General features: G+C 50.7%; 4 protein-coding genes across 4 annotated transcripts; 1 reads left to right on the forward strand and 3 right to left on the reverse strand.

Annotated features, from left to right (window-relative positions):
- Nucleotides 1–490: 490 nt before the first annotated feature.
- Nucleotides 491–12457, reverse strand: CETP (cholesteryl ester transfer protein). The gene is made up of 18 exons (XM_013129807.2): nt 12413–12457; nt 10892–11005; nt 9438–9579; nt 8304–8418; nt 7249–7383; nt 6667–6737; nt 5773–5860; nt 5576–5645; nt 5228–5288; nt 4195–4286; nt 3748–3927; nt 3286–3336; nt 2790–2957; nt 1372–1439; nt 1205–1247; nt 1050–1119; nt 657–742; nt 491–565 (listed from the first exon to the last, which is right to left on the reverse strand). The coding sequence occupies exons 1-18, from the start codon at nt 12455–12457 to the stop codon at nt 491–493; spliced, it is 1674 nt and encodes a 557-aa protein (XP_012985261.2).
- A 3279-nt stretch (nt 12458–15736) lies between these two features.
- HERPUD1 (homocysteine inducible ER protein with ubiquitin like domain 1) lies at nt 15737–22081 on the reverse strand. Its single transcript, XM_005152304.2, has 8 exons — nt 21944–22081; nt 20953–21030; nt 20790–20864; nt 19578–19699; nt 19116–19238; nt 18152–18490; nt 17333–17438; nt 15737–16717 (listed from the first exon to the last, which is right to left on the reverse strand). Exons 1-8 carry the CDS (start codon nt 22073–22075, stop codon nt 16550–16552), a joined length of 1143 nt encoding a protein of 380 aa, XP_005152361.1. The 5' UTR covers nt 22076–22081; the 3' UTR covers nt 15737–16549.
- Nucleotides 22082–26573: 4492 nt separating this feature from the next.
- On the forward strand, nt 26574–31602 carry LOC101875056 (partitioning defective 6 homolog beta). Its single transcript, XM_034072945.1, has 3 exons — nt 26574–26684; nt 27770–27992; nt 30548–31602. Exons 1-3 carry the CDS (start codon nt 26622–26624, stop codon nt 31333–31335), a joined length of 1074 nt encoding a protein of 357 aa, XP_033928836.1. The 5' UTR covers nt 26574–26621; the 3' UTR covers nt 31336–31602.
- Nucleotides 31603–34312: 2710 nt separating this feature from the next.
- ENKD1 (enkurin domain containing 1) lies at nt 34313–50754 on the reverse strand. Its single transcript, XM_031052024.2, has 8 exons — nt 50606–50754; nt 45990–46114; nt 45472–45684; nt 44051–44223; nt 37379–37540; nt 36101–36270; nt 35066–35202; nt 34313–34614 (listed from the first exon to the last, which is right to left on the reverse strand). Exons 2-8 carry the CDS (start codon nt 46072–46074, stop codon nt 34454–34456), a joined length of 1101 nt encoding a protein of 366 aa, XP_030907884.1. The 5' UTR covers nt 46075–46114; nt 50606–50754; the 3' UTR covers nt 34313–34453.
- Nucleotides 50755–53713: the final 2959 nt, after the last annotated feature.

Genomic DNA, 53713 nt, shown 5'->3' on the forward strand with positions numbered 1-53713 from the left:
CATTTACATTTTTTCAGCCACACCCAGGTCTTTTACTGTAACTGGTTCTGAGTTTACTGGGAGTCTGGTAATGTCACTGGAGTTGTCAAAATCAGGAGCCTCTTGGCTCCTGGTAGAAACTAAACCCAAAAGATGCTACATTTCCAAAATGTAATAATAAAGATGCCAGAAGGTAAGCAAAGCCCATTTCTGCTGCCTCCCCTGAGTGCTAATCCAGAGCCCACGCACTTCAAGAGTACAAGCCTTACTCCTAAGCACACAAGTTCTTAGAGATTCCAGAAAAGTAGTGTGCATAGAAGCGGAGAATTCAAGATTGTTGCAGTGGAAAGGCTCCATGGAAGTACAATTTCACAAAAACTGGGGCATTTATTAGAAAAAGGAAAGAAAATTAAACTGAAACTCATTTAAATCAGCTCATCTTTAAACTGGTTCACACACAATCTTTCTGTTTGTACACAAGTTCCTGGGCTCCTTTAAGAAGAGATCAGCTTTATAATCTATTCTGAAGAAAATCCAGAAGCAAATGATTCGGGAAGCTAAAGTCAAGTTGTACAATTATGTATCCCTAAAAAGGGAAGATAAAAAAGTATTATATTAGTTTATGTCACACTCCCAAGAAGGGCTTTGAGATCCAGGTATTTCTAAACTCTACTTACCTTTCTTGTGATGATCTCAGGATTTCTGATCTCAAATAGATGAAGCCCTTTGCTGTTCATCAGTGAAGTCAAAGCTGGTTCAATCCCTATGGAATCAGTAAACCAATGCAGTTACAAGCCATCCTGGCTTGCAGCTCATCATGTGCTGCTACCTTTTCTGCCTCTTGCCAAATGCTAATTGTGCCTCAATGCCCCACAACCTTCAGCCTGACAGAAGACATTTACAAAAGGCTCCCCTTTCCCCAAGTGAATCCAGCAGAAATTCACTTCAGTAATGTGGTCCCCCAAAGCTGCCAGTGTTATTAATGTATTTTTTTTATGCTTAGGTTTAGGAGATCTGATGTTAGACACTTTAATGGAGTAAGCTGGCACTTCCCCAGAGGTAAAACTCACTTGAAATCACTTCTGGGATCCCAACAACCGAGATCATTGTCTGCAGGAAGTTTCTTATGGATGGGTCATTCTAAAAGCCAGAAAATTCATACAAACAGGTTTTAAATACATCACTTTGCCACAGGTGGCATGGAGAATACTTTCTTAGGATTTACCTCACTTGGATCAGCTGTGCAGTTAAAGACTTTAAACTCTATCCTGAAAGAAAGGACAAAAAGGAGGGGGAGAAATCATTATGGGCAGCAGAGATCCTCTTGTCATGCTGCTCTCAGATATAGGCTAAAAAAGGCAGAGAAACCCCCCCAGAGACCACAGTACTGACCTGGAGTCCAAAGGGTGCAAAATGAGTTTCTTTTCTGCATAGGCAGCTTGGATGGTGACCGTGATTTCCTGTGCAAAGATGAACAGTAGGGTTGAGACCTAGCTTATCTTTCCTTAGAGCAGCAAGTTGCATTGGTCATTTTGGTTTACTTTTCTATGACCCAGAGTTCAACATCCTTCTGGTTTTACCTCCAGATATTACTAGAGAAGGTCATAATTTTCCTTCTCTATTTGCATACAGTGAACTCCTCCCTGATGCCCACAGCCTCAGCCTGTGGTGTTCTACACTGGCTTATTCACAGGACCGATGCTTTTGCCATTTTGTGAACCAAATCCTACTTATGCAGGAAGGAAATGGTTATATAGGGTGATGTTTCCCAATGACAAACCAGTTCAACATGAAGATCATCAGAATGTGAAGAGAACAGCCAGGGATACAAGTATCCTTCCTATAGTGTTTGCACTTATAGCCAAACTAAAAAAGAAAGCAATCCCTGAAGTCTGGCCATTTAGGATCATTTTCTTGCTTCTGCCTGTATGCGAACATTCATTTAAAAGGAGCATTTTGTGATCCAGAAGGCTGGCAGACCAGGAGCAGATCACATCCTGAGAGCCACAGTTTTGGGCACCACCTCATGTCCAGTAGTTTCGTACTAGAAATTAGTTTCAAGAGATCACCTGAAGCAGAAAGACCAGCCGTGCATGTTTCCCTGGAATACTCTGCTAATGTGGGATGCTTGCAGGAGGGAACTGTACTCAATTACAGTTTAACCCTTTAAACTGAAGAGGCCAGTCTGCCCTCAGGCAGGGGTTTGTTTTTATGCAGTGTTTAGTGTCTGTATCAGACCAGAATTACAAGGCTGGACAGGCATACCACTTTCTTGTGATGTTACCAATGACAGCAAGGCTGTTGGCATTTCTTTTTTCTGCCTCCTTAGATTCAGTATAAAGGAGTTTGGGGTAAAACAAAGTGTAAGCAGGAACTTTCATACAGGCATATATAGTGGAAAAGGTTATATTTTGAGCTTTGCATTCTCCAGAGCTGTACCTTCATGTCAGAGACACCCATCTTCTAAGCAGGGGCCAGAGCTAGTATTTGGGAATGAGGAAGTTTGAAGTTTCAGAGTAAATACATTCCCATGGTGCCTTCATTCTCTCCTAAAATACCTCAGCTAAAGGGTTTCACTGTGGTACAGGTTAATGCGGGCTCATCAGAGCTTTCTGCTACTTTTACCACCTTGCACACCAGTAATGGGCTAGCTTAATAGGGGAGGCACTGAGCCAGCATGATTGCTGTCATCATTCCCAGCTTTAGTTGTTGAGGGAAGAGATGTGAGTGTTAAAAGGAACTGATATTTCCCATGGTTTAGCCACCCACCCCTCCCAAGGTCTTCACAGTCAGGAGAAGCAAGAACTGACCTTCTCCATGTACAGAACCATCAGGGACTCTTCTCCCATGGGAAGGGTGCTGACCTCTACTGCTACCAAGGACTTCACGACTGTCCCTTCAGGCTGAACAGAGATTTGGGGATGGGCAAGACTCCACACCCTGGCCACAGAGTCATTATAGGAGGTGCCTTGAAAAATCTGGTCAAGTGAGGAGCAACAGAAGAGTCAGGCTTTTTCCCAGTTTCATGCCAATTTGCCACAGAATTGCATCCCTTTTGTAGTTCCCAGATTTTCCTCCAGCTCACACAAGCCCAGTAATTCAGGTGGGTTGGAGGGAATCTGTGCCAGCTTGGAGGGTGAAGAAATCCCTGCAAGGCACAGTTTCTCTGTCAGACCCTGGTTTTTTGCATCAGGCCCACCCAAGATTCAAGTTGTCAAGGAAAGGGCACTGTTGTTACAGTGCAACAGAATCTATTTGAAAAGTTCTTCATTTGACATAAACCACTTTGAATAAGACCAAAGTTACCATCTGCACCGCATTCCGTTGTGCTTCTGTATCTTCCATTTCAAACAGCGCCTTCAGAAACAAACCAGAAACAGGTTGTAGAAAGGCACAAGAGAGATTATGGTCAGCCATGATGGAGGCTGGATGGCCACAGTGGCTTGTGGCCAGGTCAGAGGCATAGCTAAGTTCCCCCTGAGCTCACCCCTTGGCTACCTCAGTACTCCCACAGAGAGCCACATCACTTTGCAGTTCAGAAGGGATGTTTTCTATCAGCTGGTGTTACTGCTCTAAGGTATAACACTGCCTGGTAGCACATTCTTGTTAAGAAGGCACAAATTTCTGACCAGGATTACATGTAGTGACTGACTGTAGATGTCTGTCTTCCACAGAACCTAACCCTCACCAAAAAAAACTCAGTATTTAGGGACTTCTTTACTGTCCCACCATAATTCCATGTAAGGAGGGAACAACCCCTGAAATCACCTGCAACTCATCTCCTCTGATGGTCAATTCCAGGCGGTTGTCTAAGAAAGCTGCCAAAGCCAGAGAGTTGAGAATGTGTTCAGACAGCCAGAAATAAAGCATCCGGGACTCAGTCAGCAGCGACGGAGAGAAAACAGAGTCAGTGAAGACATCGGAGTAGTTCTTGTACAGGACGAGGCCCTTTAAAGGGAAGCAAGCATGTTGGTCACCTCGAGCAGCTGGCAGACAGGGGAAGGTGTCAAAACCTGCATTTCCATTGCAAGGTGAAGGCTGGACTAGGAGCAGAGCACAAGCGGTGTGCCTGCGTAAAAGACTGGCATCAGGCCACACTGCAAAGGCAGATGCAGCCCATGCTCTGCATGACAGCAAGGGACCAGCCACTCACAGACCTCCTGCAAACATCATCCCCAGAAAACCTTGGTCTCTGAGCAGCATAGGTTACTTTACCTTGTGGTGGGATTCTAGGTAATTTGCTTTTATTAAAGGAACTGATGCAAGGGAGATATCAACGCTGATACCTTCATCCCGGACAAAATTTTCTGCAGAAGAAAACACCAAAACCTGACACCAGAATGTGACTGTGGGCACAGCATGTGGCAGTCACTTTTAGGACTTGCTGCAGAAGGTGATTGGGAGTTACGAAAGGACACAGAGATGTCTCTTCATCAAGGACTGTAGTGACAGGACAAGAGGCAATGGGTTTAAACTTAAACAGGGGAGATTTATGTATACTGAAGAAATTTTTTACTATGGGAGTGGCGAGACATTGGAACAAGATGCCCTACGAAGTTATGAATGGCCCATACCTGGCAGTGTTCAAGGTCAGGTTGGACAGGGCTTGGAGCAACCTACTCTAGTGGAAGGTGTCCCTGTTTGTGGCAGGGGGTTGGAACTGGATGAGCTTTGAGGTCTTTTCCAACCCAAACCATTCTAGGATTCTATGATGGGACTGAGGGACCCTATTCCTTTGAGTCCAGTGCTGGGTCCTGCTACTGCCCAATGACTCTTTTGGAAATGGTGGGAACTACTTTGTTTTATATTCCTTTTTTTTTCACATTCCATGTCCTTTTCCCTGATATTTGGGACTGGAAACCATGGGAAATTCATCAGCAGGCACATACAGGTGCTGTAATATCTCAGCCTCAATACTCCAATGCATGTTCCTGTGCTAGCTAACATCAGTCCTTCTGCAGCTGTTCTGCACCTCTGGTCATTACATGATGAAGGAGAAATACCTCATTCATGAATTGAGGTATTTTATGTCTTTAAACCAGGGCAATCACCCTTAAAAATCAACCTGATACAGAAAAATTCAAACCAGAACTTTGCTAAGGTTTGTTTTGCCTTTGTCTGAGAGCTTGGGATCCCATATACAGTTTCAAAGGATTTTTTTTTTATGTATGTAGCTACTGCCCTGCTGGGGGTCAAGAATTTAAAGTTGCACATAAAAAAGGAAAGCAGAAAACCCAAGGATATTTACCTGCTAAATCATGTACAAAATTTGCCAGCACCTGGGCAAGAAAATTGATTTCGTTGCACACCTACAAGAGGAAAAGAAGGGGGTTAGGACTTTGGGTTGTGAAGCAGAGCTGGATCTCATGGTGAGACCTGAGGACTGTTCTTCAGTCTGGAACCATCCAAGATTCCAGCCTCAGTACAACCTCTGATCCCATCCAAGCTGGGGTGAGGGCAGGTTTTGGGGATTCTATTTATTTGTCTTATTTTTTGCAAGCAATAAAATGCTATTGCTGTTATGTTGTGTGCATACGTGAGCAGAGTGTGTAGCAAACTGACCTTTCCTCCATCCACAGGCAGTATCTGATCTTACCTCACTCTTGAGAACAAACTTCAAAGTGAAGGAGATTAAATCTGTGAAGAGCTGCTTCAGCCAGCCCGGTCTGCACAGAACATGAGCATGGTCAGGGATCACCCAGCAGTCACCAGGGTGGGTGTCGCTTGGGCTGAAGCACAGGGGGACCAGCAGCCGGGCAAGTGAAGCCTGATTTTGAAGGGGAATGGACTCACTCCTTGTCTCCTTGCAGGTGAAACATGAGTTTGTGGAAAGTCAGGTAGCAGTCCGAGGCATCAGCAGCCACTTGGTCCTTCTGGCACACTGCATGGGATGAAAAAAAAAAGAAAAATTAGCTAATCTGTTACCAAAATGAGGAGGATGAGTGCACTTTGCAGACCCTGCAGACCTGGAGCAGGGCATCACTGCAGAGGGGCAGTCAATGTCCCCCACGTCTCCCAGGCCATGTTTCCAAAAGATTCAGGACCCTGCAAAGCTGTGCCTGATGAGGCTACCTTGGACCAGGATGGGGGGTTTCTGCTTGCAGCTCCAGCTGAGCTTGTTTACCAAGCACCTTTCTTCGCACTTCGTTTGGACACCAGCTCCTTTGTTGTTTCCTAACATCACCCAAGAGAACCTGGGCAGTATGTACAACCCACAGACCAGAGCAGGGAGGGAATTACATTGTAATGCAAAACATTAGAAAATTGCAGTATACTGTCATCAAGACCTTCACACTGCTCTCCCCCTGGACCATATCAGGAAAATGTATTTTGAGGCAGGAAAATGTATTTTGAGGCCCATGTGATAACCCACATTCCTCTCATCCTTTATAGAGGTTTGCCTCTGTCCCTTTCTAGTCAGGGTCTACTGACTTTCTCAAGAAATAGGCTTTGCAGAACTTTTTTACACTGGCTTCTTCTGCTTGATCCATTAAAACTACGAGTTCTTTGAGGGCCATGTGGTCTCCTGTCGTGTGTACAAAGGGTGACAGAGACCCACTTGAGGCACCAGCTGCCATCCAGGCCCCACAGAGGTGAGCGGAGCCAGACACCCAGTCCTTCCTATGACTCTGGAAGAAGCACATACACCAAGACCCTTGCAGCCTGCGATCCCCAGCTGTTACTTACTCAGCTTAATGTTTATCTGCAGGTCAATGGAAGACTCAATTTCAAAATCAACTGAATGAAAAAGCTGCAAACTGTAATGGCAGAAGAAAGAACATTTAGCAACCTGAATGCTAAATGGGATGCATCTTCTCCCTGATCCCCCGACAGCTGCAGGGCGGGTTTTGTAACACTTTTCACATCAGTCACATTAGTGTAAAACACCAACATGTGCAGCATCACATTCAGATACTCTAATTTTAAATCGTTGCAAACCACTGCCTTAGCAGCAGTCAGACCAGAAGCATTAAACCCCTTTTTTACACCACTCAAAGTATGTAGAGCAGCTAAGGGGATGGAAGAACATTTGTCTCCTCACACAGGGGATGATGGTGAGGACAGAAAGGCAGAAAGCAGGATGAGAAGAGCAGTGATAGGGCTGAGCAACACTGCTAGTGTATAAAACCTTTTCTCATGTAGGCAGTAAGCAGCGTTGCTATCCAAGAGAGCCAGCGGAGCACAGCCCCTCAACAGTGACGCATGCCTGTGGGCAGCAGCTTGAGAAGGGGCATAGTGCTTGTCATCAACCAGCCCCCTGGTACTTACAACCAGGCCCCAGAATAGCCGTAGTTCAGGGTCCCTTTGAAGATGGCTGTCACATTTTTAATGGCAATGTGAATGGCATCGTTCTCCTTGAGCTCCACCTCACTCTGCTCAATGGACAAATCATTTACCTGTATGCTGGAAACAACAAAAACCTGGTTTGTCTCCAGTCCCAACGCTGCTTTCTCTGACCAGGCGAGACAGGTTTGCTAATGAGGACTTGGGGTCCTTAAGGGACTGCCAACCCTCGGGAGCTTTTGCAAATCACAGTCACCAGACACAAAGACAACAGTGATTTTGCTCAGCCTCGGTGCACTGCTGCTCCCGGGCAATAGTCAGGGGCGAGGCAAAGGGAATGCTTTAAATGAGAAGCACAGAGCACTGCACTGCAGAAACAGCCATGTATTCACAGAATACACATTCCTGGTTTGTGTCGGAAGGGACCTCAAAGCTCACCCAGTTCCAATCCCCTGCCACAGGCAGGGATACCTTTCACTAGACCCGGTTGCTCCAAGCCCCGTCCAACCTGGCCTTGAGCACTGCCAGGGATGGGGCAGCCACAGCTTCGCTGGGCAACCTGTGCCAGGGCCTCAGCATCCTCACAGGGAAGAACTTCTGCCTAAGAGCTCATCTCAGTGTCTGCTCTGTCAGGTTAAAGCCATTCCCCCTTGTCCTGTCTCTACAGTCCAAAGCCCCCCTCCAAGTTTCTTGTAGACCCTTTAGGCACTGGAAGCTGCCCTAAGGTCACCCTGGAGCAGGTGCTGTCCAGGCTGAACAAGCCTAGCTCTCTCAGCACGTTTCATTGCAGTGCTCTGTTAACCACAGACACAGCAGGAAATCCATCCTGTGTTTGCACCATTGCACTTGTTAGCCCAAATCAGCAGCCTAAACCTCAACATCCAAATTGTTTGCAAGGCGCTGATCAGAAAGTGGATCTGTTCCAGTTCAGACCTTTGCTTTTACCAGGAATCACTGAATCAAGGTTCCCCCCAAGGCCAGTTCCTGGTCCCCACTGTCAGCCCGCACCTCTGCTAGCATGGTGATGCAGAGACACTCACTTGGTCAGCCCATAAGCCACCTTGCCGAGGAGCCGCATGGACCTTTCCCCAGTGATATTTGGGAACTTGGCATTTCTGAATGCTGCTTGAATGACCTGTGCTGTTTCCTGGTTCACTGTTGGAAGAAAAGGGCAAAGACAGAAAACTGCAACCTGTCCTGGCTGCAAAGCCAAGTCAGCATCCTGGCTTAAAGCTCTACAGGAGAGTTTCAATCAAGGCATTCCCATTAGATTAAGGAAGCACGAGGAGTAGTTTCAAAGCATACTAAACACAAAACCAGCTCCAAACTTGACTTTAAGAGCTGGTGGCAGCTGGCGACAGCCACATGTGGGCTGGACAGTGAACAGTCAGGCTGTTCCCAGGGAATCAAGCCCAGCTTTCACATACCTCACTTGCACCTTAGAGCAAACTTTGGAAAGGTTGAAGGTCTCTCATCCTTACACTGCAAAAACTGTTGACTTTTTCACCCTGGTGCTTTGCTCTGTTGCTGCTTGCTTGTATTGCAGCCAGCTGTTGAGTTTCCAAAGGAAAACTTCTGAGATTCAAGTTTCTGTACCCATTTTTCTAATGTTATTCATCCAATGCCAGCCTCAGCATCAGACGCAAGCCTGTATTGGACTTCTTCCTTGCAGAAATAACCCTCTCTGAGTTTGGATGAGCATCCTTCCCTGTATGTCCCACTGCTGGAGGGGATAGGACAGAGCTGCTCTCACCCTTTGTGCAAGCCCTAATTATTCTTCTTCCACCTGCAGAGCCCCCAGAGCCTTGCACAGAAACCCCAGCAGCAGAGAACAGTTGTTTTTCCCCTTCTGTGCTCCAGCCCCAAGCAAAGTGAGAAATCAAACACACATTTGCTCTAGCTCTTCCATCACACCAGCTCCCAGTGACTAACATTGCTAAAGGTCTGGGCTGTGGAGAGGGCTTGGGGATTATTTTCTAGCTTCTTTGAGAAGTTGTGCCTATTGAGTTCAGGTGCTCATGATTTAACCAGTGCTCCCAGGGAGGTATTAATACATCTTATGGGAATATAGTTTCCACAAGAGCCAGGTAAGCAAGAAACATGCTCCCTTGACTGCTCTATCACTAACTTGCAGTTGGGAGTGGGGAAGCACAGCCCATGCAGCAGGTACTTACGCAGCAACGCCGCAGGCTTGGTCATCCTGCAGACGATCCCTGTGACACTGTAAGGGAAAGGCCCGAACTCACAGGCTACTGACACATGGATAAGCACTAGAAAGATCCTGAAGATCCCCAGCCTCATCCTGCCAGCCCAGAGCTTCAGCCAGAGCAGAGTGTCGACGAGATCAACTGCTTCTTGACTGTGGCAAAGGCTGCTTTCATACCTCCAAGCAGTGCTCATTCAAAGCAGGACATGACCTGCTTCCTCCAGTTATCAAAACTCATCACACATTTCCTAATGTTTCTATAGTTTCCTTAAAGTTTCCTATTCTTCAAGTCACACGCTGCCTTCCTCCCACAGCGGCACTTAGGCTGCAGGACTTGGTGCTTCTGCCAAGACTGTTGAACTCAGGATATGCATGCATTAAAGCAAGCAGAGAAAGCTGCAGGGGGCTGGAGATTAGAAGGGGATGAAATCAAGGGAGCACCCTCATGCTCTGCCTCCAGCCAGTTCATCATTTGCTCTTGACACAGAAATATTCTGTATTTTGCATTCCAGCAGTAACTTCATAGAATCCCAGACTGGTTTGGGTTGGAAGGTACCTTAAAGCTCACGCAGCTCCAATCCCCTGCCACAGGCGGGACACCTTCCATTAGACCAGGTTGCTCCAAGCCCTGTGCAAAATGGCCTTGAACACTGCCAGGGATGGGGCAGCCACAGCTTCTCTGGGCAACCTGTGCCAGGGCCTCAGCACCCTCACAGGGAAGATTTCTTTTTCCCAGCAAAGTCCTGTTTGAATGGTACCTCTGTTATCCACTGCTTTCCCTTCCACTGATTTCCTTTCCACTGTGGGGAAACTGAGGCATGCTCCTGGGAAGGGGTCTCCTCCTGCTATTGCTGCTGGGTGAGTGCACATATCCAACATCTGCGGAGAGCCCCAGGACCACAGGACTCAGGAGCTCCCTGCCTCTTGGCTGGATTTTTGGGCCATCTTTGGTCTGACACATTCAGGATGGGGAAGAACCCACTATGCTGGAGCCTTCCATGCACCTAGCCTCTCAGCTGCTACTTGGGAGACATTAGAAACCAGGTTTACATGCAGCCCTCGCTCACCCACCGTCCCCTGGCACCCTGTTTTCTTGCAGGGGCCCATCCCAGAACAAGCTGCAGAACAAAACAGGGTGATGTCACTTCATAAAGAAGCCTTGCAGCAGCGTGCCCTGTGAACTATTCAGCCAGCAAGGACTGATTGAGAAGGAAGAGTGAGATCTTGCAGCGCTGCAGGGACACATCAAGCCCCAGGCCAGATGAGGTGCCAGCCACCCTCCTCTCCCTAGCAGACACTTCGTGCTCCCTGCTCTGGGTGAGGACACTTCCTTTGGGCCCCGCCATCCGGTCCCCGCCCTGCTGCTCTGTTTGCATCCGGAGTTGAGATGTGAACGGCCTCAGGTACCCGCGGGGCACTCACGGCCACTGACCTGCCCAGCAGCTCCACAGCCTCATCCAGGCAAGTGGCCCAGGACAGGCTGCCCACTGCGAGCCCATGCTGGATAGTCAATGAACAAGGACATTTGACACGAGCCTGCAGGGACAGGACAAGGGGGAATGGCTTTAGCCTGACAGAGGGGAGATTGAGATGAGATCTTAGGCAGAAGTTCTTCCCTGTGAGGGTGCTGAGGCCCTGGCACAGGTTGCCCAGAGAAACTGTGGCTGCCCCATCCCTGGCAGTGTTCAAGGCCAGGCTGGACGGGGCTTGGATCAACCTGGTCTAGTGGAAGGTGTCCCTGCCTGTGGTAAGGGGTTGGAAGCAGGATGGGATTTCTATAATAACTTAGGATTTGGAAGCATGTATAAAGGTAACAGGTGCCTGAGCAGCAGAGGTTTTGCATGGCAGCCCAGTGCTATCACCTCAGATACTGTGGCATCCTCACAGCCCTTGCTAAGAGGCCACTTTTCAGGGAAGCTGCAAAGGGGAGACCTGGCAACAAAATATTACAATTAAAGAAGCTTTAACCCTGTAACAATTCTGGCTCCTGCTATTCTTCAGCTAAAGTCTCCCACATGTCCAGCCCTCCCCACAGATCACAGTTTAAGTGATGTGCAGTGGCCAAGAGGTGGGGTCACAGTAGGAGTGGGTGCCACAAGCACTGAGCCAGTGAAGCACTTAAGCTGGCACAGACAGGGTTCTTCTGGGTGTCACACAAGCACATCTGCCAGCATCCTTAGTACTAGTGATCGTGATATAAACTCAGGTGTGCCGTGAAGTTTTGAGTTTTATTGGAACAGATACAGAGGAGACACTGCAGCAGGGAAGTAGCCCCACTGAGGCTGGTCTTGGTCACTGTAAATGAAAGCAGAGCAGTGCCCAGGAAGACATAGCCACCCTCTTGCCCAGAGCAGCAATTCGTACCAGCATGAAAGAAAGGGAGAACCAGAGCAGCCTGGTACAGGGGTGTTTGTCACTAGTATCCTAGGTTAGATACAGGCAGAAAGATCAAGAACCCAGACCCGGTGTGTGCTGGTCCTGATAGATCTAGTGCATTGGCAGCCCCATCACCACTTGGGAAGCTGCTGCTGGGATAATTTGAGGTGAGAGCAAGGGAGGACAGGGGACTGCAGGGTATTGACCTCCAGGGGGAACAGGAAGGCTGGAGACTTCCTGCTTACAATAATAAAAACATGTGAAACGTGGAGATGCTACAAGAACCCCTGCCCTGGAATAACCAGGCAGAGGCAAGGACAGTAGGGACACAGCAGCCTCCTACTCCCAGTGCAAGATCAGGCCAGCAGGAGACAGGTCAGATTTAAAATCCCTATAGAGAGGTTAAATTCAGGTAGTGGGAGGCAAGGTAGGCTTAAAATGCCAGAGAAAGGTAAAATGCCCAAGCTGGTGCATAGTGCTTGCAAAGTGGACACTGGAAGATGTTTTGATAAGTACTTGCTGTGTAAGGCTTTATCTGAAGGCCATACACGCATACCATGTGCTCACCCTCTTGCTGGGGATCATCCTGTAACTGGGGTTGTTTTTCCCCATGCTATCCAGAGCAGAGGTACATCACAGCACCATTAATCTTCATGCTGCTTTGACCCTAAACACTCAGTGTTACCCTGCAGCTGCTTCCTGCAATAGCATCCAGGTACTGCACTGCCTTCTGCTCTGTCAGCAGGACAGGCTCAGCACCACACCAGGCTCAGGCAGCAGTTCAGCTCTGGGTGGCAGGAGAGCAAGGCCAAAGCTCTCATCTCACCCCTGAATCCAGTGCTCGTGAGGCCCTGGTCAGTCCCATGGGGACCATAGCCAAGTGCCCTGCGTTATCCTTTCCATACCCCAGCAGAAGGGATCTTGAGTTGAAGAGACTCAACTTTGAGGAGAGCTTATTTCTCACAGTTAAAAGGTACAACTGTGACGGCTTGGATGATCAACAAATAAATTCATATTCCTATTTGTGCATGGTGAGATTTTAACAGGCTCTCACCTGGGAAGTAAACCACCCATGAGGCTTTTGTAAACAATGAAGTCTCACATGGTTTTCTACAGAATTCTCCTGAAAACAACCTAATGTCTTCTCTTCCCTGCCAGTACCACCCATAACAACCTCCAAAACCTGTAAAAATAAACTAGCAGGCACAGGCCAGCTCAGGCTTTTACCTCTGAGTCTGCCCAGGGCAGCAGGGTTAAAGCCTGGAGGAGCAGTGGCTGTTTCTGCACTGCCAAACCCAGACTGGAACAGCAACAAATACAATTTTCAGCGCTAATATAGGAAAACTGTGAGGTCCTTCTGCAGCACAGGCCACCAAGCAGACACAAGATACAGGCCTAGGAGCAGCACATCCCAGCATTTCCCAACAGTCCTGGGCAGGCAGCTGAGCATTAACTGACTTCTAGCCCCTCACCGCAGGTTTGTGACCCTGGCTGAGCACCAGGTCTGGGTTACATCTATGGCATCACTCATTTGATATTCAAGCAACATAAATACAAGCAGACAGTTCAAGAGCTATTCTTAGGAAGCACAGGCTGGAATGCAGTGCTGGAGGCACAGCTGGCATGTTTGGTAACTTGACTGGGGAAAAGGGGGAGAGAGACACCTTCCCCCAGACAGACACCCTCCCCCTTCATATCCCCCCCAGCTTATCTGCTCAGCAACAACCTCATTCTCATGAGATTTATGTTCCACAAGTTGAGGACAGGTGCATGCCTTTGGTGACAAACAGGAATTCAGTGTCTCCTGATGTAGGAAACCTATTACATGTTTCTGCAGAGAAGATGCCTGAGAAGACAAACTAGACTGTCCATTTCTCCTTTGGCTCTTCCAGGACAGAAATTTGCTCTCAGCAGGGGGAACCATAGCAGCAGAATCACACAGCTTGAAGTGTGACTAAAAGAAACCCAGCTCCCTAAGCCCACAGCCTTGACGCCCTTTCCCTTCTTCACAATTTGTGTCACAGCACAAGGCCATGTTATTCCCAGAAAATCTCTCTGGGATCTCTATGCTCTTTCAGCAGCCTTGCTCTAGAAGTTTCAAGACTCAAATCACTGGCACATGTTCCCAGAGAACCTGTGGCTGCCCCATCCCTGGCAGTGTTCAAGGTCAGGTTGGATGGGGCTTGGAGCAACCTGGTCTAGTGGAAGGTATTCCTGCCCATGGCAGGGGGTTGGAACTGGATAAGCTTTAAGGTTAACCCAAACTATTCTATTATTCTATGATACAATTCCAGTGTCTGATCTAAATTCAGTCAACTAACTCAAGGCCCATGCTCCTGTCTCACCACAGAAGGCATGCAGGCCATCTCCCCCTTCCTCACCATCACTATTTACATGCCTCATTGCTCCCACTGCCCTTCACCTAGGCTGAGCTGCCTCCATCTCCTTCCACCACTCCACCTCAGCCATCCCCACTTGCTCACAGGCTGTCTCAGGCAAAGCCAAGGGGTCCCTGGTGAGGGATTAGCAGCAATTAGGACTACACCACTCACAGCTCCACATACCAGCAGGCTAGCCCAGTCACTAGTATCCAGTGCCCTCAGCCAAGCTCTGCTCCCATTCCCAGTGCTCCTGCTAGGATGCAGCACAATTACCCACCAGTTACTCACATGATCCACCCAGTGCCCCCTGATGTATTTCCCTCCACCCCACAGATACATTTCACTAAACCATCCAGGAAATATTCTCCAAGGGCCAGGAACCTCACCATACGCCTCCAGCAGCATTAGCTATACTTAATTAGTTTTCCAGCTAATTTTAAACCAACCTGCCTACCTGTGGGAGCAGTAAAAGCCTCAAGACAACAAGAGATGTTTTGCTGTCTCTGATAAAGTTCACAAGTAAAACAGTATTTGGTCCTTGTTGCCTAAACCACACCAAACCCATTCAGCTCTGGTTGCCAAGAAACTGGCAGATTTCCTCCAGGCCCACGCACAACTCAGCTGATTTAGGCACTTTGACACCTGAGTAATTAGATACACCCTGAAGAAAAAACATCCTGAACACAAGCAGAGTTACCACTAGCAAGAGAGAGGGAACACTGCTTGGGCAAACATCAAAGGCTTATGCAGAGTATATCCCAAGTAACAAGTCATCTCCTCTCAATTTACTTCGAAGCATTTAAATCCTTCATTGCTAAACTCTACCTATCCCCCCTAAGCCTCCAGCAAACTGAAGCTGTGGCAGAAAAAAAAAAAAACAAAAAAACTAATTGGTAAGAGGCAGAGAAAGAAAATTTGTTCAAAGCCAAAAATAACATCACCAAGGTTAAACTTCATACTGCATGTGAACATCACACATCTAGCATCAGTGTAATCTGAAGCAGCAAGATCAAGTGCTGACAACTGGGCTGTTACAACCACTTGTACCAACTCCTGTGTGTCAGCCCTGATGAGACACTCTTGACAGTTTTGCCAACTGCAGGTAGCACAGAGGAAAAGCACTACAATTCTCATGAGTAGCTGCTGTTCCTGGGCAGCACATTTCAAGCCAAGATAATGCACTACAGCACTACTAGTCACACACAGGACTCAAGGGGCAAAACTCCAGACTTCCCAGATCCCTGCAGAATTACCTGCTTCAGGGTGTATACAGCCTTTGTGCCAGCAGCCTTCAGTGAGCAAACACAAACTGCAAGCTATCCCAGGCACTTTAAATGCTGAAGTTTGCTTCCTGAAGAATACAGTTCAGCAAGAAGCTGAGTTTAAGGCTCTGTGGGCTTTTTTTCCCTTCACATCCCAGTTCACTTATCATGATTTTACAATAAAATCAAGGTGAGAGCACATCCTGCGCTTTGCACAGGTAGTCTTCTGACTGCTATGCAAGTGTGGATGAGTGCCTGCAAAGTTTTATTGGAATCAAAGCCCTTGACAGTATCAGAAACTAAAGGGAACAAAATGAAGTAACACAAGGGGGTTGCTCTGCAGTAACAATGCATCAAAACTGAATACAGGCATTAGACTGCTTTAACTTTGCATCCAAAAGCACTGAAGTTTACATCTTCCAAAAATTCTTGCTAGTTAGAGCTGGACACCCTCTTCTCCCATGATCTGCCAGGGGGAAATTAAGCCTCAAGTTTAAACTGCCTGAATTTGGCAACATGAAGTTTAGCCTACAACTCTAATAAGGTAATTGCTTTAAGAAGTCACTGTAAGAGTCCTCCACTTCAAACCAGCAAGGGAATTGCATCATACATCCTTCATAGGGAAATACTTACAAAAATTTTAAACTATTGTTGCAGATTTTAGATCTATTGTTAAATTGCTTCAATCTGCTAAAGCTTATCTAGCAATTTTTTTTTTTGAGATCCTACACTCAGTGTAATTTAAATAGCATCTGAAACATTCCAACAGGAATCAGAATCAATTCTGCTGCACAGAAGCAGCAATTTGCGTCTCTAACATTCTTGCACACCTGCTTAGAGCCTGTGCATTTAGTGTACAAGTTCACAATGCCAAGCCTCAACATAGGTAACTAATAAATGCTTCAGAACAAAGTTCTTTGGACTAAGGGCAAGCATCTCAGTCTCTAGGCTGCAATAACTTAAGGCTTCTTGCAGTTTTATTTGCTTAGTCAGTGAAAGCCAGACGTGTCATCCACTTTTACTCCTGGTTTGCAGTGCCAGATAAGCAGACTGGTGACAGGTCAGTTGTGGGTCGCTCCGAGCCCTTCTGGAAGGAGGGATGCAAAGAAAGTCTTGAAGAAAACCCACATTGTGCCCAGCAGTGAAGGGTTCATCTGCTGCAGCTCTTGTAAGCCTTGACCATCATCAGGAGATGCCTCAGATTCATCTGCTCCACCTGCATTCTCCCCCTGCCAAAAGAAAGGGTATTTGGTGAATAAGGTCATTTCAGAAATGCATTAGAAGTATCAGGTGTCAAACAGCATTTTGTTACCCAAATATCTGTCATAATATAAAAAGCTTTCAAGTATCCCAGACAACCACCACCAAGTCAAAAACCCAAGCTGTACACTGGTGTTACTGATGAATTCTCACAGCATGTCCAGGAACGCTGCTTAGGGCAGACATGAAGCACCAGGCTCAGATAAACTGTGGATGAATTCACAACTTTCCCTGACATCAGACAGAAGCATCAGCTTGAAATGCAAGACTGACTGCTTATCAACTCAAATCCTGCCACCAAGGTACCACTCTAAACCCTGCCTTCAGTTACAGAACCTGGGACAAGGCACCCTCCTTACAATATCCTGAAGGACAGAAACAACTAAGTGGTAACATTCAGCCTGAAATACTTTGTAGAACAGAGGAATTAGCAAAGAAGGACTCAGGATGGCAGTTCTGCCCCCATGAAAGATAGCTTCTGAATAAAGTTCAAAGCAAAGTCGCTGCTACAACATGTCATTAGTAAAGTAAAATTCCACAGGTTTTCACGCTCATGGCTTAAAAACAAAATAACAAGACAATACCTGTAAGTTATTGTTCTGGTCCTGGTTTAGAGCTGCTTGAGGAGGAACATTGCCTGGGAAGGGCTGAACCGGTCTTCGTCTAAATGGAAACCATCCAACATGGTGCCTGGAGAAGAAAATAGATTTGTATTAATACTACTTAAACATTACTCCTTCCTGTTACACCACCACAGCCCAGAGCTGCAGACAGCAAGGTTAGCATATTAAGGTCTCTTTCTGCCCTAACTCAGCAAGCACTTTCAAAGCCTCCTGTCAGCAGCAAGCCATGGGGTAAGAGAGGAAGGCTGAACATTATCTTGCACTCAGAATAAGCAGTACTACATCTGGGTGTGTATCCAGCATGCTGCCAGAGGGCCTGCTTGATCACCATGCTCTGTGCACCCCAGAGTAACTTCTCTGTACTCACCCTAAGAAAAGGGGCACAAGGAATATATGAAATGCAGCACTCTGACCAAAACATAGGCCATGTAGACCTTAAAAGGTCTGTATCTCTACAGCACAGACATGTAACCCACAAAGCAAGCTGTTCACATTACACTTTAGAACTACAAACAGCAGTTAATCTTCACTCTCCTAAGTCTGCACAGAGGTTGGCAGAACTGATCACCTGAGCTGCTCCAGCTTTAACTCTTACTGGCAGGAATTCAGAGGCCTACATCACTTGTTTCACAGATGATCAAGGAATTTGAGAGGACAGATTATCTTTCTCAGGCAAGACTTCCCAAAGCACATCAGCTGAGGACCCATTACCTTATTGTGCTTCTAAGATTTATCCGAACCTTTCTAACACAATAATAAATATTAACATCGTACACTCACAGGTACATCAGGATACTGCCACCCATAACCAGAAGGAATCTGCTGACACTGGAGTAGAAATAGATCATGTTGACAAATACATAGAACAACGTTGCAGAGTAGAGCCAGTGCAACCAATCTCGATGGCCACCCTCCTCCTCTTCCTCCATGAGGCGATCCCCTTGTGCATTCATTTGCAAGTTACGGTTGGCCACTGCGTTAACCTGGGGAGCAGCATTCTGGTTTCCAGGCTGATTTTGTGCAGGAAATGTGTCTGGGAGAGGAGCCAGTGTTGTCACTGGAATCTCTTGAGAATGTTGTGCATGGGATGGGTCAGCAGATGCAGCAGTAGAAGCCAAGCTGAATCCAGAGAATACAAAAGTACAGAATAATGCTTAGTCAAATAATTTCACACTTAACATAGCACTGAAAGTTCATCCATCTTTAAATACAGGCAGATCACATGCAAGTAGAAAGCATCAAGTTTAGAGGATACAGAAACCCAAGTTTCAGTTCTATCCATGACAATGGTTATACAGAAGTGACTTCAGGAAGTCAAACCAAGAACCTTCCACTTTGTGAACAATTTCAATGCTTTGCAAAAAAACTCTTCAGCAATCGACAAACAGTCTGGAAAGCTCCTGCCAGTCTCAGCTTTACCTCTGCTACTTATCTGCAGTCAGTGCCTCTCTGTGCTACTTTAAGCAGTCAAAAGTATGGTGAAGAGTTAAGGTTTATCATCAGGATTACAGTTACTCTACAGACATGTGCCCTCCCAAAAGAATCAGAGCTGCAGATTGCAAGATTCAAAACCACTGGCCTAAACCAGAAGCCATGCACCACATGATAGGTAGAGGCACCCTCCCACACTATTCAGTGTGAAGTTACAATACCAGCTACCATCAAAAGAAGAACTGCCAGCAGCTCTCTATTCCCTTGTATTACAGTTCTACTTCCTACTGGTAGCTTTGGACAGAAAACTTACTATTGCAAGTAGTACTGTCTTGCATAGATCTGCTGGAACCAGGACATCTGAAGCATGTTGTAAGTTGTATACACAGAGAAGCCAGAAGCCACACTTTGGAAGGGATGTTGAGTTGTTTCCAGCCTTGGTTAAAATTTAAACACATACATTAGCAAACACGGGACAAACTGCACAGGTCATTTATTACACGACAATGTAAACAATTTCTGCCATTTTGCAAACCCTGATGCAAAATCAGGGCTTCCTTCCAGAGCATTAATGACATCTTTACCAACATGAATAAAGGGATGATTTTTTCAATTAACAGAGCAGTGCATTTTCCTTCAGCTTCTTCCATGTCCACTAAAGCTTTTATATATAATTTCATCATCTTTGACCCACACTCTGTGGGCTTAAGATAACATATGTGGCATAAGAAGCTGGTATCCAACACAAAGCCAGTGTTTTGAAAGTCATATTTACCTATTACTGACTTCTGCTGAAGACTGGCCACCAGAAGAGTATTTCAGTCTTTCACCATCTGAGGAAGATGCAGTTGGTTCTTGACTAGCTTCTGATGGTAACTTTGGCTTATCAGCTTTAACCTAAGGACAGCAATGCAGTGAGTAAGGTTTATTCAGGACACCATATGAGCATTATGCAATGAGGTTACACCACACAGAACACATTCTTATAACTGCTACAAACTTGATGCGCTCTGGCCTGCACAGTAGCTCTAGCACTGCCTCAGCACTGACACTGTTCTTGGGCTCCATGCCACAAGCACCTCCATCACCATTTTAAAGCTCCTTAAAAAGTGACTGGCACATAAACCTGATTTTCTCTTTACCAGATCTACACCTGTGTTTGTTACCTCTTATGCGTGCAGTCATGTCCTATCAGGTTATAAAAACAACTAGAACAAACAGAGGGAACTGTGCTCAAGACAGTTTGACTTTTAGCTTTGGTAAGTTTGTACTTGCATACGCAAACCATCACACACAGAATTCAAGGGCTGATCTATGGCAATCCATCTGTATAATATCCATACCAAAACTAGCTCACATCTAGCAGCCATCAGACAAGGGGAGGATAAGCTCAGATTGCCTATAAGGGGCAAAACAAACACAACTCTAGACAAACCAGCATGTCCACTTGAGAGTAAAAACTGGGTTTGGCCATTTGCACTGGAGAGTGTCAAGTACTCAACTCAAGCACTAAGGCTCAGCTTCGGCTTCTTCTCCACAGGCTGAGTCATTAATGAGAACAGCTACAGTGTCCTCAGCTAACAGTCTTCTTCCTCCCCCACACCCCAAGGGGAACCCACTTCCACTTTAATACCCTGCCATCTGCCCACCTCTGTCCCAGAGAGCCTCAGACATGGTAAGTCATACTCTGCTTAAAAATTAATTTACCAGAAAGCACTTCTACTTTGAACAGTGGGTTGCTATGAGATTAGTTTTGATATTTCTTAACAGATGCCACAAAAGCCTTTACTGATGAACTGTAGTCAATTTTTCTAACTTTGCTTAATGCAAATACATTCTCACATTCCTTATCAAATTGTCACAAAGTAATACTGCCATTACAGAGACTGCAGCACCAGTGAACTTCAGAGTAGCTGTTCGGCACTTCCCTTTTTTTTTTATTCACAAGCCCAAGATTCAGAGTAGTAGATTCACTTAGTGTAAGTACCTCTGCACTGGATTCTTGCACATGTGCAGGAGTCCTGAATTTGTATACCAGATGAAGAGCATGCAACTCCCCGTGCTAAAAACAAAAGAGAAGACACGTTCAAAAAACACTTTTCTTGAACTTGTTTCAGCACACAGAAGTTTATATATATATATACACACACCTTTGGTAGCAACTCTCTCAGATAATGATGATCCAGCAGTAGCTTACCAGAATAAATCAGTTTTTGGTCCTCTTCAGGCTTTGAAGAAAGAAAACAAAGAACAGTATGATTTGCTCTGCCAAGCACATGCCAGCACTAACTGGCAACTTGCAGCCAGATGGACAGACGGACACAGCTGGAAGCACCGTACGCAGTAAGGTACATCGTGCACACAGAAATTCAGCTGATGAAAACAAGTCAACACTGAAGTGTAAGATTTAACAACAATGAAGTCAAAGTCCAGTAGGAGGCTATACAGTACTCATTTAGCAAAGAGCTTGGTTACATGCCACCTCCTTTAGAGTGCCAAAAACATTTGTGTTGCTTAAAAGAGAGGTCTGAAGTACAGTCTAATCTGACCAGCACTGGAGGTGGTGGTATCAAGTCAACGCGTTACACCCCATGAGATGAATCCCAGCAGATGAAAATAAAACCCTGTGTCCTTCCCGCCGCAGCCCAGCAGTGGGCGAAAGCACAATGATCCTTGCTCCTGGGAAATCTCAGGAAAGCAAGGCAAAAAGCCCGTCCTCCTACCTAGATAGTGCCTGTGGGGTACCGCGGAGCTGGGCTCCTGTGGTGCCGGCCCAGAAGGAACTCAAACTTCTGCATTCTCACGTCTAGAATCCCAGCTGAGCACTGACAGGGCCGCCTGCCCTTGGAGGAGTCAAGAGCTTGCGAAGGAAAGCGCCAGTGGGTGCCAGCCGCACACCGCTACCCATCCCGCAGCACGGGGAAAGACGTTAATGCTTAACACCGGCCGAACCGGAACCCAAGTTCAGCCCCCAGCATCCCCCGCGCGGGAGCGCAGCTGGGTGCGGGACACTTTAGAGGGTGTGGGTAGGAACGATCAGGGCTCGGGGGAGGCCCCGGAAGCGCATCCCGGGGACGCGGCTCCGCTCCTCAGAAAGAGGTTCGAGCAGCGGGCTGAGAGCAAGCGGTGTCGCGCACTCACCGGTGCCCCGGGAACGAGGTGGCGCAGTTCGGCCTTGAGACGCCGCACAGTCCAGGCGGGCTCGGCGCGCAGGCGCAGGTCCGGGTGCCGGTGCGTGGGGCTGCGGACGAGCAGAGGCAGAGGCTGCTCCATGGCGGTGGTACGACTCCAAGAGCACGCTCGCTGCCGGCCGAGCCTTTTATAGGTCCGCGGCACGCCCCGCCCTGCCGCAGGGCCGCGGTGGCTGCAGCTGATTGGCAGCGGCGGGAGCGGGGAGAGGGACTACGACGTGGACTAATGGGACGGAGGTGCGTAAGAGGGCGGTGGCGGTAGAGATAGGAGCTGATTGGGGACCGACCGTGATGGGCGGGGACTCCAAGGTCGACGGGGCGTCACCATGACAACCACGACCGCCGCCCCGAGCCTTACTGAGCCACGGGGAGCCGAGCCAAGCCCGGCCAGCGTACCGGGGCCGGCTTCGGCTCCGAGGGGGGGCTGGAGCCGCATCCGGGGCCATCTCATCCTTCAGACACCCACCCCTCAGGCCCGCCAAAACCTGCGTCCATCGCTGGCAGCGCAGGAACGTTACCCCAGGTCTCCACAGCCCATGAGGCTCCGCGGCAGGCTCCTTCGCTGCGATTTCCTGGTCCTCCACTCAGGCAAGAGCTCCAAAGTGCAGGGTCCTGACTTGTCCCCACAGCCCCACACAAAACTCCAGGCTTGGGGAAGAGTGGCTGGAAAGCTGCTCATGGAAAAGGACCTGGGGATGCTCAACGACAGAGCTGAACATGAGCAGCTTGTGCCCAGGCAGCCAAGAAAGCCAACAGCATCCTGTCCTGTATCAGCACCAGTGTGACCAGCAGGGCCAGGGCTCTCAAGGAACAAGGGACAGGGCAACAGGAAATGGCCTCAAACTGCACCAGGGAAAGTTTAGACTGGAGATTAGGAACAATTTTTTCCCCAAGGGGTGTTCAGGCATTGGAACAGGCTGCCCAGGGCAGTGATGGAGTCACCGTCCCTGGAAGTGTTCACAAAAGGTGCAGATAGGGCTCTTCATGACATGGTTCAGTGGTGGCCTTGGCAGTGCTGGAAACGGTTGGACTTGATGATCTTGAATGTGTTTTCCAACCTGGCTGATTCTATGATTCCACCACACATCAGCTTTGGCAGCAGCGCCAGTTTTAGGGATCCCTCACTTTGCTCTTCCCTCTCCCCTTCTCCTGCAGCTCCCTGTGGGGTGCTGTGCACACCAGATCCACAGCCTGGCCCTGGTGAAACATCACTTTTCCAGTGATTGTTTAACCAGATCTGTGTAGTTACCTCAACAGGTTTGTTGCTGACTTTGTGGGACAGAACATGCCATGCTTCTGTGTGGTGCAAAAGGAGTGTGCAGGGGGGCTAGGGAAAGATGGCAATTCAAGAACTTTCACTATTAAAAAAAAAAACCACCAAATGAAACGTAAAAATGTGTAACAGCAGCTTTTGAGCCCTCCTCCCCAAACCTATCTTCCTTTGAGATGTGATCCAGCACCAGGAAAAACGGCGGTAATGATCCTGATGCGCCAGGAGGGGGTTTTAGCATACTTTAAGACATCATAGGAATGTGAGATGTCAGTTTTATCTGCCAGCACCATGTATTTACTCTGCATGTTCATCAGCTGCTCAATACTCTTTGGCAGCCAGACCTGTTGCCCAGAGGCATGGATGAGTTTACAGCCAGGACATGATTTTGCAACCAGAAAAGACACTCCATCATCATCTCAGTGCTTCCTGGGGAAGAGCTGCAAAAACTTGAGCTGAGACAACACCTGTTCCACAAACCCTTCACAGCTGCCAGGGTACATCCTTGCAGGGCTGGAGATCCCGTGCAGCTTCCCTCCTCACAGCAAGCACTGCAGCTGGCCTCAATCCCTGTTCAGCTCTGCGGCTCCTGATAGTAGTGGAAGAGGGAAAGACCAATGCAGTGTCCAAGGCTGCCTGTGCAAATATACGCCCTAAGGTCAAAGTGACTTTGCGGCTAGCTCAGGCGCAGCCTTTACTTGGAGAGTCCAGAGGGAGGCAGGTGCAATGCAAAGCTGTGCAGAGGCTGGTGTCAAAGATACTCTGGCTCTAAGTGTGTGTTTTGCTGGGACTCCTTGTGCCCGTGGACCAGGTGTGCAGCTGTAGTTGCAGCACAGATCCTGCCTCCAGCTCCAGCTCCTCTCCTTCTCCCTGCCATAGTCAAGAGGGACAGAGCTTACCCAGGCTGCCCACTGCATTGATCAGAAAAACGCTGGGAAAACCACCTGCTGATGGGATTATGCTGGATAACACCAGCACTGACCCAGCTTTGAGAAGGGGGTGGAGAAGAGACCTCCTGAAGTGCCCACCAACCTGAGTGCCAGACCTTGGCACATCCCCTTCAAGCTAGGGTACTGAGCCCCCTGAGAGCCCACAGCAGCCTAGGGCTGGTGGACCTGGAATTGTTGGACATGTCTGGACATTTGGTAGCACATACTCGCATCCCACAGGCAGATTTACAGCTCCTAGTACTAAGACAAAACAAATACCTGCCCCAATAGTATCTGCTTAGTTTAGGTCTCAATTCAGGGGCACTGTGTGTGGAATGTGTGACCAGCAAGTCACCCCAGTGGCCTGCCGAGCAATTAACTCCCACTTACCGAAACTGGAGATGAAGGGCTGCAAGCTCCTTTTGTCACTGGTGCCTGTGCAAATATTAACTCTGGTGTAAATCAGGGTTATTTCTGACCTCAAAATGAAAAGAAAGCAAAACCCCAGGGGATGGGAAGGATTGCTGATGTGTTCACAGCTCTGTGTGTGCCAGGCTTGCTGTCACTGCAGGAGCAACCAGTGGGGGACCTAGGGGTATGTGAGGGGGTGTCCCGTGGCCACACAGCCTGCCAGGCTCCCTCTCTCCCTTGCAGTGTAGGGGTAGAGACTGCAGGACCCGCGGCCTGTCTCCGTGGGACTGAGGCACTGGTGGTGCTGCAGCTGATGCAGTTTTGTGCTGAACAAAGGTTGCTCCACAGGCCAGGATGGGGCAAGGATCAGAGAACTGTGTAATCCAGAGAAGCCAGGTTGGTTCTCAAGATTCGGATCAGTCTGTTTGTTCAGCAGGAAGCACTGCCCTTTGTATCCTCATGGTAGGTTTCATGGTGCTGTTGTCACACCCCAGCAGCCTCCGTGGCAGCTGCCTCAGAGCCTGTGAGCAGGACTTTAGCCTTGGTTGGGGACCCTTGTGCTGGCAGCACACTCCGGCATTGTGCAGGCAGAGCTGCACCATGGCGGAGATGCCTGTATATCCCAGAGCACTGCTGTGCCTGCACAGATCCAGTTCCACCAGAGACACATCCTGAGGGCTTCACCCATGGGCAATACAAGGAGATGAGTGTGTCCCAGCCCTGCAATGATACAGTGAGATGAGCACTTTACTATACACCTAGTAAATTCCTTGCACACAGATGCCATAAAATCAGGTTGGAAAAGACCTTCAAGATCATCAGTCCAACCATTACCCCAGCACTGCAAGGCCACCATTGGGTCATGTCACAAAGTGCCTATCTGCACAGTTTGTGAACACTTCCATGGATGGTGACTCCACCACTGCTCTCAACCGCCTGTTCCAATGCCTGAGCACCCTCTCAGGAAAGAAATTGTCCCTAATCTCCAGTCTAAACCTCCCCTGGTGTAGCTTAAGGCTGTTTCCTCTTGTCCTATCTTTTGTTCCTTGGGAGAAGAGACCAGCCACCTGCTGGTTGGACCTGTTCCAGCCTTGTGGTGAGGAGCCCAGAAACGCGCACAGGATTCAAGGTGTGGCCTCACCAGCACCCAGTACAAGGGGATCATCACTGCTCTGGCCCTGCTGCCACACTGATGCTGATACAGGTCAGGATGCCACTGGCCTTCTTGGCCGCCTGGCCACAAGCTGGCTCATGTTCAGCCCTGTCCATCAGCATCCTCAGGTCCTTTTCCACCGAGCAGCTTTCCAGCCACTCTTCCCCAAGCCTGGAACATTGTACAGAGTTGTGGGGACCCAAGTGCAAGACCCGGCATTTTCCTTGTTGAACCTAATCTCACTGGCCTTGGCCCATCAATCCAGCTAGTCCAGATACCTCTGCAGATTCTCAGTCAGCTCTCTCCTACTCAACCACTCAGTAAAGCAGCTCCTCGCAAAATGACAAATCCCACCAGACATGTAACGAATCCTTCCGGAGGGCAGGGGGTGAATCCAGCAAGAACGTGGAGCCCGGGGCTGGAAACCTCCTACCACCGGCCCTCGGCACCGCGCGCATGGCTCGGGTTCCACGCAGCACCGCCGGTGCCCTCCTGCTGCCGGGACGGGCCGAGCCGGGGCTCCAGCCGCTGACACCAGCGAGACTCAGCGGGGACGCTGCCGCGTGTCCGACCGTAAGGGCTCCGGAGCGGGACGGGTGCCTCCGCTGGGGGTTTAATTGTGCAGCTAATGTGGGTCCCGGGAGAGCGTGGGGGGAAAGCAGCGGAGAGGTGGGGGCGCTGCCGCCCTACGGCCCCGCCCCCGTTGCCACGGCGACGTTGTCAGCAACCCTCCGGCCACGCCCTCTCCCCCGCCTGGCCAATGGCGCGGCGCGCCCGACCTGCTGCCCGGTGACGTCATGGCAGGTGAAAATCCCTGGTGGCCGCAGGAGCGGTGCTGGCGGCGGCGCGGGGCCCGGCCCGCAGCATGGCCAAGCACCACCGCACGCCGGCGCGCTCCGCCGAGCCCGTCATCGAGGTCAAGAGCAAGGTAAGGACCACTGGGTCGGGGCCGCGCCGGGGCAGGAGCCGCTCAGTCACGACCGGCCGCGCCGGTCAGCACACGTGAGGCGGCACCGTACACCAGGGAGCGGCGCGGGAGCCGAGCCTTACGGGAGCTCCGTTCCGCTCCGCTCCCCCGCGCTGCGGCAGCGCTGCCCGGGGACTCCCCGAGCCTTGCCCAGTGCGGCGGCTGCAGCGTCCCACACCGCGGGCTCGGGCCCGCTTGGCGCAGTCGGTACCGGCCGTGTAAGCGCCGCCGGCGGGCGCTCGGCAGATGTGCGCCCGCGCCGATGTGCGGTGCCGGCAGCACTGATGTGTATGGCTGTCCTCCCGGTGCGGGAGTGCTGTGCTTATGCCTCACCCAGATGTGCTCTCACTCAGCTGCCAGTGCTGTTCCAGCACCCAGATGTGCACCCCAAGCACGGGGCAACCCCCGCGCTGTGCACATGCTCGCCCAGGTGTGCATACCCCAACGTGTGCCTGCACATTCAGATGTGTGCTCACCTGGCACATTTTTGCCCAGATGTGCTCCTTTGCCCACTTGTGCCCACCCACCCAGTTCTGTGCTCACCCAGATGTGTGCATCCCCCTTGTGCACCCTTGTCCAGCTGTGCCGGGGTGCTCCACCTGCAGGGCTGGGACCCACCTCGGGCAGCGGGAGCCTCGCAGCACTCCTCAGCCTCTTTAATTGGCTTCTTCGTCGTGACTGAGGGAGGCAATAATTAACGCTGTTTCTCACCAGGTGCTGCAGCAGCGCCTTTGTCGCAGGGAAGGGCCTCCTGGCAGGTCTGTGGCTGGTGGCACGGCCGGAGGGTCCTTCGTCTGCTACCCGGCCAGCTCTCCATGCTGTCACTTGGCTGTTTATGCTTGTAAAAGGCTCCGCTCCTTTTATCTTGCTTCTGGGACAGGCTCTGGCTGACAGGTGCACTGACTTGGTACTGTTGGGGCTCTGGAGCCGCCCGTGCCTGGCTCTGCCTGTGTCAGGGCAGCTCTGCTCTGTACCCTGCCTGCATAGGTCCTGCTGCTTGGAGCCAGCCTGGCCAGTCTCACCCTCTGTATCCTTCTCGTCTGCAGTTCGATGCTGAGTTTCGACGCTTCGCCATGAAGCGCTCTGGCATGGGCAGCTTCCAGGACTTCTACCACCTGCTACAGACAGTGCACCAGATCCCACGGGTGGATGTGCTCCTGGGCTACACGGACATCCATGGCGACCTTCTGCCCATCAACAACGATGACAACTACCACAAAGCCCTGTCCTCTGCCAACCCCCTCCTCAGGGTCATCATCCAGAAGAAGGGTAAGAAGGACTGGGAGACAGGCAACAGATCTGTCCTCCCCATCAAGAGACTTGAGCCACACTATCACTGCGTCCACATTTGGGCTGTAGCAGAGGTGGCAGATCACACAACCTCCAGCCACCACTGTGGCACCAGGAGGTGGTGGCACCAGGAGGCTTCCGGAGCCCCACTGGGCTGTGCCACCTACGTAGGCTCTTCTCCAGCCCCTCCCTATGCCAAAGGGCACCTGCCCCAGCACAGCGCTATGCGACCCAGTGAGCAAAGGCAAATCCTTGCCATTCACCCTTTGAAGTCATGTTTTCCAGCCAAGCACCTGGAAAACACTGTGTTGCTCCCATGAGTGCCATACCAGGAGCCCTATCCAGCTCCCTGTCCCAAGGCAGCGGCAGCTACCACTTCAGCAGAGTTCTCAGGATGCTGGTTGCTGATGAGGTTTCGGGATGGGAGGAGGCTCATCTCCTCCCTGACAGCCCAGGGGCTCACCCTGACCTTAGCAGTGTGTCCCCAGAGGGCAGATTCCTTGCACAGGAGCCCAAAATCTCACTGTGATAGCAGGGTGAAAACCTCCCAGTGACAAACACCCTGGCTGCATCTCCCCTTCACTAGAGAGACAAGCCTGTCCCCTTATGCTTGGTTTAGTAGCACAGAGGTTTTCCCTTGAGTAGCACCATCAAGCAACAGTGCACAGAGCCAGAGCCAGATTTCAAAGCCCCTGTTTTCCCAGCATGGTGTCCAGAATGACTCCATATTAGTGAGCTGTGTTATAAAGGCCCTTCGTAATGGGTAATGCTGGTTGCTGGACCCAGCTGTTGTGCCAGTGTTCCTGGGTTCTTGTACAAGCGTGGTGTGGGGTGCCCTGGACAGAGTTCCTTTGGGGCCACATACTATTGGGGCTGGCAGCAGCAATCCAGGCACTGAACTATGGCCTTTTCCTGGACCCAGGCTGTGGCACAGGGAGCCACTACAGGGCTACCTGTGCCAGAGGTGGCGTGGGAACATTGCTCCTGCTCCCAGAGCCACTTAATCTGCTGTTAGGGAAGCATGTGGGGCCTGTGGGTGACAGTGCCAAAGTGGCCAAGCACTGGCTGTGCCTGCGGGATGGCGGCAACAGGGCTGGCAGCACCAGGGGAGGTGTGTGGAGAGGCCGGGAGCAAGCCCTGTGTGAGTCATAACTGATTTAAAATGGATCCAGGTCATCCTGAGGCTGGGCTGTCGTTGAACCAGTCCGGGTCGGTCAGGAATGTGGCAGTGGAGCCACTCTCACAGCCATGCACATCTGTGTACATGTAGGTGTGCACCCACCAGTGGGCTCCGGGCAGCCAGGACTGTCGCAGGGAGGTAAAAACCAAAGGCTGCAGCTTTGTTCCTCTCTGCACTGTCACTCTGCTGGGTACCTGGGGGGCAGCCTGGCTGGGGGCACGGTGCTGGCCCACCTCGGCTGGGCTGGGCTCATGCAAAGGGCAGGGGAAACCCCAGCACATCACCAGAGCTGCCACAGGACTCATCCCTGGGGTGCTGGCCCTGCCTGGCCCAGCCACCCTGCGCCCTGCAGAGAGGAGCTGTGTGCAGGAATAGCTGTGGGAAAGCCTCCACCGCCCTTCCCCGTGCTAAAAATATGTCAGGTTGCGTGTGCAGGGAGATATTTATAACCAGGAGCCCTGGCAGGCTGCTTGGCTCAGGAGAAACCCCACATCCCCTGGGCTTGGGAGCATCCCCAGCTCCCTGCTGCTGGAGCAGGATCTGCGTGCTGGTTGGGGGCATCATGGGGGACTTGCCAGCAATGAGGCATCCAGATCTGAACTCCCACATGGAAAGGGATGGAGAGAAACCAGAGAGGGCCCAGGGGATGCTCCCCAGCACCTGCTGGATTAGGCCGAGGAGGCAACATGGTGAAGCTAGGCTCCACAGAAGAGCCCCAGGCAGAGTAAAGGAGGATGGAGTCAAACCCTGTGTGGTGGTGCCAGATGGTGGAGTAAGACGCAGTGACACAAAACATAGCTTAGGATGTTCCTGGGTCCCTGGGATGAGTCTCCAGGAGCAGGGCAGTCTTCATCCTTGGGGGTGGCAGGGCTCTGCAGGATGCAGCTTCTGCCACTCCCATCCCATGCCAGTGGTGGTCTTGCTCCAGAGAGGACAAGAAACTCTGGTGCTGTCTCAGGGACTAGTCTTCTCCTCAGGGAGCTGTCACTACAGCAGCCCCTTGTGCAGGGGGCTTCCCTCTCCCCAGACACAAAGTGGGGCATGGCCATGGGACCTGAGCAATCAGGGCTGGAAGCTCTAGTGTTAAGCTGCAGAGTTTGGCTTAAAGTGTGATTAAGGCTGAATCACCACTTAGATCCCTCTAATCCTGGCCTTGTGTACGCTGGGTAATCCCAGGAGATGGGCCCAGCAGAGACAGGCTGCTGGGAAAGCCAGAGTGATGCTCTGGGGAGGAAAAGCAGCTGAGACCCATGACCAGGGAGTTTCTCCTGCTCGCTTCCCCAGCACATGGGGCATGTGGCTGCATCCACAGGCAGCTGTGGTGCCTGACCCTTGTCCTCTTTGCTCCCTACAGCAGAGTCTGATGCCAGTGTCTTCGCCTCAAACTCCTTGCAGCGAAAGAAGAAGGGACTGCTGCGCCCTGCACACTATCGGACCAAGACCCACCTCCTCATTGGCATGCCGCAGGACTTCCGACAGATCTCCTCCATCATCGATGTGGACATCCTGCCCGAGACTCACCGCCGCGTGAGGCTCCACAAGCATGGCTCTGACAAGCCACTGGGCTTCTACATCCGTGACGGTGTCAGTGTGCGTGTGGCCCCACACGGCGTTGAGAAGGTGCCTGGGATCTTCATCTCCCGTCTGGTGAAGGGTGGCTTGGCCGAGAGCACGGGGCTGCTGGCTGTGAGTGATGAGATCCTGGAGGTCAATGGCATCGATGTGGCTGGCAAGTCCCTGGACCAGGTGACGGACATGATGGTGGCCAACAGCCACAACCTCATCATCACTGTCAAGCCAGCCAACCAGCGCAACAACATCATCCGCAGCAGCAAGGCCTCAGGCAGCTCAGGCATGTCCACGGACAGCACCCCCAGCCAGCAGACCCCCAGCCCAGCCTCACAGTACCTGAGCAACTACAGCACAGCTGAGAGCGATGAGGAGGGCGACCTGGTCATCGAGAGTGACAGCGCACCCCACTACATCCCCGGGGGCTGCCCCAATGGGGGCTCCGCAGACCAACCCCTCCAGCAGAGCCCATCACCACACAGTTCCCAGGGCTCCCTCCAGTCCCTTGGCTGCCACAACGGCAGTCCTGGCCGGGGCACTGTGCAGGAGGATGGCACCCTCCTCACCCTATAGCCCCAGGGTCCTGTGCTACTCTTGGTGACCAGCCAGGTTTCCACACAGCTGGGCTGGTCGTGGGCCCTGCAGCAATGACAGGGCTGGTGAGCAGGGGAGGAGGAGGGCTGGCCACTGTCCATGTACCCAGGAGCCCTGCTGCCACCAGGCACTGTACTTCTGAGAGCCCCAGCCTCCCACCCCCTGCATCCAAGAAAATGGGGATTTTTCAAGTGTTTCATCAAAATATGCATCATCAATTAATATATTGCAATGGACAGTAAAACCTTTTCTAGAAAGCACCTTGCTGGTCCCTGGTTCATGTCACCACAGGGGCTGGACCCCAGCAGCCCAATAAGGCACAGCCCCCTCCAGGACAGCAAACAGGCCCAATGCCATGGGATGGGGCAGGCGAGTCCCCCACCAGCCCTATCACCCCTTCCCATGCTGTGGCCCATCCCATCATGGACCAGCATGAACCTCAGAATTAGCTCCACAGGTCCCCCAGGAGGAGAGGACAGTGGTCATGGGACCCCAGCCCTGGGGTTGTGGCTTTGCTGCTATCCCAGGTGACCCCAATGAGGTGCACCATGGAAAGTGTGGAGGGATGCTGGAGCACATCCTCCCCCTGCGCATCCCTGTCCCACAACATGCGTCCAGGCTGTTCTGGACAGTGAACCTGGCGTGCCTCTCCCCAGTTCCCATCTTGTCTCCACTGCAGGGCTTTTGCCACACAGGAGACACTCTGATTATATCCACAGGAGATAGGTGGCAATTGGGCTGGCAGCAGCACCATGGCTGTCACTCAGCCCCAGTAAATGCTGGATGGTACAGCTCCATCCTCCTCCAGTCCCAAGCCCAGGAGGCTCCCACCACCCTCCATTTATCTCCCAGCACTGAAATGCTGAGCTGATGGTGACTTTCACCTTTGCTTTGCTTTGCTGCTGGCCTGGCCCAGCCTCAGACAAGCACCTACCTACCCACAGGAAGGGACAGAGCAACACCCCAGCAGAGAGATGCTGCTGAGTCCCCATGGACCCAAGGGGGTGACAGCTTCTAATTTTCCTGTCCTGGTGGGAACAGACCTGGCCGTATGGCTGGCCACCATCTGTGGTGACCATCTTCACCCCGTCACCACATCTCCTGCAGCATCGTCCTTCAGGACCAGCACAAAGTGCCCTAGCCTGGCTCTAGGGGCAATGCTAGGCACAGGTAGGAGTGTGTCCCATAGCCTATCCCCTCCATAGGAAAGTGGGACTATGTGCTGTCGCTTTCACTGACCCTTGAGAACCAAGCCCCAAACCCCACACAGCTCCTGTACCAAGGCCCCAGCATAGCCAAAACCTTGCAAGGCTGGTTCAGTGCCAAGGGCCCACACAAACTCCCCCAGGCCTACAAACAGCATCCCCTCACCAGCGCTGCTGCCAAGGGCATGTGGTGGGGCTGGGTGAGGAGAAGGACCCACAGCTCTTGGGGTCTGAGGAGACAGCACCAAATGTTCAGATTTTGACTATCCATCAGAGCCACAGCCCTGCCTGGGGCAAGCAGGGATTGCAGCTCCAGGGCTCCTGGGCCAAGTGACACTCTGGGTGGACAGCAGAGCAGCAGAGTAGGCAGCAGAGCAAGCAGCAGAGCAGGCAGCAGGGCTGGTTAGTCCAGATTTGCTATGGGCAGGGAGGTGCCATGGGGCTGGTGCCCACGGTCCCCGGCACCACTCTCATGCAGCCAGCTCAGCCTGGCTGCAGTGTTTGCTCCGAGAGCAGCCCCATGGGACTGGGGCTGATTTTCAGGTTGGCATCTTCACCTCCTCCAGTGCTAAAAGCTTCCTTATCCATTGGTTAACAGCATCAGCCCCTTATGTCCCAGGACACTGCAGTATCCCCCAGGTTGCTGTAGGCAGGGCTGGACCCTGCTCCACAACACCCCTGCCCCAAAAACCCTCCCCAGGTTGGAGCAAACCCCTGCCTGGGGCAGCCATCTCATCAAAGGAGATGGGGCAACAGGCACAAGCTGCAATGAGGGACATTCTGATGGGTCTTCAGAGATAGAAAGGGTTTCCCTGAGGATGGCACTGCCTGGAGACAGTCCCAGTGAGGTGGTGGTGGCAGCCCTGTCCTTGGAGATGTTAACTCAGCTGGAGAAGGCCCCCAGCTGTGGATGTGGCCCTCTGCTGAGCAGGACATGGGCCAAGCTCTCCAGAGATCCCTTTAGATCAAGTCTGTCTACATTTCACTCAGCAGGATCCCTGCAAAGGTCTCCACAGGTCCCTGTGCGGCCTCTGAAGGTAAGGGGGCCATAAGCTCACCTCCACAATGGCATCTACTCAGCCTAGTCCTGTCAGGCTGCAGACTGAGATCTACCAGGACTTTGCTCATCCTCCACTCAAGTCTACCACCATGTCCCATCACCCCAGCCCTGTGAAACCTGACTTCCCTGGCCACCTTGGACCTCTGCAGGAAGTGGACCAGGACCCACGGCTCTCCTGCCTCCTGTGCTACATCAGTACTGCTGGTTTCTGCCACACAGCAGTGCTCCCCAGGTGCTGCTGAGCCCATCAGGAGCTGCACACACACTGAAGAGGGAAACGATACATAGTGGAAGCACATCCTGCCCCCCACACAACAAAGGCTTCTCCTGGCATCCTGCCAGACCCTCCTCCAACCATCTCAGCTCTTCCCTGGGCACAGGACTGAAGCTCTGTGCCTCTTTGGGTTCCCTGAGCTGCATCAGCAGGATGGAGCAGCGCTCAGGACTGGGGCACATGTGGCAGACCAACAGCACAAGGGTTTTGTGCAGACAAGTCTGCAGGTGCACAGAATGAGCCATGACCATGGGCCAGCTTAGGAGAGAGAGGGGGACAAGGAACACCACAGGCAGCTACATGGGAGACCTCCTACCAGTTCCTAGAAGTGGGAAAAAATAGGAAAGTAAGAGGTGATGCCATGGATCCAGAAGAAAGAGCTGATCTCTGAGAAGTCAAGCAACACAGAAACAACTGTTTTCCAGAACACAGAGAGTATATTAGGGCTTCTCCCTCCCTTTTCCATGGACAGACACATCACTGAAGCATGAGCAAGAGATGCTGGCTGCACACTGGACACTGCATTGGCACCTGCATGGGCCCTAACCCTACCCTAGCTCAGGCATCCAGCTTGATGAAGACCTTGGGCCTCGAGAAAATTTTGATGGCCTCTTCTATCTGGGAGAGCTTCCTCTCCAGCTCTAGCCGCCTCTTCTGCATACTGAGAGTGTCTGCCCTCACTGGGAGCATCACCAGGTCCTTTACCAGCTGCTCGTGGCCTGCAAAACACAAAACCAAACCAAACAAGTTGTGTAAGTGGAAGACCAAAGAAATCTGTCCTTTTCTCATGACCTCAATCTCAGCGATAAAAATGATGGCAGCACTGGAAGAAGGATTTATAATACCCATCTTTCCATTGAAAGTTCTGCTGGATGAGGACCTGAGTGACCTGCACCATCTTGGAAGAACCAAAGGCTGGAATACAGACCTCTGAAGGTCCTTTCCAATCAAAATCTTTCTACCATATTAAGAGCAATAGTAACCCTAACATCAGGTCTATTGGACAAGCCTGCCTTCCAATCTGAAGGAAATTGCTCTTTCAAGACATGCATCTCACATCCCAACTACATGCCTTTGTCCAGAAAATCTGTGTCCCAGAACTCATCTCCCAAATCCTGGCTAGAATCACCCATTTTTCTGAGCTGAAATCCCTGTTTCTTTTCCTCTTACTCTGCTTCAGACTGCTGAGGGTCTCCAGCCGCTGGTCCTCCTGCATCATGGTATGACCAGGTGGTATGTTGGGATCTGGCAGGTTTCGCAGCCGCTCCTCCATCTCTCTGCGCCACAGCTCCTTCCTCTCCAGCAGACTAGCAAGGCAGAGGGAAGGAAAGGAAGCACGTGTCATTACATCTGGCAGAAGGAGATGCCCAGGGAGGCAGGCAGAGGCCAGGAACTGAGCCCTTCAAACCACACCCAACGTCCCTGCCTGAGGACCACAGAGACCTATGCTGCCAGCACACACTCTTGCCATGGAGGGGTATACTGGGCTTAGCCGACATGCATGGACCAGCAAACATGCTCCATGTGCATTGAATCACTGCTGGAAGAGATGCACTGAGGCCAACACAAGCTCTTTGGAGACAAGGGATTCTGCTCCTTGCTTCTGGCCCAGTCTACTGAGTCCTCTCAAAACCATCTGCAGGCCAGCGACAGAATGAAGCTGGACAAAGTGGCTAACAGCCAGGGGTGCTGGCAGAGAACAGCATGCACAGTATGGAGCCGAAGGACTGACACTGTGGTCAGTCCTAGGACAGGGTCACCAGGAGGTTTTCCACTCAGAACCCCAACAGGCAAGTCACTAGTTTGATGTTCCTCAGACCCTGGGTCCAGGGCTGAATACTGCAAGGCAGAGCAAAGTGTTTGCCTCTCCAAAACCAGACCTTGTAATACTGAAGCTACATCATGTAGAGCAAAGCTTACAGGGGGTAGCAACACGCTTCTCATAGCACAGAGCATCCCCATGTCAGCACCATCAGACAACAGAGGGACAAAGGAGACAAAATTCCTTCTGAGCCCAGTCACACTGGCCATGGGATTCTTCTGAAGATATCAGGAGGAATTGCTTTTATTTCCCAAACCACTGTAAATCCTACTGCTTGCACACTCCAGGAGCACATCTGTCCTCAGCCCCCCTTCTATGCAGAAGCTGAGGGCCACGGTGAACAAAAGCAGGAAAGACTCATGGACCAGAGAGGGCATACGTACTACTGGGGGACATGGCCCTTTTGCTTAGTGTTGTAGTCCTCCTGCTCCCGGTGCTTTTGCTGCAGCAGCTCAGTCAGTGCCTGCTCAGACAGGGACCGCCGCAGCAGGGCCCGCTTGGCACTGCAGGCGTTGTGCTTAACAAAGTCGATGCTCCTGCCCTCCACCAGCATCTGCAAGAAGAGAGAGGGAGGCAGCAGGGCCCGGCTCACACTCACAAACACACACACAGAACCCCTGTCCCCATAAGGGACAAAGCAAAGACGCACCTGCACAAGACACTGAATTGCGGGTGTACTGCAGTAGGACAGGCACACCCTCAGCCCATCCCATCTCAGGTGTGGAGCCACAGTCAGGCAGGAGCTATTGACTATGGTTTGAGAAGGCAAGCATCAAAAGCTAACCTTAGAACTGGCTTTTTTAAGGCCCTCAGGCTGACCCCATGCCCTCAAAGTCAGAAGGACAGAAAGAACTAGGCTTGGAGCAGTCCACACAGCTCCTACTGGTGTATTCTGAGCCCATCAAGGCAGCTGGAAGGTCAGAGTTAAAACTGTTTGGGACCTCACCAGGAGCCTGGCAGAGCTTAGCTGGTCCTTGGGCGCACTTCCTCATATGACAGCACTATCACAGCTTGTCTGGTGGCCAACACAGGGCAGAAAGTCACTGGATTTGAGTTTAAGGTTTTCTTGTGTTTCCTCCTTAGGAGTTTATGCCCTGTTTAAATTAAGTCCCTCCATGGCCTTTGGGAACCAACAGACTGGCAACCCCATGCTTGCCAATGAAAGAAGACACAAGTCACAAAACAGTTTAGGATCTCCCAGACAGACCATCAGAAAGGTTTAACTGTTAGTACTTATTTAACCTTCCTTTCTAAAAAGCTCACCCATTTTCCCAATTTTTTATCTAACATCCAGAAGCCACAGTTCCTTTGATTAAGGTGGAGGCAGCCTCCAAATCCCCAAGACCTCCTGCAAAGCCCTACAAAGAGCAGACTGGAGATCACTGGCACTTGTACAGTGAGGAGGTGGGATTTTCAAAGGGAACTTCATAATCTCTTTAACTATGAGTAGGGGTGAAGCCAGAGGCAGTATCAGCAATCCTTGAATACACAGTGACCAAGACCCTGCTCCTTCCCTTCAGCCAGGAAGAGTATTTACAGATCATCCTGTTCACACAGCATACCTGACCCAATACTTTAGCAGAACACACAAAGAGTGCAAAACAGGAGCAAAGTTAAGTGCCAGAAACACCTGGGATGGATGCAGTCAGTGTGAAACTCACCTTGATTTCAGTACCCAGTGCCTCTGGATCCTCTGTGTCTGCTTCTGTTTTCTTTCTGGCAGGCCCTGGGGAGAGCGATCTGCATGGCTTGATTCCAGGACCACAGCGAGAATATGCCCTCAGGAATTTCAGAGCCTCTGGATTTGGAGGTGGGGAGCTCTCCTGGGAGAGGGAAGAAAAGATCCAGTAGTGGAGGGAAGGCTGGAGAAAAGAGAAACCAACCCAACAAAGCCTGGAGGTCAACCACAAGCTCAACCACAAGTTTCCAGCAGGCAGATGACAGCATGCTCTTTCTGCCATGACCTGGCAGAAGTTGTTGGGGGAAGACAATTTGGACTCAACCAGCAAAGGCCAAACTGATTGCCTATAGCAACAAATCCAGACCTGAACTCTGTAAAGAAATGCTAAAAAAAGGGGGGGAAATCTGCTGAAACACACATTGGGATCTAATATACACATAGCATAGACTGAAGAGTCTTTTTACTGACTAAAATGGTAGGCATGAAAGGAAAGCAACACCAGATAACCCAACAGAGATACCTACCAGAGCTAGGGATCTATCCATACTGACATTGATCACGACTCCTTAAAAAGCAGAAATCTTCCTGAGAAAGAGGCACACAGGAAAGTGGAGAAAGCATGCTGAAGGCGAGACACAAGCCTGTCTCCCTCATTGGCAACAGTAGAGAACTTGAGCTCCCTGAAGCCATCCAAGTGCCACAAATCCAGAGCCCATTCAAGCAAACTTGACTGAAAAGGCCCAGGTAGGTACAAAGGTGAGGGCTGAGCTGCTGGTCTCAAGTGCTGCTCTGCTCAGCACCCCAAATCTGTGGTTATGCTACTCTAGACAGAAAGAGGAGTAGGGAGTGGAGGAGTCTGGTGTTTTGGGGAGGGTGGAATAGCATGAGAAGCAGCTTCAAAGGCTGTGGCTACAAATGGCACAAGATTACACTACCTGACCTCTAACAGAAGGCCTGAGGACTATCTCAGTGTTGTTGCAAAGAAACCCTGAAAATTGAAAGTTGACTGTGACAAGTGGGTGACCTTATGATAAATCCAACCAGGGAACTGCTCTGCTGTTGGAAGCAACAGGAACTGTACAGGCCAGCCTCCAGATCTTCACAGTTAGTCAAGATCCCAGCTGCTCTCTCAGTTGAACTGCAGGCCCCTTGAAGCAGATTCCTTGTTGCCTGGCCCATATAATTTGACAGACATGGGATAGGATGCTCAAATGACTAGTTCTAGTGTTAAGAACCAGGGTACAGAATGCCCTCAGAACTGCCTGGACAGATAAGGCTCCAAAGATGATCAGTCTTGTTGCAGCGGGAGCCAGGAGATCCAGATCTCTCCAGTAAGTTAATGAGAAATGCCTTTACCCAGCATGGCTGGTTCAAAGTTGAACAAGTTATAGCAGGTACAATCACCCCAACAAAGCCCTGACAAACCCTTGACAAATAAGAAGTTGGGCCCTGAGCCCATGGGAGCTACATGACCATATCTGACCACAGCTCAGGTGGGACAAGAGTATAAAAGGAGCCTGGCTGGAGAGCCTGTTGGAGTTGTTCCTCCTTGGAGCAGCACGTCTGCAGTCAGAGACTCTCCCTTTGGGTCACACTGCCATCCAAGGGAATTCCTGGTGGTTGAGAGCCTTCCCTTTTCAGGTGAGGGATTACTCATTTTGGATCACTGGCCATAAAGTTTAAGAATCAGCAGTGTAGTGACAAATCCATGTGACATCCCAAGTCTGGACATGATGCTGGTGGAGCTTGAATTGAGTTTGAGCAATGTGTCATTTAGCCTCTATTTATTGGTTCTGTTACATTTAAACCAGCATAGTCAGTGGGATGCCCATAGAGGAGAGGTGACAAGTGCCCAGATGATCACTTCTCCCCTGGGTGTACACTGGGTGAAGGAGAAGTGGTTTTACCCAAGAACAGAGAGAATGGAACAACACTGTGGAGATGGGGGAGGTGGTGAAGAGAGCACGTGTGCCATCCTGGGCACGGGCTTGGTACAGGCACAGGATTGTTTTGCAAGGAATTATTTGTAAATTGACTGTTTAGAAGAGGAATTATAAGAGAAAGAGAGCAAAAGCATTTATTGGAACAAATAATTGAAATTAGGCTGGCACGAGCACAAAGACCCACCAGTATTGTCCCAGTTTGGCAGTTGATTAGGGGCACAGACCTTGAGGATACAGACAGGGATATGTAGAGAGGTTCTGAAGAGAGCTTTGAAGAGGTGGTGGAGCTGGAGAAAAGGAACATGGGAGCTCTCATTAAAACTGACAGGCAGATGGGTCTGCACAGCAGGACCCTGGTGCATGTTGTGCACTGCTCCTGGTTAGGACCTGAGCTCAGGGAGTTGCATAGGAAGTTTTTGAGCAAAAATGGAGACGGAGTATTTGTGGAGAGCCTGTGCCACGAAAGATGGGGTGTTGTGCAGTGATGAAGAGCAGGTCTGGAGGTCTAGGAGTGGTTCTGAACCATGGGCTAGTGGGCAATCACTCAATAACCTACTGAGGGGGTTCTTGGGCAGGGGTGTAGAGCCCAGGCAAGAGGAGAGCCTGTCCCTGCCCCAGGAAAAGCACTGTCCAAGCTGCTACAGGGAGTGCCAAAGGCTGATTGCACACAAACAAGGTATGGGACCTCCAGGAGGTCCTGGCCACCTCAGAGCCCTCCTGAGAAGATCACCAGACACCCTGGAAACAGTCAATCTCTGAGAGAGAGAACTTGGGCAGCCATGGAGCACAGTGAGCAGGATCCCACTGAGATCTTTAACCTTCCTGAGATAGACCATTTAAGGCTCAGAAAGAAATGCCCTTTGGTGAGGAGTATTACTGCATTGTACTTGAGTGCAGCTGCACTGATAGACGACCCAAATGGAGGAAGGGTCAGGAGCCCAGGCAGACACAAAGGTGACACAACCCCCAAACAGCAGTGGTGCCCTTAACCCTTCGGCTCCTCACTGGGAGGACCTGAAGGGGTTAAAATCCACAACTTTGGGATTTGGGTTCAGCTGCCCAGTCACCCAGTGGTCACTGCTGCTAAGAACCCATAGACATATCCCCTAAGTCTGGGATTTTCAATTGATACAGGGCCCGTATTAGTGTTTCAACCAAGCAGCAAGTGGAGAAGTGAGGAATTAACCCATCAAGAAAAGCTGTACATACAGTGGAGGTAACTGGTGTAGCAGAAAAATTCCCCTGAGCTCAAACTCAACTCTGGCTGCCTGGTGAGAAAAGGATGGCAGCTGTTGAAGTGGCTCTGAGCCCTCACAAGGAAAATAGATGAGGGTTTGACATACCAGCAGGCAAGGGATGGGATCTACCTTATAGCATTGGTGTGGAGTTTGGAATGCAGAGAAGCAGAAGCTTCTTTTGTGAGGCTTTCACAGGCTGCTGCTGCACTACCACAGCCTAGAGCAACCTGTGCCACTCAGTATCTACTGCCAAATGGGGCATCTCCAAAGTGATTAAAGATCTAGAGAGACATTTTCCAGATAGTACACATTCCCCTTGGAACTCTCCAGTCTGGCCAGTCCATAAGGCTGATGGTCAGTGGTGTTTATCAACTGATTCCAGGGAACTTAACAGCAATACTCCACTGCTGACTGCTGCTGTCCCAAGCCTAACCTCGGCAGTGACAGCAGGACAAGCTGCTGTCCGCCTCTGGATGGCCACACCAGATGTTAAGGATATGGCTTTTATAGTTTCCCTAAGGGGAGAAGATAAACCCCAGTTGGGTTTCACTTGGGAGGGGATGCAGTATACTTTTAACCAACTCTCACAAGGGTATTAATATTCCCCCATTATTGCCACAGTGCCTTGGCCAAGCTCCTCGATCCTGTGGAGGTGCCAGCAGATCTTCACATATACGAATGTACAGATGATATCCTAACGGATGGAGACAATAAAGAACAGGAGGAACAAGGGGCTGCAGCCATCTGGAATCTCTTGAATAAAAATGGGCTCAACATTCCACCCTCCAACTGCCAAGGTTCCAGACAAGAAGTTATATTCTTTGGGGTCTGGTGGATAGCAGGAGCTGTTGCAGTACCTAATGATACCCTCTCAAGCATCAAAAAGGACAAACCCTGGGCAATAAAACAATAACAATAGTTGTTAAGCACAAGAGGTTATTGGTGAAAACACACATCAGGGTTTTTGGTAATTGCTCGCCCACAATACAACTTGCTTTGGAAAAATAAGGAATGTGACTAGACTCCACATCTTAGAGAAGCCCTTAATCCTCTGAAAGATAAACTCAAAGCCTATCAGGAACCAGGCCCACTGCACCACAAGATTCATTAACAGTGGAGTGGTGATTTGCCCCTACGCTTCTTATTGTGGTGTGTTGCAAAAGGGACCACAAGGACCAGCCAGGCCTCTAGTGTTTTAGTCTACCTCATGTAAAGAAACTAGTGGTACTTGGATTGAGGACAAGGGGTCCCGTGCCTTACTAAAGTCATTAAGGAAGCTGAGAAACTACACACATCTCAAGCTGCTATAGTACAGGGTCCTCTTCCCCTTCTGAATCAAATCCTTAATGGATCACTTTCTCCCCAGGGAGTAGATCAAAAGGCCACAGTTCAGTAACGGGATGCATATTTAGAAGGAATTAGTCAATTACTGTTGTTAAAAGAGGGCCTGATCAAGGTCTCCAAACTGCACTAGCCCATAAATTCAGATCCAGGCTTGCTAAGTCAAGCCTGTAAGCCTTCTTGTATTAAAGAAGCACTCTAACAGATTGAATTTAAACTCTAAGCAGCAGCAGCTCCACAGAAGATGGAGATCCTTCAGAGAGAACACCCCAGCTCCAGGAGAGCCACAGTAATGGTTAAAGCAACATGAGTCAGCACCAGGGCTACCTGCCACCTCTCTCTGGAGCACAAGGAATGCACCACGCAGAAACTGCCTGCACAGAGACCACCCCCTTCCCCAGAACAAAAGGAGAAGTTATTTCAATCTTCCTCTAACCCAGAGGATTTGTCAAACAAGAGCGTAGGCTTGTATTCCTAAAGCACATGTGGGTTTGTTCCCGTGTGTGGAAAGGTCACAGACCCCAAGGAGGCTGGTGTCACCAGGAAGAAGGGACACAGCATTTGGAACAACTGGCTTGGAAGTCATCTTGCCAATTTTTGCAGTTGTTAGCAGTACACATAATTCTAGTGTCAAAAGCTGGATGGAGGGCTGCTTTGGACCAGGGTGAAGCAATGCAGAGATGAGGAGGAACTTGGAGGCTCCAACTCAGCAAGAGAGTAGCAAGGGAAGGCTTGTGTAAGTGGCAGTGCTTGAGGTGTCACCCAGCTTGCACCCACTGTCTACACAAGCAGCAGCTCCATGTGTCAATCCTGTCCACACAGCCTGGTGGGCTGCAAAAAGAGAGATGAAGACCATGAAGGCTACCAGGGACTTGCCAGACAAAGCCCTCTCCCAAGGCTGGTGAGAATGCAGGCTCTAACAGTTCAAGATTACACTGGCCAAGGCAGAAGCCCTGCATTGCCCCTTGGCTCAAGGAGCTTCTCCCATGTGAAGCTGAGCTGGAAGAGAGCCTGGGGCCTCTTGGGGGTGGCATACCACTCCTCTGCTTGCTGCTGTGCAGCAGGAGCCAACCCCATCTGTAAGAGCTACAGTGGCTACTTCTGGATAAAAGAAGAGGCTAATGGAATACAAGAAGTCACCTGGACCACAGGGGCTTCCAGACTGATGACAACAGATTCTCCCAAAGATAGTGGTGGAGCTTTCTTTCCCTCTCCCATGGCCTTCACTTTCATTTCTGTACAAACTGGTACAACTCTACCAAGGTAGTGTCTTTGGTGCTTTTAGCAAAGTCTTCCGACAGAGACACTATTTAAACACCAGGAACCCACCAGGGAAGGAAAAATGACCAAAATAAAGAAAAAGAAGCAAACACCAACAAAAAACCTTCACAAAGCCACACATCTTCCCGTTTTAGCAGCTGAGAAAGCCTGAGGAAACAAGACACGGCCCCACAGCCCTTCTCCTCACAAGCACAGAAGGTACATACACCCTTGCAGGTTGTGCTCACCTATAAGACCTCCACCTTGATCGCCTGGAGATGCTGTCTGTCCCCATGGCACATGGGTTATTCACCACAACAATCACTTGGAGAAGAACTTAGAGACATACAGGACACTGTGGGTCCACAGGGTGGTAAGAGTTGGACTGAGGTTTGATGCAGCCTGAAGACAAACCTCTGAGGACCATGATCCGTGGGACAGAATACCACAGCCCTTTGGCAATAATTCCAGACAAGTGTTGCCTCAAACACCAGGAAGCTTCAAAGACAGCTGGATGCTCCTCTAGACTGGGAATACAGATGTAAGTGGAAGCCTGTATATCCCCAAGAGGCCAAGCAGGAGCCTGCAGGCAGAGGGTGTAATGAGATTTTCCTCCTCTCAGCTTCTCCTGCATGAGGGATCTTGTGGGCTGGACAGGACATGGATTATTACAGCAATCGCTCTCTGGAGCCAGACACCACATTCTTGCTCAGCACACAGCCCCACTGTCACATCTGTCCTCCATGCTTCACCACTGAGCTGCCCCACATCCAGAGGTTCTGGTACTCCCCCATGTCCACTTTCCCACAGAGCCTCAGGGCTGAACTGCATCCCAGGCCCATATAGCTCAAGAGCTGAGTGGGTACTGACCTGGAGTTTGGCCTTCACCTTTGACTCCACATTTTCATATTTCTGGGATTTCCAGAGAGCTTTCACAGGCTTGGGCTTGCTGTGTTCTTGGGCTCGCTCCTTCTCTTTGTATTTCTTCTGAATCTCTTTTATTCTCCTTACATTTTCTTTCTCATGATTCTTGGACTCTTTCCCTGCACAGCAAGGGGAGACATACCCTTCACCCCTCAGACACTGCACACAGATTCAGGCTTTTGGAGCACTGGCACCAGAGCCCACAGCTTTGTCTCCAAAGCTGGTCCAACCACTCATACAATAGCAAGCTCTCCCTTTCTCTGCTGACTAGACAAGCTGTGCATTCTTCCCCATCTTAGATGCACACTCCAGGACTGACCCTCTTCTGCCAGAGGATCCCACAGTGCTCAGCTGAGCACTGTCAGAAGTGTGTGCACATTACCGGTGTTCACAGACTCCCTTATTCTGAGAGACTGTGGCTCACTTGTCCCATTTGGGACTATGACAGACAAGCCATACCAGCATTCTCTTGAAAGCAAGGTCAATTCCCAGTTCAGCACCCATGGTGTTTCTGAATGGTTAATGGCAGCTGCAGAGCCTTAAACCAACACTCTTTCTGGTTTCAGGGTCAGCTGTTGTCCCACATCCAAGGGGACATAATCAAGACTACGGATTGTATTTGTTGGTTTTGAATCAAAAATGATCCTTGGGCTCTCCAAGATGGGGAAGATCTCAGCTGAGACAACCAGACCCTCTTCATTCCTCTCCTGCTCTGGCACAACAGTTCAGCTGGCAGCCACCACACTGGCACCAGGCAGGGGTATTTCCAACATATGAAGTAAATCAGACACCCAGTGCTCAGCCTTATCTCCTTCTGGACTTCTGAATGTACCCTGGGTGACCTCCCTGGAGAAGGGAACATCTTTTTCAGAGATATTCCCAGTATCCACACATACGGTCTTCCCGAATCCTGCCTGGATTTGTTCACTAAGAAGGAATTCCCCAGATTAAACACCCTCTATACATTAAGATTTCACCCAATCTATTTTTAAGTTTGACTGTAAAGGTACTGGTTGTATTCAGAAACAGCAAACTAGAAGGGCTTTATTTGTTTCCAGCACCTCTCAATAGCCTCTCATCCATGACTAGTTCCTCAAATACAAATTAAACAGCTTCTTTTTTATAGTCTCCCTTCCCATCCCTGACCTGGGGCAGACTGGAGTCAGGAAGGTCAAAGCAGCACTGGCTCCTGCACGGGCAATGGCCCAGGGACACCACTGCCAAGCCAAATGCAGGAGATAGAGTGACTGGCTCTGCAAATCTCAAGCTCTCCTCAGAAAAAAGAGCTGATGAATTCAGCCAAACCCCTGATGCTTCATCCCAGCGCCAAACGCAGCTCAGGCCAGCAGCAGCTCAGCTGTACTTACTCTCAACTGGCAGCCTCCCATCAAGGGAGAGCTCTTCAAGCTGCAATAAGAGACTGAGCGTCCCCTTCTGTCCCTTCTCCAGGAAATCCTTTCCACTGGGGCGAATGCGAGGGGCTGGTTTGACCTGGCGGGCACTGTATGTGTTAAGAGCTGGATCCAGAGGGTCAGAGATAAAACCCAGCTTCAGAGCATTCCCTTCCAGCCTCCCTCGAGCTACAGGGAAAGAAAGACAAAGAAATTATCAGGAAACTATCTTGCCTCATGGTTTTCTTCACCCACAGCCTACAAACAATGCTGAAAACCCCATCTCCACCTCTACCTTATGCTTTCCAATCTTTTGACCAGCTGTACACACCACCTTTAGGACCACCATCCATTAGGGTGCCTAACCCTAACCCTAACCTGCACCAGTGTGAGTGGAGACTGTTGAGGATGCCAAAGAGTAAGGACATCAAACAGGCAAGCTACATGAACCCCAGTACAAAAGCATACATTCCTAACAAGCAGCAAGGACTCACCTGAGAAGGGGCGTTTGTAATAGTTTGGAAAGAGTGTAGGGTCTGGAGGAATGGGTCCACAAATCCTGGATGGACCTTCACACATCCTGCTGTGGCTCTGCCTCCACCACAGGAACCAGCCACCACTGAGAACAGAAATGAACAGGGCTCACTGAGTCACTGAAAATACACATTTATATATATATATATGTGAACTTCTGACCTTCATTAGAGAGCTTGCATTCACCTACAGAGATGAATTGCAGGTAGGAAACCACAAATCACCCCAAATTGGACTCCATGCAGGTGAAGCAAGGGATCCAGCAGTACTGTCCCTGTTGTGGGGCTAATCAGCATTTTTACCAGCATCAAACCCGGAATGTCCACAGTTGCTGTAGTATTGGTATCTTCAGTACAGAAAATCCTTCCTGGTTTTGCTCTCCCATACAGGAACATTTACTGCAGACATGTAAGCAGGAGCTGAGCTGCTATAATTGCCCTTTGTGCCTTTAGTAAATAGAAACACAGGGTAGCTGGATACCATCTGAGACATTTTAGCCTTAGATTTGAATTATCTTGTTCCTTAGGCTCCTTCTAAATAGCTCCTGTGGTTCAATCACAACCTATACAAAGCAAGCTGAAGCTCATACCCCACACAGGTAAACTCTCTGCTCTATCCTCCACAAGACACACACCATCACTGTCATCACCCTTGAGCAGGCTGCGGCTGAATCTCAAAAGGACCTGAGAAAAAACACTTCACTGCAGGACCATGTAGGTGCAGATGTTCAATTTCTGGGCAAGAGCCCACAGATTAAAAGAGCTCAGCTGGTCTCAGGGAGACCAGAGATACCTGTTTATAAAACATCTTTTTCATTACTAAAGAACTTTTCAACATTAACTGCTGGACCAGCATAGATCCACAAATCCCTGCCCTGGTCCCTGCTGTCTCTCTCCTCCCCACAACCAGAGGATCACAGAGCAGCGGCTAGCATCACTCACAAAGGTCTCATGGACAGGATTCTATTGCTTATGTGAAGCTTGAGGGACTTGCTCCCCGCTCAGAAAACAAAGATGCAACATGACACAGGAACAGGCAAAGACCACTGGTGAGCTTTTGGCAGATGCCATAAAAGCCTCAATTCCTTCTCAGAGTCACGCCATGATTTTGACAGGCACCAAGGCAGGTTGGCTGGAGTCACTGCTATAAGAGCTGGGGCTAAACCTGCATGCCCTGACTCCTCAGGCAGTAACTTGGAGATTTCTGAGGGATGTCAACAGGAAGAACCCTCTTTAGGGTCTTGGCATGCCAGCACCATCAGGATGCAGCTTCTGCTATTTCATTTATAAACCAATAAACCACCAATACAAGGCTGGGTGAGTCTGAGTCGTGGCAACTAATGCACTGCAGTCTTCCTTGCTAAATCACCCCTGTTGACAGGAGACCCATGAGTGAAAATCTATTATTCATCTCCCAGACACAATTGCGGAGGCAACATAAGCAATGCTGACTACTGCATGCCAGCATGCAGGTACAGTCTGTACCCAGCTCCTCTGGAAAAGCTGTTTCTGAAGAGCAAACAGACCCTCAGCCTAAGGTAAAATGACACTGGGTTTGGTACTATTTAATCTCCTTGATAATGGATCCCATTAAGCTCAGGCTTACTGACTCTTGTCAGTACTGAGTAAATACTTGTAAGTAGAAGCTCTTGTACTCTAGAAAAAAAAAAGCATGTAACATGAGGTCCCTCCAGAACAGCTACTGGCCTTGAAGTTCATGTCTGATCTTGGTCTGAACTCATGTTCAAACCCAGCAATTTACACACAAAATGACAGGCTGAAATCATGACCTGTTACCGCAGCAGGCAATTGTTGTGGGGGATTGAAGGAGGAAAGGCAAGCTGATGGGCGGCGGGGGATGAAAGGCTCATTTTATACCTTCACACAAGTCACATAATCACATTGCACATCCCAACAGCATCCTGCCCTGCTGCAGGAATTTGCAAATGACACCCACTCCCTGATTTGCAAGTCACATCACCTCTGGATTGGGACCTTGCAAGATCAGAGAACCTTACTACAACGATAAGCATCTTGCCTATCTAGGTACCAGCAGCAAACTTACCTGCGTGGGACACAAGCCCCTTGTATCAGTCTCCTAGCCCTGAGGAGCAGCGAAGGCTCAGCTACCAATGATGAGAACAGCCTTCTCAAGCTGCTGCTTTATTCCTGCCAGTCATGGGAGGATACTTTGAGGATGCTTCTCATGGCTCACTTCTGCCAAAAGGTGATGTGTGGACCCTCTCTGCTGCTATTCCCATCCTTCTGCTTCATCTCTTGTGACAGCCTTGTAGTTCAAATGGTCCTGTGCTCACCTGATTCAACATTTCTTTTTCTGGGTTTTCTTTCCATTTAACCTTCTGTCCAAAAGTAACCGGGCTGTAACCTCCACAGGGGGATCAGAGGGGCAATGGAGCAAGTGCAAGAGAAACACAGTAGGAGCATGTGCTTGCAAACTCAGAGGAGAGAGGAAGAGCAAACAGGGTCAGCCCTTTCCAGCAGTGACCTGAACCCTGTCTCAACCACACTCAAACTTGCATTCAGGAAGGCATCTTCTCTATGACCACCTTAGAAACTTAAGCATTAAGAATACAGTATCTAATCTGTTGCCACCAGTAAGAAACTACTCAGAGCACTGGTAGGCCATGAGATGCAGACAGAGGGGTTAAATCCTGGGAAAGACAATGTGTTTGACTCCTCTCTCTTCTTATCACCCTGCCAGACTGCAGAACTCAGAAGTGGAGCAGCCTCCTAGCCTAGCTGCCTGCCTCACACAGCCGCAAGAGGTGCAGGGCAGTTGCCAGAGTAACCTAACCACTTTCAGCATTGCTTTACTCACCAATCCGAGTGCTGCTGGCTGCCCGCTTCCTCACCACCGTTTAACCCTGGCCTAGGAGTCAAGCAAGCAGGCTCCAGCCCTACCCCTCCCAGACTGCCCCATTAATTCAACTCTTCGTGCCCTCTGCCCCAGCCTGGGGGGATACGGTACTTATCAGAAATGGTACTTATCCCCCAGGTAAACTGAGATCTTTCAGAGCCTGTATGAACCACAGCTTCCTTTTGTGCCTTGTTTTTGGCATTGTAGTTAAGGAAACTACAAAACATGGAAAGGGACAAGGCTTTGGCAGTTTTCTATCTCAGCCTGGAACCTGCTGCATCTGCCTTTGAGGCATTTCTGCTTCTTTACAGATCACATTTTCACTGTGCTTGCATCCATGGCTAGGAATCTGCTACCACTCACAGAGTTGAAGCAAGCCCTGCTTCATGTCTTTATGAGCCAATCTCTGCAAAAAGCATGGGGGAAAAAATCCCACAGCTGTGATAAACTGTGATAAGCAGAGCAAGTCATCTGCAGAATATCAAAGAGCTAATCTCCATGCAGCTGGTGTTGTCTGCTCTCTCCCTCAGTAGTTTTAGCTGAAATGAGAAGTAGCACCAGGAGACCTCTGTGCTCAAGGGCTGCACCAAAACAGGTGGGCACACATATCTGGGACCATAGTTATTGCAGAATCAGGGATCAGGAAATTAGGTCAATGCATTGTGAATTGACCCTGTGATGTTAGTCCATGGTTATGCTTTCCCCTTGCAGACTACAATGGGAGAGATTAATACTCTCTTTTAATAGTATTCATCATTCCGGTTCCCTCAGGAACTTCCCCACCTGCCCAGTCTCAAAGCCCCTTTTTCTCTTCTGTCTCTTTAAAGACAAAGAGGGACAGGTATGGCCAGCTGTGATACTGGCATCTGCATGTGGAACATGTTCCCTGGCAGTTAGGCACATGTCCACCAGCAGTCCTTTAGGAACAAAGCCAGCTTGCACTGTCTGCTCAAGGAGTCAGATGTGTCCAGCAGCAGCCTGGAATGATGGCCACACTCTGCACTGGACGGTGGGCAGAGGTTGATGAAGATATTGCAGAACTGCAGCAACGTCAGAGACTCATAGAATCTCAGACTGGCTTGCATTGGAAGGGACCTTAAAGCTCACCCATGTCCAACCTCCTGCCATGGGCAGGGACACAGCAGGTAGCTTCAGGCCCCGTTCAACCCGGCCTTGAACAGTGCCAGTCCTCTCCCACAACCAGAAAGGATGATGATGCAAGGGAGACCCCACCTTAATCCGTGGGGTTCTTTGATGCAAGGACGAACCACGTGCAGAGATTACAGGAGCTCATGTGCAACACTGCATCCAGCAATGGAAAGTAGAGCTCGTGCTGCAGTCTGCAGCCCGCTCCGGCTGTGCTGTCATGGGGGATCAACACAAACCCTGTTCTGGGGCCCATACCAATATCCAAGACCCCACTGAATACCACCTTTCCTGGGTTTCATCCCCTGGGAAGAGGGTGGGCGGGAAAGCGCTGCCAGAAACGCGACATAGGGGGGCAGAACCAGCCAGGAGACCCCAGCGTTTCACGCAGGCGGGCGCAGCGACACTGTCCCGGGGCTGCCCTCGGAAGGCACATGGCGGCAGCGACCCCCGGGCTCTGCCGGACCGAGGTCCCGCTGACACCCGGGGGACAGCGCCAGCGGGAACACTGGGGCCCGCGAGGGATCTCTGCGCACCGCCCCCCAGCACTTACCGAGGGAGGCCAAGGAGCAGCTCTCCGTCCGCGGCCCGGGCCGCGGGTACGAGGACGGGCCCTACGCCAGGCCGGGAAGGCCGCGGCCTGCGGCTGGGTCTGGAGTGTGTCCGCCAGCCGAAGGCCCGGCCCAGCGCCGCCGCGCTGCCCGGCAACCGCCGCTTCCGACGGGAGGGGCCGGGCCCGCTGGAGCACCGGCTGGGCAGTGGGGCCGCGGTGCTGCCGGGGCTCAGCGCCCGCCCCCACTCTCGCTCTCGGCGATCCCCAGCGGGCAGGTCCTCTTCCCTGGCAAGGGCTCGCCCTGCAGCAGTACCTCCTTTCCCGGGGCTTTGGGGAGGATCGAATCGCCCCTTCCTCCAGGGCCTGGGGAAAGAGCCAAAGGGCTCCTGTCGGCGACATGGACGGTGGGGTCTAGCACGTTCAGCATGTCTGTGGTGATACCGAGCTCTGTATTGTGGTTGATACACTGGAAGAAAGGGATGAGATACAGAGGGACCTGGAACGGCTGAAGAGGTGGGACCATGAGAACCTCATGGAGTTCAACAATTGCAAGTGTGAGATCCTACACCTGGGCTGGGGCAATCCCCATCAGAAATACCCAGGCTGGGCAGAGGCTGGATGGAGCAGCCCCGAGGAGAAGCACTTGGGGATGTGGGGTGATGAGAAGCTCCCCATGATCCAGCTTCAGTGTGCACTTGAGCCCAGATCCCCCCAATGTGCTGGGCTGCATCCCCAGAGCATGAGCAGCAGGTTAGGGAGGGAACTCTGCCCCTCTGCCGTGCTCTGGGGAGACCCCCCTGCAGTCCTGTGTCCAGCTCTGGGGCAACAACACAAGAGGGACATGGAGCTGTTGGAGTGAGTTCAGAGGAGGCCATGGAGATGCTGCAAGGGCTGGAGCAGCTCTGCTTGGAGCCAGGCTGAGAGAGCTGGGCTGGTTCAGCCTGGAGAAGGCTCCTTAAAGGTAGACCTTAGAGCAGCCTGCCAGTATCTGGAGGGGGGCTACAGTGATGGTGAAGAGGGACTCTTCATCAGTGGCTGTAGTGATAGGACAAGGGGTGATAGCTTCAGACTTAAACAGGAGAGATTAGGTTGGATATAAGGAATAAATTTTTCCCTGTGAGACACATCATGCCCTGGCACAGGTTACCCAGAGAAGCTGTGGCTGCCCCATCCCTGGCAGTGTTCAAGGCCAGGTTGGATGGAGCTTGGAGCAACCTGATCTAGTGGCAGGGGGCTGGAACTGGGTGAGCTTTAAGTTCCCTTCCAACCCAAACCAATCTGAAATTCTACATATCCCAACCTTCCACAGGACCAAGAAAGTCAGTCTCTAGAGGTAGCTTCTACTCATGTGCCTACCCTACAGCTCAGAGCAAGGCTGGTGCAGTGCATCAAAGTATCTATACCAGGCAAAAAGCTCCTGCAGCTGTGGGAATGGATTCCCTGGTATCCAAACTTCAGTGTGTAACTTGGTGTATGTCCTGAAAGAAAACCATGGAGGGCAGCTACAGAACAAGGCTTGAGGTATATACATACTGTGGTGAAATACTTTCTTCTTTCTCCTTTCTGTGATTTTTTTTCCAATTCAAGCAGCTGAACTTTTATTTTCCAAGATAAACCCATGTTAGACCATGCTCTCCATCAACCTGTTGTTTGATGGGTGAGACCAGAAGACTCCCTGGGCTGGGTCACATCAGGAAGTTCAGCTATGCAAGAGCAGCAGAATGAGCACCTCAGCCAGGTTTGCTGCACCAGGTGACCACCATGTGCATGAATATGTTTGCTCATAACCACACTTTTCCCTCATAACAGTACATCTCAGTGTTGTTGCTCTGGACCCAGCTGGTTAAATTCTGGGTTGTTTATTGCTGAGCAGAGGAGATGTAGTTCTTGGGGTCAGCCTTCACCTGCTGAAGCAGCCCTGTGATTGCCACATCACTCTCTTCAGGCTATAAAATGCCATCATGTCTACAAAGGAGCTGTGCAAGAGCCTGCTTCCCCCACCATGGCATGATGAGGACAGAGCCCACTTTGCTGCTTACAGTCAGCCCCTTCTGAGCATTCTAGTGCAGAAGTCAAACAAAATCCCAGCATTTCTGGGCTGCTGGCTTGAGATCTGGGACTTGGGGCTGGTCTTCTTAGACTCCACAATAGCGTTCATGAGGAGGTGATCTCTGAGGCCCCTGGTTCTCATCACACCAGTGTCACCATGGCCACAGCCGTGTTCCACAGAGCCCTGCCATACCTGAGGATGGAGGCTCCCTAGCTCCTGATGGCACCTCCCAGAGCCACAGCATCCCCAGGATCCCTGAGCAACCATCACCACCTCAGTCAGTCCCACTGGGTCCAGCTCCACTGTGTCCTGCAGGTGCCAAGGAGCATCTCCTACCCCCCCCCTCCCCCCCCTCCCCGGTTCTTCCACATCCCTTCTCACACAGGAGTCCAGATCTGGGGACCTATTGCCATGTGTCCTCCACAGGAACTAATGGTCTTCTGGAATCTTCTGCCAAAGCTTTAAACCTTCAAACCCATCCCCAGAGCTGAGAATGGGGAGGGTTAGGGTTAGGGTTAGGAAAGGTTAGGAAAGGTGGGGAGGACAGGCTCAAAGTGACACCACTCAACCCCTTACTGGGGCTTAAAACACTCAGAATTGGCTTTGCAGCTCTCAGCAGCCTGTGCCATCCTCCCTATCCTGTATTCCTGGTGCAGGACCGCCTTGCCGCAGATTTGGTGGCTGGAAAGAGAAGCCAGTGCATGTGGGGACAGCAGTGAGATGCTCATGGTGGACAGACAGTGCTGCAGCCACTCAGGGTGGCGGCTGGCTGGTGGTGGATGGCCGTTTAACAGGCAAAACGTCACTTCACGTCCCCAGTGAAGGGGAGGCAACACCAAGTCCTCAGCCAAGGGCTGGGTGCTGATAGTTGGCTTGAAGGAGGTACGAGGCAAAGGTGCAAGGTGTGCTGGGATGGTTAGGGGCTTCTGGCAGCTCAGGGAGGGGTGGGGGGCTCCAGCAGCTCCCCGCATTCATCCCTAGGTGTTCTGGGAGAGCTCCAAAGGCCTGTGCTTTGGAGCACCTCCTGGGGGTTTGTACTGGGCAGAGCTCAGTCTCTT

The sequence above is a fragment of the Melopsittacus undulatus genome, chromosome Z, assembly GCF_012275295.1.
Source record: "Melopsittacus undulatus isolate bMelUnd1 chromosome Z, bMelUnd1.mat.Z, whole genome shotgun sequence".
Lineage (NCBI taxonomy): Eukaryota > Metazoa > Chordata > Aves > Psittaciformes > Psittaculidae > Melopsittacus > Melopsittacus undulatus.

Bases quoted from the DNA above. Each gene is read 5' to 3' on its own strand.
- CETP (XM_013129807.2), bottom strand. From the start codon at position 12,457: ATGGGGAAAAACAACCCCAGTTACAGGATGATCCCCAGCAAGAGG. The intron at 5,646-5,772 runs GTGAGTCCATTC...TGTTCTGTGCAG, and splicing joins CACCTGCAAGGAGACAAGGA to ACCGGGCTGGCTGAAGCAGC. The intron at 1,440-2,789 runs GTCAGTTCTTGC...ATCTTTGCACAG, and splicing joins TGGTTCTGTACATGGAGAAG to GAAATCACGGTCACCATCCA.
- ENKD1 (XM_031052024.2), bottom strand. From the start codon at position 46,074: ATGTGTGAAGGTCCATCCAGGATTTGTGGACCCATTCCTCCAGACCCT. The intron at 35,203-36,100 runs GTACGTATGCCC...CTGCCTTGCTAG, and splicing joins AAGGGCCATGTCCCCCAGTA to TCTGCTGGAGAGGAAGGAGC. The intron at 34,615-35,065 runs GTAAGAGGAAAA...TGTGTTTTGCAG, and splicing joins CCTCAGCAGTCTGAAGCAGA to GCCACGAGCAGCTGGTAAAG.
- LOC101875056 (XM_034072945.1), top strand. From the start codon at position 26,622: ATGGCCAAGCACCACCGCACGCCGGCGCGCTCCGCCGAGCCCGTCATC. The intron at 26,685-27,769 runs GTAAGGACCACT...TCTCGTCTGCAG, and splicing joins TCATCGAGGTCAAGAGCAAG to TTCGATGCTGAGTTTCGACG. The intron at 27,993-30,547 runs GTAAGAAGGACT...TGCTCCCTACAG, and splicing joins GGTCATCATCCAGAAGAAGG to CAGAGTCTGATGCCAGTGTC.
- HERPUD1 (XM_005152304.2), bottom strand. From the start codon at position 22,075: ATGGAGCAGCCTCTGCCTCTGCTCGTCCGCAGCCCCACGCACCGGCAC. The intron at 20,865-20,952 runs GTGTGTGTATAT...TTTTGTTTTTAG, and splicing joins TGAGAGAGTTGCTACCAAAG to CACGGGGAGTTGCATGCTCT. The intron at 16,718-17,332 runs GTATTGTCTTGT...TTCTTTTGGCAG, and splicing joins ACCAGAACAATAACTTACAG to GGGGAGAATGCAGGTGGAGC.